This window comes from Oncorhynchus gorbuscha, linkage group LG19 (assembly GCF_021184085.1).
Source record: "Oncorhynchus gorbuscha isolate QuinsamMale2020 ecotype Even-year linkage group LG19, OgorEven_v1.0, whole genome shotgun sequence".
Taxonomy (NCBI): Eukaryota; Metazoa; Chordata; class Actinopteri; order Salmoniformes; family Salmonidae; genus Oncorhynchus; species Oncorhynchus gorbuscha.
In genome coordinates, this window is record NC_060191.1 from 21,960,478 (window position 1) to 22,032,122 (window position 71,645).

At 45.4% G+C, this 71,645-nt stretch overlaps 3 protein-coding genes across 4 annotated transcripts; 2 read left to right on the forward strand and 1 right to left on the reverse strand.

The window, feature by feature from the left end:
• Positions 1 to 6,718: 6,718 nt before the first annotated feature.
• Positions 6,719 to 9,050, forward strand: LOC124006298 (von Willebrand factor D and EGF domain-containing protein-like). Its single transcript, XM_046316227.1, has 5 exons — positions 6,719 to 7,061; positions 7,243 to 7,338; positions 7,589 to 7,693; positions 7,974 to 8,069; positions 8,712 to 9,050. Exons 1-5 carry the CDS (start codon positions 6,821 to 6,823, stop codon positions 8,822 to 8,824), a joined length of 651 nt encoding a protein of 216 aa, XP_046172183.1. The 5' UTR covers positions 6,719 to 6,820; the 3' UTR covers positions 8,825 to 9,050.
• Positions 9,051 to 9,226: 176 nt separating this feature from the next.
• Positions 9,227 to 37,778, reverse strand: vwdel (von Willebrand factor D and EGF domains-like). Its single transcript, XM_046316228.1, has 31 exons — positions 37,309 to 37,778; positions 32,753 to 32,943; positions 30,671 to 30,902; positions 24,702 to 24,767; positions 23,742 to 23,974; positions 23,221 to 23,310; positions 22,887 to 23,037; positions 22,443 to 22,660; positions 21,533 to 21,606; positions 21,120 to 21,393; positions 20,578 to 20,780; positions 19,236 to 20,206; positions 18,876 to 19,012; positions 18,444 to 18,608; positions 18,045 to 18,149; positions 15,841 to 15,955; positions 15,020 to 15,282; positions 14,447 to 14,666; positions 13,843 to 13,977; positions 13,432 to 13,695; positions 12,733 to 13,152; positions 12,501 to 12,596; positions 12,242 to 12,337; positions 11,899 to 11,994; positions 11,651 to 11,746; positions 11,442 to 11,537; positions 11,175 to 11,270; positions 10,884 to 10,979; positions 10,674 to 10,769; positions 10,459 to 10,556; positions 9,227 to 10,366 (listed from the first exon to the last, which is right to left on the reverse strand). The coding sequence occupies exons 1-31, from the start codon at positions 37,382 to 37,384 to the stop codon at positions 10,352 to 10,354; spliced, it is 5,484 nt and encodes a 1,827-aa protein (XP_046172184.1). The 5' UTR covers positions 37,385 to 37,778; the 3' UTR covers positions 9,227 to 10,351.
• A 24,797-nt stretch (positions 37,779 to 62,575) lies between these two features.
• On the forward strand, positions 62,576 to 65,090 carry LOC124005522 (ADP-ribosylation factor-like protein 4A). Of its 2 annotated transcripts, none has more exons than XM_046314875.1 (2): positions 62,576 to 62,688; positions 63,658 to 65,090. In XM_046314875.1, the coding sequence occupies exon 2, from the start codon at positions 63,761 to 63,763 to the stop codon at positions 64,361 to 64,363; it is 603 nt and encodes a 200-aa protein (XP_046170831.1). In that variant the 5' UTR covers positions 62,576 to 62,688; positions 63,658 to 63,760; the 3' UTR covers positions 64,364 to 65,090. The 2 variants fall into 2 exon arrangements, with proteins under 2 accessions (XP_046170831.1, XP_046170830.1); XM_046314874.1 differs by lacking the exon at positions 62,576 to 62,688 and adding an exon at positions 62,980 to 63,225.
• The last annotated feature ends 6,555 nt before the right edge of the window (positions 65,091 to 71,645 follow it).

Consider the following 71,645-nt stretch of genomic DNA (forward strand, 5'->3'; position numbering starts at 1 on the left):
GTCAGACGCTGTCGGCTTACATGGAGGAAGACCTGTCTTAATCTGCTGAGTTCCTCACAGCTATGACCCCTTATTGATTTCACTTGTTAAATCCACTTCAATCAGTGTAGATGGAGAGGCGGAGACAGTTTAAAGAAGGATTTTTATGCCTTGAGACAATTGAGGCATTGATTGTGTATGTGTGCAATTCAGAGGGTGAATGGACAAGACAAAAGATGTAAGTGCCTTTGAAAGCGGTATGGTAATAGGTGCCAGGCCAACCGGTTTGAGTGTGTCAAGAACTGCAACGCTGCTGGGTCTGTCATGTTAGGTCTTGTCCCTGTGCTTTCTCTTCTCTTCGTTTCCCCCTGCTGGTCGTTTTAGGTTTCTTTCTCTCTCTCTATCTCTCTCTCTCTCTATCGTTCCGTTCCTGCTCCCAGCTGTTCCTCATTCTCCTAACGACCTCGTTTACTCTCTCACACCTGTCCCCTCTTTTGCCCTCTGATTAGGTCTCTATTTCTCTCTCTGTTTCTGCTTCTGTCCTTGTCGGATTCTTGTTTGCTTTGCCCTTGTTCCGTCCTGTCGTTTTCTGCCTCTTCATCAGATGCTGCGTGTGAGCAGGTGTCTCTGTCCTCTACAGCCCGCGCCTACCCGAAGGGACCTGCAGTCTGTTGCCACTAGCCCTGCAATTCTCCTCTACTACTAGAAGGAGGACTCTCCTGTAAAGATAGAGGATTTATGTTTTCCCTGTTTGGACATTAAAAGACTCTGTTTCTGTTAAATCGCTTTTGGGTCCTCACTCACCTGCATAACAGGGTCAACAGTTTCGCATGTGTATCAAGAATGGTCCACCACCCAACAGACATCCATCCAACTTGACATAACTGTGGGAAGCATTGGAGTCAACATGGGCCAGCATCCCTGTGGAACGCTTTCGACATCTTGTACAGTCCACGCCCCGACTAATTGAGGCTGTTCGGCGGGCATAAGGGGATGCAACTCAACATTATGAAGGTGTTCCTAATGTTTTGTACACTCAGTGTATTGGGACACACATTGGGCTAGACTACTGGTTCAAGAGTTATAAGAGGAATAGAGAGAGGATGGATGTAAGAGAGGCCAGTGGAGATGCCAGCGGAGATGCATGAATTGCACAATAATATTTTTGGCTGGCACACGTTTTGTGCCAATGAACTGAAGTTGAACATCACTAAATGCGTTAGTTTAATTATATGTGCAATAAAAAAAATATAATGCCTAGGCCTATTTAATTAAACCCTGGCTGTTTATGTAGGAACCTGACAGGAGTGTAAGCTAAAAAGACTGGTAGCCAGACTATGAGCATGTGACATAATAGCTATAAGTATTCAAATATTTGTGTGAACTGGAAAAGGACCGCTACTGGGTTTCTCTAACATCAAGGAAGTCCCTTGTTGACCTTTCACATTAGCTGGAAAAGTCCAGACAGAGTTCAGAGACAGCTGTCAATAAATCACTTCAAAACAGTGAGTGACTTCTGTGCAATGGTAATTTCGGTTAACCCAGAACTAAAGTCTCAAGTAATTTGTCAGCTGCCCACCCACGAGAGATTAGTGCAATGGTAAATCATTTGTAAATGTTCAGTGATCAGGCTATCTCAATTCTCTAAATCAACAAGTCTTCACTTTGAATGGCAGGCATTCCTCTCTGCAGAACGACTTAGCCCAGAGAGACTAGGAGGAAATTGAGGCCACCTTCAAACTCCCCAATCCCACCCTGCCCTCACCAATGTGAAGCTTGCCACAATAACTATTAGCCACAATGATGAAATTTGCAAGTTGCCTTCAAAAGAAAAGTCCCGCATTGAAAGTGATGCAAACGGATACAAATAGTGGAACTATGCCATATTTGGACTAGATAATGCTAAACAAGCATGGCTTGTGGTAATATAATATATATATATATTTTTATAATAATTCAATACATTTTTATATAAATACTAAAACAAATATGAAATCCCACTGTGGATGTGTTAGACTGCATAATTGCATTTGGGGCATACATACAGTATAGGTACAGCGTTACCTATGGAGTGTGCACTGTCTGTGGAATGGAGTCTCAGCCTATTCAGTGACACCCACAGATTACAACTCGGTACAGTTTACACAAACATTAGCATCAGAGCTCTTATTGTCATTGGTGTTCAGTCCTTCTACCGTTGTGTCGTCAGCAAACTTAATGATGGTGTTGGAGACAAAAGTATTAGCGTCTTATTGCGGAACTTTGACTGTGGCAAATGACCTCCTCAGTCAAACCATTGTGCGTATTGAACATTCATTCATATTGGGCTGTACAGCTTTAACTGAATTTGGATATCAGCCTACTCAGTGACAACCACAGATCACAACTGTAGCGTTGACACACATATTCAAAATCGAATCAAATGTTATTTGTCACATGCTTCGTAAACAACAGGTGTAGACTAACAGTGAAATGCAGAGTTAAAGATAAAAGACAAAATAAAAAAATAGTGACGTGAGGTATAAATACAGAGTGAATAACAATGACAAGTAAAAATAACAGGGCTGTATACAGGAAGTACCAGTACCGAGTCGGTGTGCAGGGGTACAAGGTAATTGAGGTTGCTATGTATATATAAGTAGGGTTACTGTAAAGGGACTAGGCAACAGTATAGAATAACAGACAGTAGAAGCCATTTGAGTAGATACAGTGTCAAGAAAAAGTATGTGAACCCTTTGGAATTACCTGGATTTCTGCATAAATTGGTCATAAAATGTGTTCTGATCTTCGTCTAAGACAACATTTAAGCTTTCACAGTGTGGGTCGGAAAAAGTGTGTGAACCCCTAGACTAATGAGTCAGGAGTCAGCTAACCTGGAGTCCGATCAATGAGACGAGATTGGAGATGTTGGTTAGAGCTGCCCTGCCCTATAAAAAACGCTCGCAAAATTTGAGTTTGCTATTCACAAGAAGCATTGTCTGATCTGAACCATGCCTTGAACAAAAGAGATCTCAAAAAAACTAAGATTAAGATTTGTTGACTTGCATAAAGCTGGAAATGGTTATAAAAGTATCTCTAAAAGCCTTGATGTCCACGGTAAGACAAATGGTCTATAAATGGAGAAAGTTCAGCACTGTTGCTACTCTCCCTAGGAGTGGCCGTCCTGCAAAAATGACTGCAAGAGCACAGCGCAGAATGCTCAATGAGGTTAAGAAGAATCCTAGAGTGTCAGCTAAAGACTTACAGAAATCTCTGGAACATGCTATCATCTCTGTTGACGAGATTACGATACGTAAAACACTAAACAAGAATGGTGTTCATGGGAGGTCACCACGGAAGAAGCCACTGCTGTCCAAAAAAAACATTGCTGCACATCTGAAGTTAGCAAAAGAGCACCTGGATGTTCCACAGCGCTACTGGCAAAATATTCTGTGAACAGATGAAACTAAAGTTGAGTTGTTTGGAAGGAACACACAACACCATGTGTGGAGAAAAAAAGGTACAGCACACCAACATCAAAACCTCATCCCCACTGTAAAGTATGATGGAGGCAGCATCATGGTTTGGGGCTGCTTTGCAGCCTGTGGGCCTGGACAGCTTGCTTTCATCGACAGAAAAATGAATGACCAAGTTTATCAAGAAATTTTGCAGGAAAATGAAAGGCTATCTGATGAAGCAAATTGAAGGTGGGTGATGCAACAGCACAACAGAAGTTGGGTGATGCAACAGCACAACGACAAAAAACACAGAAGTAAATCAACAGTGAATGGCTTCAACAGAAGAAAATATGCCTTCTGGAGTGGCCCAGTCAGAGTCCTGACCTCAACCCGATTGAGATGCTGTGGCATGACCTCAGAGAGTGGTTCATACCAGACATCCCAAGAATATTGTTGAACTTAATACAGTTTTGTAAAGAGGAACGGACCAAAATTCCTCCTGACCATTGTACAGGTCTGATCCGCAACCACAGAAAAGGTTTGGATGAGGTTATTGCTGCAAAAAGGAGGGCCAACCAGCTATTAAAACCAAGGGTTCACATACTTTGTCCACCCTGCACTGTGAATGTTTACACAGTGTGTTCAATAAAGACATGAACACCTATAATTGCTTGCGTGTTATTAGTTTATGCAGACTGTGCTTGTCTATTGTTGTGACTTAGATGAAGATCAGATCCAATTTTATGACAAATGTATGCAGAAATCCAGGTAATTATAATGGATTCACATGCTTTATCTTGCCACTCTATTTAGTAGTCTTGTTTAGCAGGCATATGGCTTGGGGGTAGAAGCTTTTCAGGGTCCTCCTCTCCACCCTCTCAAGGCTGGGCATCTCAGGTCTGCACACTTTTGAATTGCATCCTACCTAGCAGGACGCTCCTACTAGGTGAAGTGGAGAGGATCTGTTACTGCACCATGTACTCTCACTACTGGTGTCCTCCAGGGCTCGGTTCTAGGACCTCTCCTCTTCTCTTTATACACCAAGTCACTCAGTTCTGTCATGTCCTCAGATGCTCTCTCCTATCATTTCTATGCGGATGACACAACTATCTCTCTCCTTCGCTCCTTCTGACCCCCAGGTGGCAACATGCATCTTTGCGTGCCTGGCAGATATCTCAGCTTGGATGTCGGCCCACCACCTTAAGCTCTTCCTCCAGGGGAAGGTCTGCCCGCTCCAAGACTTCTCCATCATGGTTGACAACTCCATGGTGTCCCCCTCCTAGAGCTCAAAGAGCCTTGGTGTGACCTAGGACAACACCCTGTCCGTCTCTGCAAACATCAAAGCAGTGACACACTCCTGCAGGATCATGCTCAACAACATCCATAGAGTATGATCCTACCCTACACAGGAAGTGGCGCAGGTCCTAATCCAGGCATTTGTCGTCTCCCTTCTGGGCTACTGCAACTCGCTGTTGGCTGGGCCCTCCGTTTTTGCCATGAAACCTCTGCAACTTATCCAGAACACTGCAGCCCACCTGGTGTTCAACCTTCTCAAGTCCACCATGTCACCTTGCTCCTCTGCACACCCCACTGGCTTCCAGCTGAAGCTTGCATCCACTACAAGACCATGGTACTTGCCTACGTAGCAGCAAGAGGAACTGCTCCTCCCTACCTTCAGGCTATGCTCAACTCCTACACCCCAACCGAGTACTCCGTTTTGCCACCTCTAGTCTCTTGGCCCTCTCATTCCTACAGGAGGGCAGCTCCCGCTCCCGCTCACCCCAGTTAAAGCTCTTCTCTGTGCTGGCACCGCAATGGTGGAATCAGCTTCACCCTGAAGCTAGGATAGCAGAGTCCCTGCCCATCTCCCAAAAACATCTGAAATCTTACCTATTCGAAGACTTTCTTAAATAATCCCACAGCACCCCCTCCTCACCCCCACAACACAAAAAGCCCTTTGTGAACTAACACTTGCACTTGACTTTCTTCCCCCTTACTAGCTCTGACTTTCCCGATAGCTACTTTATTGAGGAAAAATGTACTTACTAAATTACTAAAATGTCAAATGTTTCAGACTTACTGCTTGCAGTGCGGTGTCAGAGAGAACAGTCTATGGCTTTAGTGGCTGGAGTCTTTGACAGTTATTTGGGCCTTCTCCTGACACCTCCTGGTATAGAGGTCCTAGATGGCAGGGAGCTCGGCCCCAGGGATGCACAGGGCCATACTCACCCCCCTCTGTTGTGCCTTGCGTTTGGGTGCATTGCAGTTGACATTCCAAGCGGCGATGCAGCCAGTCAAGATTCTCTCGATGGTGCAGCTGAACAACCTTTTGAGGATCTGAGGAACCATACCAAATCTTTTCAGCCTCCTGTGTGTGGATCCATGTTAATTCATTACTGATGTGGACGCAGAGGAACTTGAAACTCTTGACCCGCTCCACTACAGCCCCATTGATGTGGATGGGCGTGTGCTCGCACCTCTGTTTCCTGTAGTCCACGATCAGCTCCTTTGTCTCACTGACGTTGAGGGAGAGGTTGTTGTCTCTGATTTCATCACTATAGGCTGCTTCAATGTCGTCGGTGATCAGTCCTACCACCGCCATGACATCAGCATACTTGATGATAGTGTTGGAGTCAAAAATATTAGCGTCATAGCTCATATTGCAGGACTTTGACCATGGCAAATCACCCCCCCCCCCCAGCCAATCTATTGTGTGTATTGAACATTCATATTGAACTGTATAGTCTTACCTATGAAGTGTGCACCCATGAAATGAAAGGAGGAGGGGATTTGCCACCATTGGACTCTGGAGCAGTGGAAATGCGTTCTCTGGAGTGATGAATCATGCTTCACTATCTGGCAGTCTGAGGACGAATCTGTTTCGTCCATTGGAATCGTCCGTCTATAGCAGCAAAAGGGGCACCAACTCCATATTAATGGCCATGATTTTGGAATGAGATGTTCGGATAGGTGTCCACATACTTTTTGTCATGTAGTGTACGTAATGCAATCATGCTGCCTAATACATCCACAGTCAGATTTCAACAGTTTTTTTTACTGCATATTGTCAAATAATTAAATACATTTTATAAAAACCTTTTTATTTGTAGCATTTCCTAGTCCAATATGTCATGAAACCCACTATTTTTTTATCCATTTGCGTTGCTTTCAAATAGGGACTTTTATCTGAAAGCCGAACAGCAATATCTACTGCTGTTGTTAATCGATATTGTGGCTAGCTTCACATAGGTCCCGTCCTCTCCATACCCTTTCTCTCGACTGACTAACATCTGCTGTAGTTTCTCTGTTCATCAGTGGGGGCGACGTGGAGAGAAGCCTTGCGGTGTCATTGCTCGAAGAACTTGGTTTCAACCCCAGTTCCCGTTGTCCACCAAGTGAAGAGGATGGTGCTCACTCGCAGCTGCTTTACCGCGTCGATAAAGGTAAACCTCGCGCTGCTGGCCTGCTCGGTTGCGCTTGTGGGCATCTGCTTAGCGCGCTCGGACGCTCCGCGAGGGGTTGCGGTGCCCTTTGTTTTTGACCTCAAAGCGACGTGCGACCCTCCGTGCCAACATGCTGGCATCTGCATCCGAAACAACACCTGCTTCTGTTCTCGCGGCTATGAGGGAGAGACCTGCCAGTATGGTGATGTTACTTTATATTTGCCTAGAAAGGAAACAGTAAACAAAATAGCCAAACTACAAAAGACAAGTGATGCATTGAAGAATGTATGAAATATGTATATCATATATTTTTTAATCACAACATGTATGGAAAATATGCACGATTTTACCGAATGAGTGCTGATACCTCTTGTTTTGAACAGCTAACTGCTATCCCAAATGTAAGAATGGAGGAGAGTGTCTTCGCCCTGGAAAATGCAGATGTCCTTCTGGATTTGGAGGAAAATATTGTCATAAAGGTACTTAACTAATTATGTTAACCTTCTAGATATACAGTATGTTGGTGCTTGGTTAATGTTAAACATCTGATTAAATATTGTAATAATATATATTTATTGGTAACTACAGTAAGCTAGTACAAGTAACCTCATGTTTTATTTGGAGAGTGTGGTTTGAAAAGGGTAGAGAGTTAAGTCTTAGTCCTATACTGCAGTTTAAGAACATGGAGAGGTAATTGGATGATTTGATTGTATGTCTTGTCTTTTCCAGTGAAATGTGATAGTGGATGCTGGAACGGTGGCGACTGCATCGCTGTGAACGGAGTGGCCAAGTGCATCTGTCCCTCCAGCTGGACTGGCTCCAAATGCCAAGAGGGTTTGTTAACCTCCTAATTAATACAGAGGTGAAACCAGCAGTGAGACTGGTTGCTCAGCTGGCCTATTAATCAACAGTAGCTTATTAATCCTCTCCGGAACCCTCTGACAACTTCATTGAAATGCCAAGATACCTTCACACATACTAAAACAATTTTAAAAAACAGTTGATTTAATTACTATCGAATGGGACAAAGAAAACGCTTCACATGGCCAAAGGTATAATGGTGATTTATTGATTCCCGGAGTGTTGAGAATGCGTTGTTGCGATGTTTCCCCAGCGATCTGTCCCCAGGGGTGCAGGAATGGGGGCAGCTGTGTGGCCCCAGGAATCTGCAGCTGTCCAGAGGGCTGGCTGGGTGGAGCCTGCCACACTGGTGAGTGAGATCTTAAGAGAAATGCACTAACTGTAAGTCGCTCTGGATAAGAACGTTTGCTAAATGACTAAAATGCCATGTCAAATCTCACAGATTTGGCACACACACACAACCAACAAACTACACGCATTTTCAGGTATGCACTTTTTTTACTCTCACCGCAACAGACTCACAAACACGGTAAATGATGCACACACTTGCAGACACACTTACACAGATACAGGCAACAGGCCAAACAAATGTATAACCCATAACTGGAGCCTAATCACTGATCTGTTCTGGATGTGTGTCAGGTGTGTTAATTTGTAACACACTGACACACTTGGGTCAAACGATAGATAGCAGAGAAGTTCATCAGGCATGCTAAAGAATAACAAATATAAATCAGACTGTCAGAAAATTAAGGAATTGTTAACAGAAGTGGTTTTTTTTTATCCTGAAAGAATCTACTGAGTGAGAAACCTGTCAATGTGAGATATCTGTTGAAAATGACTGTTTTGAGAGTTTGTTCTGTTGAGCAGTTTCCCCAGATGTGAAGAGGCCACCAGACTACATAATGAGTCCTCCTTCCTCTCTTAATGTAACATCTCTTTTTCTCATTTCCCCCTCCCTCTGTCTCCTTCCCCTCTCTCTATCTTGCAGCTGTGTGTCACCGGCCCTGTCTGAATGGAGGCAAGTGTTTGTCTCCCGATTCGTGCCGCTGTCGCCCTCCTTACTCTGGACCACGCTGTGAGGAGAGGAAAAAGGTGTTTTAACCCTTTAGGGGTCAGAGGTCAAAGAGGGCCAGTCAGAGGCCATGTAGAACTGTATTCATTCCAAATCTGGTGCTTTAGATATCGTCTCTCTGCCTTTTGTAAAAATGTTTTTTTTTTAAAGAACCACAGATTTTTGTGTTAACAATAACATTTGGCTGTTAACTTAATATCTACTATACAATTTTGGGTTTGTGCTATATAACGAATAAAATGTGGATAAAAGGTTTATTGTTATTTTCTTATCATGCAGTCAGATGATTTACAGTAAAACAACACTTAGCGAACTGATTTTACTAACAATATACTGTAGCCAATTAATAGTGTAACTAAACTGTTACAAAAGTGTTCCTCCATCTCTTACCGTATTGTATTTCAACCATTCAACGTGTTACTTAAAGCAAGTTACACAATAACTTTTTATTTTGTTTCCATATGCGTGATTTACAACAACGCGGTGTAAATGTTAAAATAACAAATGTTTTGACCTATGTACAGTATAATGTACAAAAGTGATCAAGTATATCTGAATTGATACTTACATCAGATCTCGTCAACAGTCACAAAACAATTGCAGGCAAGTGGCCCTAAAAATCAAACAAGCTAATAATATTTCCAAGGCAGGTGTGACGTAAAAATAAGAATATTATTATTTCTCCATACATATTAAGTATGAAACAACAGTGCACAATAGTTTAGGAAATAAAAACACTTTCGGTACCACAATAGACCAGAGTCGAAAAAACTTAGGTCAAATCAATAACAGGGAACAAAACAAATAGAAAAGTGGGTATTAATATCATATAAAGCCAGATTGTTTTTCAATAAACCATCAACTAGTTTTTCATCTGATCCTCTTCTCTTACTCCAACATAATACTGTGTGCAGTAACGCTTTTGTATAAAAGCCTAGGATAAGGATTATAAAACACATTTGTATGCATTAAAATACATGAATGAATGTCTATGTTAGATTACATAGTTTGGCTGCGTTTTACAGGCAGAACATTTCTGATCTTTTGCCCAATTACTGTCAAAAGAGCAGATCTGATTGGTGGAAAAAGATCAGACTTGGGCTGCCTGTGTAAACGTAGCTTTTGAGACATCAACACGATTGGCATAAACATTTCTGAATGAATATGCAGTGTTTTAGACAGTATTATGCATTGTTTATGAATATGTTATGCATTTCTTATGCAAGGGCATACATCAATGTGCTACCTTGAGCATTGAGGTAGTAACAAAACAGGGACAATTAGATACGTGCAATATATCCAGTCCCCCTGTTCATGTACAAAGACACACACACACACACACACACACACACACACACACACACACACACACACACACACACACACACACACACACACACACACACACACACACACACACACACACACACACACACACACACACACACACACACACACACACACACACACACACACACACACACACACACACTGCCTAATAAGACTCCATTTGCGCTGTGTATTTTGTAAAACTTCTGCATCTTCAGTAATTTCCCTTATGCAAGCGGGGCCTACAAAAGAGCAAAGAGATTTTACAGTATATAATCGCTCAACAATAAAAAAAAACTGTTAATGAACATCCAAACTGTGACCCAATGCTCACCTTTAACCCACAGGTGACGCCAGTGTACCCGTTGCGGCAGTGGCAGAAGTTGGGCAGGACACACCTTCCCCCGTTGAGGCATCTCTGCTTACAGATGGCTGTCCGTCAGGCAGAAGGAGGAAATAGTATAGAACGCAATATAAGTACAGGATAAAAGTATATAGCTATGTATTGAAACTTGGTAATATATCATATTGAATGTGAGAAGGACTCACCGGACTGACACTGTAGGCCTTCCCATCCTGTGGGACAGTGGCAGGTGTTGGGTCCTACACACTCACCACCGTTCTTACACTTCTGCAGGCACATGGCTAAATACACACACACACGCACACAAACACACAGAGTTGCTTAGCATTGTAAAGGCATCTTTACATTGTGACAGGTTCAGGTTAACAGTGGTTGTACATTATGTTGACACTCACGAATGTTACACCTCTTCCCCCTCCACCCAGAGGCACAGGAGCAGGAGTTGGGCCCCACACACTTCCCCTTGTTCATGCACATGGGGTCGCACACACCTGAAAGACACAATGCAACATGCATTTTTGGCTCAATTAACATAACTGCATGTACATACTAGCTTGCTGCAGGGTTATTACAATTAGGTCCATTCACGTGCATTTATGTTGGTATAGGGCCTATAACTATTTAATACTGCATGGATAGACAGTGATGTGGGGTGTTTGGTTGTGTTGGGTGGCAGTGGCTCTTACTCTTCTGACACCGCTTCCCTGTGTAACCCCCGGGGCAGGAGCAGACGTTGTTCCTCATACACTGACCTCCGTTCTTACAGGGGGGGCTGCAGACAGCTGGAGGGCACGGCGCACAGTGACACAGCTACAGTTATACCTCACTAAACCACATTACCACCATGCAATAGACTTCTGTGCAAATTGCCGGATCACTCACTAATAGGGGAACAGTAGAATGTGTCATAATCAATTGAGGTTATTGATTGTCAGTGTGATGACTATTCTTACCAATCTGACATCGGGAGCCATAGAAGCCACCGGGACAGGCGCAGATGTTGGGTTTGATACAAGTCCCACCGTTCAAACACACTGGATTGCAGACAGCTGGAGGTGAAGACAATGGAATATTGAGCCCATAGCTAAACATACTGTTGTCGAAAAGAGATACGTTCGTCATGGGCTTCTAAGTAGGAACAAGTGGTGTTGATTGGAGTTACCTGAGTTACAGGTTGGTCCGTACCAGCCAGACTTGCACTTACACACATCGGGAGAAATACACTCCCCTCCGTTTTCACAGTGCCTGTTGCACACCACTGAACAGAGACACACACAGACACAGTTACACACGACAACTCCTAACCCAATATACACACATTCCATTTTTTTTAGGCAAGCAGACACTGGTTTAGATAATTGTAGGGAAACATGATATACGCAAGAAAGGATCAAATGGATTATCTCTCACTGATTTCACATCTTGGTCCCACGTAACCGTAGGGACAGGTGCAGAGATTCCTGACCAGACAGGTTCCTCCATGCTGGCAAGATGGCTCACAGTTAGCTACAAACACAGCAACCAAGGGGTGTACAGAGCATCCAGTAAGACAAGGAGAATATATACAATATGTACAATGGAGAACATATAGCCTGTACCCAGATCTGTTTGTGCCATCTTGCCAACTCATATTACATCATTGTCAAGCCACACAATGAGTGACAATGAGTTGGCAAGTTAGCACAAACAGATTTGGGGCCAGGATATAGACTACATAGTTAGAGTTCAAATATGTGTGGGATGATATGTTTACCTTCTTCACATGTTGGTCCGCTGTAGCCCACGGGACAGACACACTCATCTGGGCTGACACACTTCCCCTGGTTCCTGCAGTCCGGTCGGCAGACAGCTGAGAAGGTAGGAGGTTAATAGAATCTACAACTTCTATGTGTAACTGAAAACAACTTATTCTAATTTACAGACATTTTTGCAGAAGTTATTTTGTAACTCTCATAAAGAGCCATAAGAATATAAACTCATCTGTCTCGTCCAACCCTGACTGTTGTTCCCACCTATGTGGCAGTTATATCCGGTATAACCTTCTTTACAAGTGCAGGTGTTGGGTAGAGAGCACTCCATATTCCTTCCACATGGATACCGGCACACAGCTGGAAAACACCACACACTGTTTCATAGGAACCTACAGTATACGTCCATGTAAGGATTTGAAAGTTAAAAACGAATGAAAAAAAGAACAAAGACCATACAAATGAAAAACAGACAACAAGAGTGCTAACCGCTAACCTTTGCAGGTGAACCCATCTCCAGTGTAACCATATGGGCAGCGGCCACACTTGAAGGAGCCTGAGACTGTGGGCTCACAGGGAACACCGGAGAAGCAGGGCGAGTCCGCACAGGTCACTATGGTAGACAATGACCCCCACCTAAGGTCAGGGGTCAGGTCCACCTTGCTGCTCTGACCTCGGTTGTGATTGGTGGGGGTGGAGACTCTGGTGATAGTTTGGTCCTGGGGGCTAATAGGTGTCTTTCTCTCCACGGAGGGGACTCTCTTGCTACCCGATGAGGGCCCCTCAGTTATCCTCCTGTACTGGGAGGAGGTGGTGGAGGAAGAAGAGGAGGAGGTGGTGCCAGTAATTTCCCTACTGGAGTCTTCTGTCACTTGGGAACGTCCATCTTCTCTGTTGGTGGTAACTGGCCTCTGTCCTGTAAAACACTGGAAGTTAGAGGACAGAGCTTGAAAAGGAACTGAAATGGGATTTGTATAGAGCTAGTATAACTCAAATCACCTCTATCAACTAACCCTGAAGACCTAGCTAAATAATACTGGCATAACAGTTAGCTTTACTAGAAGCCAGCTATGAGCCATCAATAAAACAATGGACTAATCCCATATAAGCCCAGATATTTAATAGCATTATAATAAACACCTAATCACATGAACCCTGTCAAACATCAGCTAAGTGATCAGGTGACCCTTCTCACCTGTTGTGGTGCTTCTACTACAGGTGTGTCCATTTCCATGGAGCCCAGGTGGACAGGGTCCACAGATGTACCCTACGGATATGTGTGTGCTCTCGAAGCACTGCACCCCTGGGTAGCATGGTTGTCTGGAGCAGGGGGCCTGGCTTGATGGTTTAACCGTGTCAGAACCCTGGTGACCTCCTGTGGGTAGAGCGGGTACAGGCACGGTCACTCTATGAATAGGCTTATAGTCATCACCCTTACCACTGGACGGCTCCAATTTAACTACAGGAGAGGAGGAGGTAGAATATAATTATTCACAGTCAATATAAATATATTGATAAAAGAATGAGGGTTGGGGTGAGAGGATAGGGGTAGAGAAAGAGAGAGATACAGAAGAAGGGAGAGAAACAGGGAGAGAGTGGGACCCACTGCAACTCTTCCCGTCCCCGGTGTAACCCTCTGGACAGGAGCCACAGGTGAATGAGCCCAGTGTGTTGTTGCAGCCCACCCCAGGGAAGCACGGCTCTGCGGCACATTCATCCACATCCTCTCTACAGGTATGACCTTGAACACAAAAACAACATCAATGAAATCTCAGCCTTCCACACACACACACACACACACACACACACACACACACACACACACACACACACACACACACACACACACACACACACACACACACACACACACACACACACACACACACACACACACACACACACACACACACACACACACACACACACACACACACACACAGGATGTAATCCACGAACAAAACATCAACATCTAAATTCAATGAACCAGAAAAGGAAATCTGGCACTGCTTGTAACCAAACACTGAAAGAGTGGTCATAAGGAGTACGGTTCCTATAATGGAGTGTCAGCTTTCTAATTGAATGATTAAAGGTAAGCTCTCAAGAGTCATAAAAGCATCCAAGACCCACAAACGAGCTGCAGTATTAGCATGGACAGCATGTGCAACGTACAGTGTGTGTTGTAATTCTATTTCTGTCATGTACAGTACCGGTCATTCCGGGGGGACAGATGCAGGAGAAAGAGTTGGGTCCGTCTATACACTTGACCAGACGGCAGGGGTTGGGTTTACAGTCGTCTATGTCCTCCTCACACCTGTCCCCTGTGAAGCCAGCGGGACAGACACACAGGTACTCCCCGCTGCCAGGGGGGAGGTTAATGTTTGTAACACAGGAAGCTCCGTTCAGACAGTCACAGGGCCGCAGAGAGACCTGGTCACACACACACACAGGTGGGAAGTGTTAGTAGAGCTTAAGTTTAATTCACAAACAGTTTGAAATGAACATATAAGTATGAGGAACAATGATTGACAATCCGTGAGTAATAGTCTTAGTTTTGAATGTCCTGCTAACAGACATACAAAGGAACAGACGCAGAAAGACGAGTGCAGCGGCAGGCTGGACAATAAGGATTGTACATCTAGAGCTCCCTCTCGCAGTGGACAGAAAAGCTGACAATCAAGAGAAATCTCTAAGAATCCCCAACAGTCGAGGAATTCTCATCCAAAGTTTCTTATTTTTGGGAATATCCTTATTGAACAGTGTTCTCCTCTTTTGAAACCTACCTGTACAGAGGCAAGCGTCTCAGCACTACAATCGTCTGTGATAGTGAACTGAAAGGTCTGTGTGGAGGAGGAGGCAGTAGTGTCAGTAGCCTTCCAGGTGAGCAGGCCAGTGGGGGAGAGGGAGGTGTCACTGGGGCCTGACTCCAGAGTGAACAGCACCACGGAGCCTTCTGGATCCTGAGCCTGCAGCTGGTACACAAAGTTTTCCCCCTGGAATGTCTGCAGACGCCCCTGGGCTGACTGAAACACTGGTGGCTCATTCTCTTCCAGGAGCAGAATAGTCATATTTAGTAATAACGTTAATCATTTCATCATTAATGTCCATATCATTATCTGAGGTACATAATATACAATTATTTTTCCTTTATTTCAACTTGTTTTATTTATATGTTTATCTATCTTTGTAAAAATGTTCTGTTCCTAGTTTGAACCAGTTGTATTAATTTCTATTATCTACTCTGATTGATCTGGAGTGATTTGACCTCATTTTGTATGAACACTCAAAACACAGCACAAAGAACACATTGAGCCAACCACAATTACAATACCCAGAGGCCTGAAGTTACTATAACGTCTCTGACCCAAATAACACCTTGTTCCCTATAGCACGACCAACGGCGAACTATAGACATACTGTAAACATATTGCAGAGACCATGCAGCCATGTGTGTTCTCTGTGACTGTGTGCTGTCGTCAGTAGTGGGTGGCAGCAAATACCTTTCAGTTCGCGTGGTATGGATTTGTTTCGAGATGCTGTTGTATAATGTAAACAGCAGTTGTAGAGTAAAAGTATGTTATAGGTAAGAGGACATTGTACTTACTCTCAGCGATGGACCATGTGTATTTGGAGGAGTCTGGTCGGCATATCAGGCAAGGGCTGCTGGGATTGAGGTCTCCCTCTCCATAACACACACTGTCAATGTTGCATGTTTTCTCCTGGGGATTGATACACAGTAACAAAATGTGCATGTACACTACCGTTTAAAAGTTTGGGGTCACTTAGAAATATCCTTGTTTTTGAAAGAAAAACATTTTTTTCTGTCCATTAAAATAACATCAAATTGATCATAAACAGTGTAGACATTGTTAATGTTGTAAATGACTATTGTAGCTGGAAATGGCAGATTTTTAATGGAATATCTACATAGGCGTACATATGCTCATTATCAGCAACCATCACTCCTGTGTTCCAATGGCACGTTGTGTTAGCTAATCCAAGTTTATCATTTTAAAAGGCTAATTGATCATTAGAAAACCCTTTTCCGAATATGTTAGCACAGCTGAAAACTGTTGTTCTGATTTAAATAAGCAATACAACTGGCCTTCTTTAGACTAGCTGAGGATCTGGAGCATCAGCATTTGTGGGTTCAATTACAGGCTCAAAATGGCCAGAAACAAAGATAAATAAGGTCAGGGCGTGACAACAGTGAAGAGGCGTCTCCGGGATGCTGGCGTTCTAGGCAGAGTTGCAAAGAAAAAGCCATATCTCAGACTGGCCAATAAAAAGAAAAGATTAAGAAAAGAGAAAAGACACTGGACGGAGGAACTCTGTCTAGAAGGCCATCGTCCCTGAGACGCCTCTTCACTGTTGTCACGCCCTGACCTTATTTATCTGTGTTTTCTTTAGTATTTTGGTTAGGTCAGGGTGTGACGGAGGTTTGATAGTTTTTGTACTGTCTAGGTTTTTTGTATGTCTAGCTTTTTTTGTAAGACTAGGTGTTTATATGTCTATGGTTGCCTGAATTGGTTCTCAATCCGTGACAGCTGTTTATCGTTGTCTCTGATTGGGGACCATATTTAGGTAGCCATATTCCTTGGGTATTTTGTGGGTTCTTATTCTATGTTTAGTTGCCTGTCTGCACAACTCATATTTGCGTCACGTTTTGTTCAGTGTTCTTTCAATAAAGAAGTATGTACTCTTACCACGCTGTGCCTTGGTCTCCTCCATATGACGACCGTGACAACTGTTGAGACTGGTGTTTCGCGGTTACTGTTTAATGAATCTGCCAGTTGAGGACTTGTGAGGCGTCTGTTTCTCAAACTAGACACTCTAATGTACTTGTCCTCTTGCTCAGTGGTGCACTGGGGCCTCCCACTCCTCTTTCTATTCTGGTTAGAGACAGTTTGCTCTGTTCTGTGAAGGGAGTAGTACACAGCGTTGTACGAGATCTTCATTTTCTTGGCAGAGAACGCCAAGAGTGTGCAAAGCTGTCATCAAGGCAAAGGGTAGCTATTTGAAGAATCTCAAATATAAAATATATTTTGATTTGTTTAACAATTCTTAGGTTACTACATGATTCCATGTGTTATTTCATAGTTTCATAGTTTCTACAATGTAGAAAATAGTAAATATAAAGAAAAACCCTTGAATGAGTAGGTGTTCTAAAACTTTTGACCGGTAGTGTACATTAAATTACAAACAGAGCATTGGTCACTTTTTGTTTGGGTGGAAAATGTTCTGAGTTCTTCAGAATAAACTGGTTGGCATGCATAACTAGTAGGAGTGGTGCTCATATAGCACATGGGGATGTGTGAAACGTACTCCGCAGCCTGAAGTGTCTCTACTTGCGCCACGTAGCTAGCTTTTTGTGTGGCGCCGATTGGTAAGACACTTCAGGCTGAGGATTACGTTACACAGATCCCCATGTGCTACACTCACAGTTTTAAGAGGGTCCGGGCCCATGTGCTGGTTTTTCCTGGTGGGAAAGGGGCCTGAAATTTGAGATAGCCTGAACATCTGTTGAATGTTCCACAACATAATGTACAGTATCTGTTGAATGTTAGTGGCTGAAAAAGTACCCAAACTACGAAAATCTGATTCATGCATCCTCGGGCTGAGAACATGTTCTCAATCAACTTGGAAAACAAAGGACATGAAAAAAAGGGGGATTGTTACCTTGTTACAAGTATTGAATCATTTAAAGTCAGATTCAAAAATCACTAAACAACACATTCTGATCATGCTATCAGAAACATTGTGATTCCATTGAAACCCAGAGGAAAAAACCACAAAAGAGAAACCCACCCTGGATGTACAGAGAACGTCAGCGTTGAGCGTGCAGATCTGACAGGCTCCATCGAACAGGGTCAGGATCTTGGCGTTGCTGTAACCGTAGCCGTCGTTGGACACCTGCCAAGACAACATTAATGACTTACCTATCAGTGACTACTGGTAATAAATATTTACAGAAGCTCCTACTATAGGTAAGGGTCTCTTGTCCAAGTTGCACCATCTTGAAAACATCTGGTAGGTGTGCAAACAAACCATATTACAACACTAGGCCAGAACCCTGCCCTGCTGAAAACAGTACTCTTGTTTAGATCTCTGATATCCAGCTGTATTTTGTGGGTGATTTGCCCTTTCCCAAATTATTCTGGACCCAAAACATTACTGAGATGTGCTGCATAGCGTTGTTCCACTGACTTTGATCTGCCAGCGTGCCAGGGGTCTGTCGGTGGGCGTATCCAGGTCCAGGCCTGCACTGGGTTGTCTGTACTCCAGGGGGAGCTGACACTCCAAACCTGACACATGCAGGAAGGTAGCCAGGGAAAACTGAGGTTCGTCCAGGGTCCACTCACCATCCACAAACTGGACACACACAGACAGAGACAGGTGGGGACACTTGGGTCAGAAGTACTGTGCTACAGAAAATAATATCACAGGTATGGAGGTGTGTGTGTGTGTGTGTGTGTGTGTGTGTGTGTGTGTGTGTGTGTGTGTGTGTGTGTGTGTGTGTGTGTGTGTGTGTGTGTGTGTGTGTGTGTGTGTGTGTGTGTGTGTGTGTGTGTGTGTGTGTGTGTGTGTGTGTGTGTACATGTGTATGTGTGTGTTTCTGTGTGTGGTGTAATATGGTACCTTTTCCTTCAAAAATTCACACTTGAGTTCATAGGAGTCTTTGAAGCCTTGTCCAAAGACCTGTACAGTGGAGCAGTCACTCTGTCTGACATCACACAGTCCCTCATTCTCCAGCTCTGTGATCTCTGGAGTCTGGTCTTCACCACCCCAAACGACACCAGAAACAGACACAAATGAGAAGCAAAATAAATGTCAGCAGGTTTTTAACAAATCGCTTCACTAGGATTAGCAAATTACTGTGATATGTCTTTCATTTTGATGAACTATGAGCCAAACCCTGGCCTAGTGTTGACTTACAATATGTATGATTGACTTAGAATATAGATGTGTGTTACAGATCCAACCCTCCCCTCTTCTCACCAGAGATAACGCTGCAGTCGTAGGAGCCGAACCCGGGGAAGCACACACACCCCCACTCGGAGCACTGGCCATTCCCATTACATAGATTAGGACACTTGAGGAAGGACAGCATCTCCTGGTGCTCTCCCTCTCTCCTGCTCTCCTCCACTAGCCTCCTCTCACACTCGTTCTCAAGCAGAGGCAGAGTAGCACCCAACCAGGCCTGGTCGTCCTTTAGCTGGAGGTCGCTGACACACATAGCCACCGCCTGGCTCACTATGACCGGGCCTAACAGCCGGCTGCAGCCCAGGGCCATGCTGGAATTAGCCACCGCCCGCTGGCACTGCACCCTGGCCTGCTGCTGTGTTAGCCCAGACGGGGTGGGCCAGGTGGGGGCAGGGGAGGACTCGGGCCGGGCAGTCAGCTCGTGGTCCTCAGGGAAGAAGTAGGTGAAGGCCTCCAGGTCGGACTGGCTCAGGCTCTGGTAGGGCGTGTCGGGGGGAGGGGAGGACTCGGGCCGGGCAGTCAGCTCGTGGTCCTCAGGGAAGAAGTAGGTGAAGTCCTCCAGGTCGGACTGGCTCAGGCCCTGGTACGGCGTGTTGGGGAGGAACTGGTAGGACTGGCGCCTTCCACGGCTCCTCTGGTTGTTGGCTCCATGGCTGGAGCCTGTTAGGGTAGAGCCTCTCTCTACAGGCTGGGGGCCGGTGTCCTCGGCCCGGCCGTGTTGGTTGGAGTTCCATGAGGGGTGATCGTGGTGGCCTTTGAACAGCTCTACTGAGTTGTATTCGGCGGTGACATCCAGAGTGGGGATGATACTGTGGAGTCTCACGTTGCCGTGGTGAGAACAGGAGGAGTCGAAGCCAGGGATTGCCCGAGACCTGGTTCGCGGGGACGTGGGGCGGGACTCTTCTTCACAGTTACAGTACCTGTGAGGGTTTGGAGCACTCTGATAGGACGTCACCGTGTCAAACAAGCTGCTACCAGGAGGGAGTCTGCCAGAAGAGAAATAAATACTTAAATAAATAAATACTAACAAATAGGATCTCTATGGAAATACATTCAACAAGTAATAATGTAACATAACCACAGCTGAAAGAGCTCATGTAAAATGTTCAAAATGATTCATATCCATCGTTTGAAAGAACAGTCTCAGGTCCGGACTTTTTCATTGCACTTGGGACAATGGGACAAAGCTCCCGCTTTGCAGATCTAAAGAAACTGTACAGAAATAGGAATTACAATGAAAGCTGCAGTGCAATCATTGATAGGCTGGTTAGAACCATCACCACATATCTTCTTCAGATCTGCAAACTCCATAGCGTTAGGGGCTAGAGGTTGATTTGAGACTTGGCATCAGACTAACTTCCATTCAGAGATGAAGGCTGCTACATCTTCGTTGTCCAGCGCTGCGCCCCCTGCTGTGTGGAGGTCATTGTGGGTCTGTCCGTCATACGTCCCACACAGGCCCTGGGTTTGGCTCCAGTCTGAGCTGGGGGCCCTCAGGGTCAGACTCATGCCCCAGTCAGACACATCGGCACGCACAAATGCCCCAGACGAGAAGGTAATCTACAGCACAGACAGAAATGGGATTAAATCCTATTCTATTCTGTTGTATTTAATTTGATTTTGCTCTATTCTATTACAACAAAATTATCTTCTGCTTTCCAGTGCGTCGCCATATCATCACAGTCGGTATCATATCATAATTAGCATAAACAATTGAGTACCGACTTTGCACTGTGAGTTTACACTGCCTTTCTCAACACCCTATTGGCTAATGACTACTTCCTGTGGGCGTGGGCTTCAACTCAGTGACCTTTTATTTTTCCTGCCACCACCAACTCATCGGAGGACAACTTTAAAAAGAAAAATGTAATGTTACACTTGATTTATTTATTCACTCACTGTGACTTTGCGTCCTTGGTAAGACTCAGTGATGCGGATGCCGCTCTTGCCCACGTCCCTGTTCTTCACCGAAAGGTGCGGCCTGGTGTCCCCCAGCTCTCCATTGCACATGTCGAAGGCTATGACGTCACCGCCGTCTCTTGCCACGAAACCGCACGTGCACGAGGCGTGGTGGACAACGCTCCCACACTCCCATTGGCGCACATGGACCTCGAACGGCTGCCTCGTGCTCTTGTACAACACGAACGTCCCGATCTGGTAGTTGTCATACTGCCTGGAAGGAAATGCATGAAATACATAACAGTGTCAGCTACTTTAATGGGTATTCATGTGATTGTTATCATATTTGCAGGCTAACATTGCCTTGACTGCATCGATCATTATGGCTGACTATAAAGGAGTGACTGAAGTACCTGCCATCAAACGTGATGATGTGAGGATCAGTGAAAGAGTAGCAGTATGCAGAGGGAACATCCGTCACTGTGATCTGAAAACACAGAGCAGATATCACATATCAAATATCATTTATTTCATTTTCACATTCAGCTATCGAGATGAGAAAATAAAGTGCAAACAGTACATGCTTATATGAGTAGGTTGGCAACTTACAGTTTGTGTATGGGCACTGTGGCAGTGAGAAAATGTACATTATACAGTATATACAGCATCATAGCATATTCTGCATTGAGTGAGTTAAGTGTAACAACCTAGACTGGTCCCAGATCTGTTAACAACCTAGACTGGTCCCAGATCTGTTAACAACGTAGACTGGTCCCAGATCTGTTAACAACCTAGACTGGTCCCAGATCTGTTAACAACGTAGACTGGTCCCAGATCTGTTAACAACCTAGACTGGTCCCAGATCTGTTAACAACCTAGACTGGTCCCAGATCTGTTAACAACGTAGACTGGTCCCAGATCTGTTAACAACCTAGACCTGGTCCCAGATCTGTTAACAACCTAGACCGGTCCCAGATCTGTTAACAACCTAGACCGGTCCCAGATCTGTTAACAACCTAGACCGGTCCCAGATCTGTTAACAACAACCTCCCAGATCTGTTAACAACCTCCCCAGATCTGTTAACAACCTGTTAACAACCTAGACCGGTCCCAGATCTGTTAACAACCTAGACCGGTCCCAGATCTGTTAACAACCTAGACCGGTCCCAGATCTGTTAACAACCTAGACTAGTTTTATGCCAAACAGTGTGACAATGACCATCGGAGTTGGCAAGACAGCACAAACAGATCTGGGACCAGGCTAATAACAATCGCCACTCTCCTCCCAACCCATCACAAGGGTGTTTTTTCCAGTTCCAGTACCTGGACACTCTGTGGTGTGTAGCCGCTCCAGAGGAAGTTGGATGTGACGATGGGGTTGACAGAGATCTGTGTCGTCCTGTCCCCGTCCCTGATGAAGTCTGTGACTGCGCTGAGGTGAACCAGGGCCTGACTACACACCCCGTTACGACACCCCAGGCTCTGGGAGAGATCCACCCGGCACGACGACAACACCACGTCTGGACCCAGCAGATCGTCTCCTACGCAGGAACAAATAGATCATTTAATGGTTGTTGTCATTGGCTTTGTTTTTGTCTATTTTGTAGGGATACCAACATGTCAATATGCGTTGTCACTGGAGAATCAAGACACTATGTAAATAAAACATATTGCCGAAATCAGTTATAGAAAAATACAACGTTTTGAACAATCTAACTTTACTGTGGTGATACTGTGAGTACGCAGGATTACTTACGAAGCATTTACCTTGATTGTTTGTACTCAGGTGTAAGGAGAGAGTACACGCCTCTGTGGTGGAGGAGGAGGCACCGTCAGGACAGGGGACAGGGATGGTACTCTCCACAGTCAACTCGTAGTCCTTCCCATCCTCAGACACAGTAGTCACCTCGGGTCTCAACTGCAGAGAAAAGTCACAAGAGAAATTATGACTAACCAGTGACTATTTAAAACAAAAAGGAGACGCACAAACCCAGACCCAGAGAGAGAGACAGACAGGCATGCACGCACACACAACTTACACACTTTACACACACTCAAACACCAAATCCTTGAAATAGTGTTCTCTATCTCTTTGACTTACCCTGATCCCGGCGAAGAACTCTCCGCTCTCCGCTGGGGCTCCCTGGATGTCCGGCGAGTCCAGGAAAAAACTGGAGCAACTGCAGTAAATCTGCCAGAGAGGGAAGGACAGCCACAGCCGTTCAGGAGGAAGAGAGAGGCTACAGTTCAGGATGTAGAAAAGCCTTCATAGTTGAAGCCAGGTGATAGACATGATACCACAGTAATAAAAAAAGCAACATGTATGACAAGAGATAAAAGGATGACATGACAATATACTGCAAAACTTTGATGACCGGTGGCAGTCTAGGTTTTCAACACGGCCAGCTCTATTGCTCCATAACCTCACTTGTAAAACATATTCACTTCAGTTTTGAGAGAGAGCTCGGAAGCGAGCATCATTTTTTGCGTTTGACTGTTTTACAAGTGAGGTAGAAGCTACCCGTAACCACAAATTACACTACCCTCGAGCTTAACTTTAACCATTAGATAGAGGAAAAATATCTGACTCTGCGTCAGTGGTTAGGGGTAACTTCTACCCACCTTGTCCCCCAGTCGGAGGTTGATCCCATCCAGCTCGATGAAGGCAACGGTTTGGACAGTAGTCTCCTGTTTCAGTTCCTCTTTGATGCCTTGGGGGGAGAGGCGAGACCAGGCAACCACATAGCCTAGGGAGCTGTTCAGGCTATGGCCCTCGAAGCTGCACTTCAGGTAGACGATGCTCCCAGAGAGCTCTGCTAATATCACAGGTACCGCTGGGGAAGGAGGCTGTTTGGCTGGAAGGGATAACGGAGTCGTGTTCAGTAGTGTACCCCGAAGCAAAATGTTTAGCAACATATTTTATTGGACAAAATTAGACAAAATGGGTAGTTTCACTCAGTTTTCTTCATACTGAGCATGTAACTGGTATTTACATGGATATAACAGGTAACAATGTATACAGTATTTGGGTGACATGAGATGGTTGTGTATAATAGAAGCTTGGCTGAATGTTTTTGTCCGTGACCCACCAAGTAATCAAAATCTATATTTCGGGCAAAGATCCAGTGATCAGCCACTGCCTTCCAGTGAGTCCCAACATGTTGGTATATTTCTGTAACTTTAATCAGGGAAAGGGGCCAAACATAACAAACCAAAACAGTAAGTACCTAAATGGTAGGTACCTTCTCCTATTGATAGTATCGCTTCCAACTTGATAACTAGTTAGTTCATTGAACTAATAGTTCATTAAACCATCCACCTATGTCCCCAGCCCCCCCTCCTCCTCCGGCCTAAAACCGGCAGAGGGATCATTCACGACCTCGCCGAGAGATGTCGTCATGGAGACAGGGCGAGGGAGGCAGGACACACATGCTTAGCTCATTAAGAGGACCTGTGAAGGGCCTGTTGCTGCATTCCACACCGCATGGCAATTCTGACGTGGATTGTTGTGGTGCCTGACTTTAACAAGGGCCTCCTATAGAGCCAGACAACACACAGCCAGGAGGCAGAGAGCTCACTCACCTTTACACGCTCCATCAACCTCCACCTCGTCAGGACGACACCCCCCCGCCGCAGAGTCTGACACCTCTACATGGTGAGAGACAGCAGGACAATTAACAACGGTGGTCTTAGCAGTTAAGTCACAAGCACATAAATAACAGTTTAATGAGTTACATGCAGTTAGTGCTAATTCTTAAAAGTTTTTACAGGTGTATCATGTCACCTTTATATACGCTATTACCACTATAATAATAATAACATTTGTTATATTCTATTTTAGGAGCATGTACAGCATTTATCAAACACTTGTAAAAGAAACCTAAAGTAATGTCATGTTTACATTGACACATACAGTAAGAGATCAAAGCATAGAGCACGGGCAATACACTATGAAAGTGATGCACCACTACATTGGACTGCACTTCTGGGGTCAGCCCTAATCTTTTGAATGGGCTTGACGATTATATCATCAAATTCATGAAAACACGTTTGTTTATACAATTATATTTGTGTTTGTGGATGAATGAACTTTAATGACATTTTGGCGCTGAAGACCATAGCGCTCCGTTTTTGCCCATTGAAGAAAGAAAAAACTACAAGGCTACTTGGGAAATGCTGTCATGTTTGTCATTTATTATCATGTCTCGTCCCTGTGCTCCCCATTCTATTCGTTTCCCTCTGCTGGTCTTATTAGGTTCTTTCCCTCTTTCTATCCCTCTCTCTCCCCCTCCCTCTCTCACTCTCTCGCTCTCTCTTCTCTCTATCGTTCCGTTCCTGCTCCCAGCTGTTCCTATTCCCCTAATCATCATTTAGTCTTCCCACACCTGTTCCCGATCCTTTCCCCTGATTGGAGTCCCTACTTATTCCTTTGTGTTCCGTTCCTGTCCTGTCGGTTCCTTGTTTAGTATTCACCGTGCTGTGATTGTGTTTCGCCCTGTCCTGTCGTGTTTTTTGCCTTCATCAGATGCTGCGTGTGAGCAGGTGTCTCTGTCAACTACGGCCTGCGCCTACCCGGGCGACCTGCAGTCTGTGGCCGCTTCTCCTGTTATTCCCCTCTACAGACTAGAGGATGTCTGTTATTCCCTGTTTGGACTTGAATAAACTCTGTTTCTGTTAAGTCGCTTTTGGGTCCTCTTTCATCTGCATGACAGAAGGAACCGACCAAGGAATGGACCCAGCGACTTCAGACGCGTTACACTGCCGTCGAGATCCAAGGAGCCATGCTCGGCAGACACGAGCAGGAATTGTCTGCTGCTCGCCATGCCGTGGAGAACCTGGCCGCTCAGGTCTCCGACCTCTCTGGACAGTTCCAGAGTCTACGTCTCGTGCCACCTGTTACTTCCTGGCCTGCCGAGCCTCCAGAACCTAGGGTTAATAACCCACCTTGCTACTCCGGGCAGCCCACTGAGTGCCGCTCCTTTCTCACGCAGTGTGAGATTGTGTTCTCTCTCCAACCCAACACATACTCTAGAGAGAGAGCTCGGGTTGCTTACGTCATTTCACTCCTTACTGGCCGGGCTCGAGAATGGGGCACAGCTATCTGGGAGGCAAGGGCTGATTGCTCTAACAAGTTCCAGAACTTTAAAGAGGAGATGATTCGGGTTTTTGACCGTTCAGTTTTTGGTAGGGAGGCTTCTAGGGCCCTGGCTTCCTTATGCCAAGGTGAACGGTCCATAACGGATTATTCTATTGAGTTTCGCACTCTTGCTGCCTCTAGTGAGTGGAACGAGCCGGCGCTGCTCGCTCGTTTTCTGGAGGGACTCCACGCAGTGGTTAAGGATGAGATTCTCTCCCGGGAGGTTCCTTCAGATGTGGACTCTTTGATTGCTCTCGCCATCCGCATAGAACGACGGGTAGATCTTCGTCACCGGGCTCGTGGAAGAGAGCTCGCATCAACGGTGTTTCCTGCTCCGCATCGCAACCATCTCCCTCCTCTGGCTTTGAGACTGAGCCCATGCAGCTGGGAGGGATTCGCATCTCGACTAAGGAGAGGGAACGGAGGATCACCAACCGCCTGTGCCTCTATTGCGGAGTTGCTGGACATTTTGTTAATTCATGTCCAGTAAGAGGCCAGAGCCCATCAGTAAGCGGAGGGCTACTGGTGAGCGCTACTACTCAGTTCTCTTCATCTAGATCTTGTACACTATGTCGGTCCATCTACGCTGGACCGGTTCGGGTGCTACATGCAGTGCCTTGATTGACTCTGGGGCTGAGGGTTGTTTCATGGACGAAGCATGGGTTCGGAAACATAACATTCCTTTCAGACCGTTAGACAAGCCTACGCCCATGTTTGCCTTAGATGGTAGTCATCTTCCCAGTATCAAATTTGAGACACTACCTTTAACTCTCACAGTATCTGGTAACCACAGTGAGACTATTTCTTTTTTGATTTTCCGTTCACCGTTTACACCTGTTGTTTTGGGTCATCCCTGGCTAGTATGTCATAATCCTTCTATTAATTGGTCTAGTAATTCTATCCTATCCTGGAACGTTTCTTGTCATGTGAAGTGTTTAATGTCTGCCATCCCTCCCGTTTCTTCTCTCCCTACTTCTCAGGAGGAACCTGGCGATTTGACAGGAGTGCCGGAGGAATATCATGATCTGCGCACGGTCTTCAGTCGGTCCCGAGCCAACTCCCTTCCTCCTCACCGGTCGTATGATTGTAGTATTGATCTCCTTCCAGGGACCACTCCTCCTCGAGGTAGACTATACTCTCTGTCGGCTCCCAAACGTAAGGCTCTCGAGGATTATTTGTCTGTGTCTCTTGACGCCGGTACCATAGTGCCTTCTTCTTCTCCGGCCGGGGCGGGGTTCTTTTTTGTTAAGAAGAAGGACGGTACTCTGCGCCCCTGCGTGGATTATCGAGGGCTGAATGACATAACGGTTAAGAATCGTTATCCGCTTCCCCTTATGTCATCAGCCTTCGAGATTCTGCAGGGAGCCAGGTGCTTTACTAAGTTGGACCTTCGTAACGCTTACCATCTCGTGCGCATCAGAGAGGGGGGACGAGTGGAAAACGGCGTTTAACACTCCGTTAGGGCATTTTGAGTACCGGGTTCTGCCGTTCGGTCTCGCCAATGCGCCAGCTGTTTTTCAGGCATTAGTTAATGATGTTCTGAGAGACATGCTGAACATCTTTGTTTTTGTCTATCTTGACGATATCCTGATTTTTTCTCCGTCACTCGAGATTCATGTTCAGCACGTTCGACGTGTCCTACAGCGCCTTTTAGAGAATTGTCTCTACGTAAAGGCTGAGAAGTGCTCTTTTCATGTCTCCTCCGTTACTTTTCTCGGTTCCGTTATTTCCGCTGAAGGCATTCAGATGGATTCCGCTAAGGTCCAAGCTGTCAGTGATTGGCCCGTTCCAAGGTCACGTGTCGAGTTGCAGCGCTTTTTAGGTTTCGCTAATTTCTATCGGCGTTTCATTCGATGGTTGCTGCCCCTCTCACAGCTCTTACTTCTGTCAAGACGTGTTTTAAGTGGTCCGGTTCCGCCCAGGAGCTTTTGATCTTCTAAAAGAACGTTTTACGTCCGCTCCTATCCTCGTTACTCCTGACGTCACTAGACAATTCATTGTCGAGGTTGACGCTTCAGAGGTAGGCGTGGGAGCCATTCTATCCCAGCGCTTCCAGTCTGACGATAAGGTTCATCCTTGCGCTTATTTTTCTCATCGCCTGTCGCCATCTGAGCGCAACTATGATGTGGGTAACCGTGAACTGCTCGCCATCCGCTTAGCCCTAGGCGAATGGCGACAGTGGTTGGAGGGGGCGTTCCTTTTGTCGTTTGGACAGACCATAAGAACCTTGAGTACATCCGTTCTGCCAAACGACTTAATGCCCGTCAAGCTCGTTGGGCGTTTTTTTTCGCTCGTTTCGAGTTTGTGATTTCTTACCGTCCGGGTAGCAAGAACACCAAGCCTGATGCCTTATCCCGTCTGTTTAGTTCTTCTGTGGCTTCTACTGATCCCGAGGGGATTCTTCCTTATGGGCGTGTTGTCGGGTTAACAGTCTGGGGAATTGAAAGACAGGTTAAGCAAACGCACACTGCGTCGCCGCGCGCTTGTCCTAGTAACCTCCTTTCGTTCCTGTTTCCACTCGTCTGGCTGTTCTTCAGTGGGCTCACTCTGCCAAGTTAGCTGGTCATCCCGGTGTTCGAGGCACTCTTGCGTCTATCGCCAGCGCTTTTGGTGGCCGACTCAGGAGCGTGACACGCGCCGTTTCGTGGCTGCTTGTTCGGACTGCGCGCAGACTAAGTCGGGTAACTCTCCTCCTGCCGGTCGTCTCAGACCGCTCCCCATTCCTTCTCGACCATGGTCTCACATCGCCTTAGACTTCATTACCGGTCTGCCGTTGTCTGCGGGGAAGACTGTGATTCTTACGGTTGTCGATAGGTTCTCTAAGGCGGCACATTTCATTCCCCTCGCTAAACTTCCTTCCGCTAAGGAGACGGCACAAATCATTATTGAGAATGTATTCAGAATTCATGGCCTCCCGTTAGACGCCGTTTCAGACAGAGGCCCGCAATTCACGTCACAGTTTTGGAGGGAGTTCTGTCGTTTGATTGGTGCGTCCGTCAGTCTCTCTTCCGGGTTTCATCCCCAGTCTAACGGTCAAGCAGAGAGGGCCAATCAGACGATTGGTCGCATACTACGCAGCCTTTCTTTCAGAAACCCTGCGTCTTGGGCAGAACAGCTCCCCTGGGCAGAATACGCTCACAATTCGCTTCCTTCGTCTGCTACCGGGTTATCTCCGTTTCAGAGTAGTCTGGGTTACCAGCCTCCTCTGTTCTCATCCCAGCTTGCCGAGTCCAGCGTTCCCTCCGCTCAAGCGTTTGTCCAACGTTGTGAGCGCACCTGGAGGAGGGTGAGGTCTGCACTTTGCCGTTACAGGGCACAGACGGTGAGAGCCGCCAATAAACGCAGGATTAAGAGTCCAAGGTATTGTTGCGGCCAGAGAGTGTGGCTTTCCACTCGCAACCTTCCTCTTACGACAGCTTCTCGTAAGTTGACTCCGCGGTTCATTGGTCCGTTCCGTGTCTCCCAGGTCGCTAATCCTGTCGCTGTGCGACTGCTTCTTCCGCGACATCTTCGTCGCGTCCATCCTGTCTTCCATGTCTCCTGTGTTAAGCCCTTTCTTCGCACCCCTTCGTCTTCCCTCCCCCTCCCGTCCTTGTCGAGAGCGCACCTATTTACAAGGTACATAAGATCATGGACATGCGTTCTCGGGACGGGTCACCAATACTTAGTGGATTGGGAGGGTTACGGTCCTGAGGAGAGGAGTTGGGTTCCGTCTCGGGACGTGCTGGACCGTTCACTCATCGATGATTTCCTCCGTTGCCGCCAGGATTCCTCCTCGAGTGCGCCAGGAGGCGCCGGTGAGTGGGGGGTACTGTCATGTTTGTCATTTATTATCATGTCTCGTCCCTGTGCTCCCCATTCTATTCGTTTCCCTCTGCTGGTCTTATTAGGTTCTTTCCCTCTTTCTATCCCTCTCTCTCCCTCCCTCTCTCACTCTCTCGCTCTCTCTTCTCTCTATCGTTCCGTTCCTGCTCCCAGCTGTTCCTATTCCCCTAATCATCATTTAGTCTTCCCACACCTGTTCCCGATCCTTTCCCCTGATTGGAGTCCCTACTTATTCCTTTGTGTTCCGTTCCTGTCCTGTCGGTTCCTTGTTTAGTATTCACCGTGCTGTGATTGTGTTTCGCCCTGTCCTGTCGTGTTTTTTGCCTTCATCAGATGCTGCGTGTGAGCAGGTGTCTCTGTCAACTACGGCCTGCGCCTGAAGACCTGCAGTCTGTGGCCGCTTCTCCTGTTATTCCCCACAGACTAGAGGATGTCTGTTATTCCCTGTTTGGACTTGAATAAACTCTGTTTCTGTTAAGTCGCTTTTGGGTCCTCTTTCATCTGCATGACAAATGCAGTCTCACTTTCATAGCGTATGGAGCACCTCATTGCCTCCACCTAAACAGACTATCGTAAACAGCTGCTGTACCCTGTGCGCAGTAGCCCATGCAACCCTGGGTGGGCTGGAGCAGGTAGACGTAGAAGTCTCCACAGTTGCGCACGGTGACAGGGATGCGGAACAGGCAGCAGTCCTTACTGCTGCTGAGGAAGAACTGCCAGGTGGCACAGGCCGTCAGCTGTGTCACCTCCAGGGGCCGCGGAAGACTCTCGCCCTCCCCCAGAGACAGCCAGACTGGGGCCTGGGTCCCACAGTGGTTCACCTGGTGGACACAGAAGAAGACAATAGAGAGCAGAATAAGACTACTTTAGCCTGGTTCTAGATCTGTTTGCACTGTCTTGCAAACTTCTAGCCACTCATTGTGATAATAAGTAAAACAGCACAAATATGTCTGGGACCAGGCTAGTTTATACTGGGTGGTAATAAAACAAGCACATTGGTTATGATTTGTAGGGCGAAACTTTGCAGGTAACAACGGCAATATGACACATGATAATGCCCTGGGAAGAAGAGGAAGCTGACACCTCTGATGGATCCTTCAGTCTGAAGCACAGCAGGCAGCCCAGAGAAAATGAGGAACATCGTTCTCTTGCTCTCTGTCTAACCATGTCTCTCTCTAACCCTGTCTCTCTCTCTCTCTAACCCTGTCTCCCAGTCTCTCTCGTTTCTCTCCTGTCATTCCTGTGTCTCTAATATCTCTTTCCTGTCTCTCGCTCTCTTTGGTCCTGTGCTTAATGCTGATACCATCCCAGTCTCCTTGGAACAAAGAGCCTATGTTCACTTCAAAGGGCAAGACTAGCACTCATGTTACCACTGCAATGACTTGGCTACTCACTGAAAAGTACTCAAGTGTAAGAAGAGCTTAAGAAAAGAAAGAAAATATTTACGAAATAAACTCAAGTAAAAAATGTAAATGAATTAACACAATAAAATAACAATAACGAGGCTATATACATGGGGTACCGGTACCGAGTCAATGTGCGGGGATACAGGTTAGTCAAGGTAATTTGTACATAGGGGTAGGTAGGGGTTAAGTGACTACGCATGACCAGAGCCGGTGTAGTAGGATTCAATCTTAGTCCTGTATTGACACGTTGCCTGTTTGATGGTTCGTCTGAGGGCATAGCGGGATTAGTGCCCCGCTCCTTGAAAGCGGCAGCTCTAGCCTTTAGCTTGGTGTGGATGTTGCCTGTAATCCATGGTTTCTGGTTGGGATATGAACGTACATTCAGCGGGGATGACGTCTTCGATGCACTTATTGATGAAGCCGGTGATTGAGGTGGTATACTCTTCAATGCCATTGGATGAATCCCGTAACATATTCTAGTCTGTGCTAGCAAAACAGTCCTGTAGCGTAGCATCCGGGTCATCTGACCACTTCCGTATTGAGCGAGTCACTGGTACTTCTTGCTTAAGTTTTTATTTGTAAGCAGGAATCAGGAGGATGGAATTATGGTCAGATTTGCCAAATGGAGGGAGGGAAGAGCTTTGTATACATCTCTGTGTGTGGAGTAAAGGTGGTCTAGAGTTTTTTCCCCTCTGGTTGCACATGTAACATGCTGGTAGAAATTAGGTAAAACAAGGCACCCCGATCTCCGCCCCCTGAATTTCCATATTCATTTCACGCGAACGACGGCATTTGGTCCTGGTCTCGGAGAAGCAATATATCCTTCACGTCGGTCTCATTAAATAAAAAGTATTTGTTACGTTTGAGGTGAGTTATCGCTGTTCTCATATCCAGCAGCAATATTATGTACAAAATAAGTTACAAACAATGCAAAAACACCCAACAAATTGTTACAGTTGGTTAGGAGCCCGTTAAACGGCAGCCCCTCCGGCGCCATTGTAAGATCTTATATCATGGGGACAATATTTTTCTGTACTGTTCTGACTGAGGCATGGCATTTGCTATGAAAGACCACCTAAACCAGGGGTGTCAAACACATTTTTCTCTGGGGGCCACATTTCGGTGATTATTAGTGAGCTGGACACAGTCAAGAAATGGGTGTTAGTCGACACGGAGGGGGATGGGTTGACCTCCATACATTGTAACATGGTTTGAGACCTAGAGAGAAAAAGTAGTATGAAATCAAATGTATCCTCTGTATTTACCTCCACACATTGTGTGGGCATGCTGGCGGGCTTGTCAAAGATCTGGAACTGGTACCAGCCTGGTATGAGGGAATGGTCACAGATGAAGTCCTGGAGGGCTGACTGCTGCAGGCTGCGGGAGCTGAAACTGGTGCTGCGGTATGGGTTCTGGAGCAGAGAGTGACCCCCCGGAGCACATTCTGGGGGCAGCACTGAGGATAGACACAAGCAGCCAAACATGCAGCACGAACATGAGTGAATAAGGTGCTGCTGTGTTTTTCACTCAAAGCATGTACACACGCAAGTATTTGCACATAATTTGATTTGAAGTTACCGATCCCAAGTTACCCCCCCCCCCCCCCCCCAACACACACAATCAACTGAGTTAGCAATGAAACACTGTCAATACTAAGTTGCAGCCATGTAATAACTAGGCCTAACCTAATCATTATGGGAGTTATGGGATTATGAGACAAATTAATGTTGGCAAAATGCTGATCTTGGTGATCTTGTTTGTACTTTTGTACTTCTGGTCATAGATCACAACACAAACCCTACGGTTTTAACAGCCCATTTCCATCAGCCGCCTAATCATCCCAACCTCCTTCACTACCATCTTTATCATCCTCAAACCCATCAACATGCTATCTATGGCACATTGTTGTCTACCAAAGATCAGCCCCCTCAGCCACCACCAGTGCCACAAACCTGGGCAGTATGCCCCCGCACCAGGGTACAACTGTGTTGCTGCACCAGCACCTGCAACCAACATTACCATGGCACCTATTGACACAACACTGAACACTGGCAATCCAGCTGTCCCATTGGAGGAGGCTACAGGAAGCCCTGTGATGGATGCGACTGAAAAGAAAGCGGAGGAAGCAGTGCAGGGAAGAGGGGAGACAACAAAGAAGACGGCCATCATTGGAGAGGTTGGTGACTGGTGATGGCGTGAACAGTGCAAAGAGGGAGGTGACAAGAGGGATGGTGAAAGGAGTGTAGGTGAGAGTAACCCTAGTCCTGTGACGTGTGCTGTGAAGGAGCTGGTCCAATGTGCAAGGAGCGGCGCTGCAGATGGAGGTGGGGACAGAACAGGTTCAGACATTTCCTCATCCAGGAAGCAGAAAGGTAGCGTTAAGGGGGGTACGTTTCGGACGGGGCCTACCCCAAAGACTCCCCAACCGCCAAGGAGCCGTCTGGGTCATCAGATGATGCAGTCTGTTCAGGTCTTCCACAAACTTGGGGTAAAAGCACAGACATCCAATAAGTCCAACCAGTCCATTCCCAATGAACAAATGACAGAAGACAATCTGCTAGACTTTGATCTGCTAGACTTTGATCTGCTAGACTTTGATCTGCTAGACTTTGAGACGATTCATGTTACCGTAGCAAACAGTAACTCCTCAGTGGTGTAAGTAAGAATACAAGATGATGTAAATACTATTGGGGAATCCCAAGCTGAACATCCTTCGTCTGCAAAACCAACTGTCTTTGACAACCCAATAACACTTGACAACCTATCACAGACGTCTGCTAGCTCCACAACCATGTCCGTCTCCCCATCCTGTCAAGAGTAGGCAACCAACTTAACCATGGGGAACAATATACTCCCAACCCTTCGCGCCACCCACTACCCAAAACTACACCCTGTTCAAAGCCCCCAACCCTCACCCAAGGAGAAGGTACCGTGGTTCTCGCCATCAGTTTCCCTCGTTACCCAACACGTGCCATCACCCAACCCCTCCTGGGCAATACGGGAGGTTACCCCCACCTGATTCCCTCTACTTCCCCAGCCCGTGGCAGGCTTCGGTGTCCATCTCTCTGTGGCAGAGGGAGGAGAGGGAGGACAGAAGACCCAGCAGCAGAGAGAAAGGGTGTCTCACCAAACAGTGCTGGGACTACAACGTGTTCATCAACAGGGACCAGTACACTCTGGAGAAATACCTGAGTATTCCCACAGTACCCATGCTGAAGGGCACCATGAGCGCCTGGTAAAAAAAAACTCATGGATCTGGAATAACTGAATGTCATTTTTGGTTTGGTTTGAACATGTACTTTGTGTATCTTTTCGTAAACTATAGTGGTGCACGGGGTATACTACAAAAGATGGTAAAGATGGTTCACGTCTATGTTTTCTGCATTGACTGTCACTGTACTGCATGCAAGTCATTATGTTCCACTAATTCATTGATTTACAGGAAAGTGTTATTGTCAAATCCACTATGCAGAGTGAGGAGATCCACTTTGAACGTGATTGTCTTCTACTTCCCCTACATCTATGTTGTAATTTAATGTATCCAATGACAGTCCCAGCTGGGATCAGTCAGAGTGGAAGTGTCTAGTATGAACGGATCCGTTACCAAACATGGCGTCTCCAATATTGATCAGGAACTAAGTCGTAGCCAAAGCTAACAGCCTTATTTATTTATAGGCTTCCAAGTCAAGTAGAGACACTTCAGCTCTGGCAGGATGTGACTGCTAATGTCCGTATGCTCCGCTTTAATATATGCCATCACATGAGAGGTATCATAAAAGGGGGAAGCAATATGAGGTACTTGCTATTCAATGGCATGTGGTAAAAAACTGCTGTGGTGATCAGGATTTTGCTTACGATAAGCATGTTTAAAGCAGCTTCAAAGACAGTCTGACTTCTCGGTTTAGGGTGAAATGTGAAATTGAAACAGGAGGGAAAGTATTTATTTGGAGCATACCGAAGCAAGACCCTCGGGTGTTGGACAGAATCTAAATGAAAGACATTCTCTTGAAACTTTGCTGAGAGGGAGGGAAAGTAGGGCCTACTGCAAATACAGCTGTTCTGAAGCAGGAATGTTTGGTAGTTGCCACAGTAACACCAGCTGTGTTCACCTGAGTAACAATTCTGACACCACAGTCAGGTAATGGTGGAGCAACATTGTAAAAAAAAAAAAATGTGCTACTGATGCTCTTGATTTTATGCAGGAGTGCCCTTTACAATGTATCTGGCATAAGAGCAGAGGATAAAAATGAACATTCAGTACAATTACCAACAACACTTATTACAACAAGATCATGGTAAGTGTGTTGTTTGAACGTCTTTTAGAAGCATAACCACAAAACAAAAAATGATGAAACAATCAGATATTGCTTAACAAGGAAAAAGTGTACTTAGGTAATCAAATATGATTACTATTAATTGCAAGCCTAACAAAAATATAATGTCATGATTTCTCAAATATTTAATATCAAACTAATTCGATTGTCTTCAATATACAGCACAGAATATGGGCCTAGATTCTGCTGCTCTTCCAAACATTTCCACAGAGGCCTACACCTCTGGAGGTTCTATCCAGCCATCTACTCCATTGATTGATTATGTCTCCACTCCACACCCTCAGCCCTTTCCCATGTTGCCTATTGGACCGGCCTGGCCCTCACAGCCATACTGCGTTCCAACTATGGTGGGTGCTGCTACACCTCCCGAGTCAGTGGTTGATCCCAGCATCCCCTCTACGGCGATGGAAAGAGAGAAGGATAAAAGGCAACCAGCTGTTAGGTCGAGGGCAAAAAGAGACCCTAACAGTTCCCCTCGGAAATATAGGAGACTGATGACAGTGATGGGCAAGACTGGAACCAAAATTGACGACACCTCTTGTACAAACTATCAGAGATGGGACGGTTATGTGGCGAATCTTCCAAGTCAGGCAACAGAGACGTATATATGCTGATGGTTAATGAAGAGCAGAACAGCATGAGGGAAAATACAGACGAAGACCAAATGAATAGAGGGAAAAAGAGAAAAGTCTAAAAGTGAGAGCTGTGGGACTTAAAGGCCAACATGAGATGAGTGAGAGTATTCACAGCCAAGTGAAAAGTCATAGCCCAACTAACTATGACATAGTGACGACAGTCGGACAAGCCGTTGCAGGTGACGACAGGAGCTTTCAGAGCTACCCTATCATCGTTCACTGTCAGCAGCGCCTGGTCAGTCCGTCTCTCTTCGGCCAAGACGGGAACTCTCATAGTCAGTGTCCTGGGATACCCTTCAGCACCATATCCCTGTCAGAGTAGGCGGCCCTCATGGACACTGTGTCTCTTCCCACCTTGGCCACAGGGTTCAAAGGCTTGTGTGGTTGGAGAAGGAACAGACAGGCTTGGCCCCTGCTGCCTCCAATGACAGGTCAATAGACTGCCATAGCAATGAGAGTCGTAGGTATGTGCCCTTAGATGACAGCACCTCGATTGAGGTATGCATGCCACAGATTTACACCATTCTTACCAGATGGACAAGACTAAGGAATTGAGAGAGCAGGTACAAAAAAAATCACCGGGAGACTTTATCTGGCTGAAATAAATGATATATTTTCAGCATTAAGAACAGTATTGCCACATTTTCTTCCATAGCTATGCTACATTTATCCCCCAGTTCATAAAGTAGGCCTACTGTTTTCATAATATTCATCGTAAACCATGTCCGTTGAAAAAATAAGCTTGAAACCCATTGGTAGGCTACAGGTCATTTTAGCACTTCATTTTACGGTCTACATACAATTTAGTCCCAATTTGGCATGATCAATGAATTACATTGGCATATCACTTACCTGTTTGACAAAACGTTGTATTGGGGAGTAAAATTATGAGGAAATACAAAAGATCCAAAACTATTTTAAGTTTCATCGCTCACGACCCAATGTGAAGCCTTCCAAAATGACCACTGACAGACCACGGTTTTACAAAGGTCCTTGACTCCTCAACGGGTATGCTCAGTTCAGCTGTTTTCCAATAGCCTACAAAAAAAGAGTCGGGATAGGCAGAAATAAACGACAATCAAAGACACAACCGAGAGTTAAAGAAAGTCAGTTTCTAAGAGGTTCACAAGAGCTGATAAAAGCACTTTCCCCGGCACACCGGACTGCGGCGCGTGACCACAAACTCCAAGAGGAATAGCAGCATCATATTAGGAGGAGCGTCCACGAACCTTATCTCCACCGAATCTACAGCCGCGACTGTTTGGACAAGGACAAGCGATGACAGGATTAAAGTCGGGGACTATTCAACTGCATCAGCAGGAAAGTGGTCAAATCGCCATCATGATAATGGTCATTCATTCACTGAGAACGGATGCAGCTTTCCATTTTGAGCAAATGTAAAAATGGTAGGGTTAAATTAATGAAATAAAAGTAGAATGTGTGGCTTTTTTGTTGTTGAAAATAATGGACAGTTATTACAATGTTTGTTCTTGGTACAGTGTTATTAGTCATTAATGATTTTTCCTATGGACTGTAATTACCACTCAACAAACTGAACTCTAGCCAAAACACATAATTTTGTCACGGCTGTTACTACTGAGTCGATGACATTGTTGTACACTATCACATTTACAAATGCATAATAAACAAAAACAACTATGGAAATTAATATAAGCACTAAAATGTATGACAATACCATTAGTTGATTGAACGTGACCGAGCTCATTATTCTGCAGTAAACAATAATCCATCCACTATGCAGTCATGGGATGTTTAGTCACTTCTCCAATCCACTAAACCAGATGGTCATACTGTATCTTTCAGGAAAATGACTCGGCCAGATATCACTTAGGCCAATATAGCTCACTCTAAACGGTATATTGTGCAACCATACCTTACTGCATTCCAAGATCTCTTTCAGTGTTTGGATTTGACCCGACAATGATCGCTCAATTTGAAATGTTTATACACAGATGTAGGATCTTAATTTGAGCCAATTTGCTACAGCAGGAAAATAATCATGCAGCAACATGTGGATTGTAATATGGAAATGTTTTATAGGGGCTGATATGTTTCTTTGTTATGGCAAATCGAGTCTGAAATTTTAAAAGTGGAAATTACTAATGTTAGAAGAAAACAAAATCTCACATACACTACATGTTTGATTTTCCTGATGTATGGGGAAATTCTCAACAACAATAGTGATCAAATTAAGATCCTATATTATGAAAAATGGGAAATGCTATTCATTGTTGAGCCCAAGCTTAACCTATGATATAAAGGCAAATCTGTTCAGTGATGTGTGCAAGACAAAAAGGAGTCAGATCACCAGAAACCAGCTGTTGAATTGTGTTTATAAAGACTGACATTTTAACATAGCTGTGGACATCATTCAATAACACACTGAAATCCCACACTGACATTTGTTTGAGAACTGTTGAAATGACATAACACAGAATTACGCTGAAAAACAGACAAACCAATCAGATGGGTGATATTTTTGTTCTGAAAGTCATAGAATGGTTTTCACATGATGACCTTTATATTCTGCTGGAGAAAGATTCCCTAACCATCTTGTCCGAGGCTTTCTCCTTTTGACTCTCAGGCAGAGGGAGAAACCCCCATCAACCTGTGAGAGTCTGGAAAATCTATCAAGTAAAACACAGCTACTCCCCTCATGAAGTTTCTCTCCCATAACAAGTAATTAGGTCATATCTCTATCGTGCATTCCTAATCACTTAGTTTTTCAACCATGTAAACAATATATATAATCATGTATAAGTCTAATCTTGGGAAAGAATACGTGATCTGACCCATTAACAAATACAGGTAATTGACAATTTGATAGTTTAATCTAAACAGAACCTCATTTTGGGCAATTTTCCCCATTACAATCAGTTATGCATGCATGGAGGGAGGAGGAAATGACACTACTTCCTATACCTGCTGTGGGAAATCTGATAGCTAATGGAACACTGGTGTGTAATTACCTCGACCTCCACTTCCAAACCCTGATTGCACGTCTTCATGGACACGCAACATGGTTTTGGTATTTATACTTTTAGCACCTAATTTGTGCGACATAAAACGCGGCCCTCTCACAAACAATATTTTCAAAAACAGTGTAAAGCCTACTACTAAAGCACACACAGTTTTAACTATAATCACCAACAGAACAAAACAAAGGAAGCAAAATACTAAAGATAAAGACAGAACAGGCTCCATGATTCATGGCAGTAGGAAAAGTAACGGATAGCTCTAGTGACAGGTCTTATAGGACCATTACCGGACTGACCTTGTCCATGTAGCCCAGTGAAGTTGCAACAGGGAACCACTCCAGAGGCCAAAGCCACACACGCATCCAGACATGGGCTCACATGCCCAGCCTACTTCTGATTATTGATAGAAAGATGGCACTATAGAGAAATGGAGAAAGTGATGCTCATTATAATCAGTTGCCAAGGAAGAGGTACTGTTGTTATACAGACAAATAGGACGGAAGGCTATTAGATAACATGGTGAAAACTATGGAAATAGTTCCATTATTTCACTAGACACTATTCAGTATTAAAGCTGTCGATATACATCTTGCTTCTGGTGCCCTAGCTATACAGGAAATAAAAAAGAACCCACACACGGCTTGTGCTCCAGAAACAACCTAAAATATGTCTTCAACAGGTCTCATGTCAGTTGCTGACCTCTGACCTTTTTAAATATGCATACAGTGTTCCACCCTTTCTGACATGACATCTAAATATGACATTGAACCAGCACCCTGATTTACACTGAAATCTGTTCGCTGAATTGAAGGAGAAAAAGTACTTACTTAAACCCAATGCACTGGGGAAATGAACCTCCCCTTGACCCTTTGATCACCACGGAGAACTATTTCCAGACATTGAGCACTTCATTATACTGCTACTTCACTTTAGGTCTTGTATAATAATTATGTTATTTTTTTAAATTTAACCAGGTAGGCCAGTTGAGAACAAGTTCTCATTTACAACTGCAATCTGGCCAAGATAGAGCAAAGCAGTGTGACACAAACAACAGAGTTACACATGGGATAAACAAACGTACAGTCAATAACACAATAGAAAAGTATATATACAGTGTGTGCAAATGTAGTGAGATTAGGGAGGTAAGGCAATAAATAGGCCATAGAGGCAAAATAATGACAATTTAGCAATTAAACACTGGAGTGATAGATGTGCAGAAGATGAATGTGTAAGTAGAGATATTGGGGTGCAAAGGAGCAAAATAAATAAATAATAACAATATGGGGATGAGGTAGTTGGGTGGGCTATTTACAGATGGACTATGTACAGGTGCAATAATCAGTAATCTGCTCTGACAGCTGATGCTTAAAGTTAGTGAGGGAGATATAAGTCTCCAGCTTCAGTGATCTTTGCAATTAGTTCCAGTCATTGGCAGCAGAGATCTGGAAGGAAAGGCGGCCAAAGGAGAAGTTGGCTTTGGGGGTGACCAATGAAATATACCTGCTGGAGGGCGTGCTAAAGGTGGGTGTTGCTATGATGACCAATGAGGTGAGATAAGGTGGGGCTTTACCTAGCAAAGACTTATAGATGACCTGGAGCCAGTGGGTTTGGCAACGAATATGAAGCGAGGACCAGCCAACGAGAGCATACAGGTCGCAGTGGTTGGTCGTATATGGGGCTTGGGTGACAAAACGGATGGCACTGTGATAGACTACATCTAATTTGCTGAGTAGAGTGTTGAAGGTTATTTTGTAAATGACTTCGCCGAAGTCAAGGATCGGTAGGATAGTCAGTTTTACGAGGGTGTTTGGCAGCATGAGTGAAGGATGCTTTGTTGCGAAATAGGAAGCCGATTCTAGATTTAATTTTGGATTGGAGATGCTTAATGTGAGTCTGGAAGGAGAGTTTACAGTCTAACCAGACACCTATGTATTTGTAGTTGTCCACATATTCTAAGTCAGAACCGTCCAGAGTAGTGATGCTAGACGGGCGGGCACGGGCAGCAATCAGTTGAAGAGCATGCATTTAGTTTTGCTTCCATTTAAGAGCAGTTGGAGGCCACGGAAGTAGTTTTGTATGGCATTGAAGCTCGTCTGGAGGTTAGTTAACACAGTGTCCAAAAAAGGGCCAGAAGTATACAGAATGGTGTCGTCTGTGTAGAGGTGGATCAGAGAATCACCAGCTGCAAGAGCGACATCATTAATGTATACAGATAAAAGAGTCGGCCCGAGAATTGAATCCTGTGGCACCCCCATAGAGACTGCCAGAGGTCCGGACAACAGGCCCTCTGATTTGACACACTAAACTCTATCTGAGAAGTAGTTGGTGAACCAGGCGAGGCAGTCATTTGAGAAACCAAGGCTGTTGAGTCTGCAGATAAGAATGCGGTGATTGACAGTCGAAAGCCTTGGCCAGGTCAATGAATACGGCTGCACAGTAATGTCTAAATTAACTACGCAACCAATCCCAGTCGATGCGAGCGATGGCTTCTCCACTGTTGCATGTGTTGCTTCTTTTATTTCTAAGACCAAACATCCTGTTTCCAGACAAAGATAAAAGTAGACCTACTTAAGGGAGGAGGGGTGAGAGGGTAGACAGTTGAAGGGATGGGGGGGGGGAATGGCTGGATCTAGGACCCAGACGCTTTCGTGACCGAGCTTAAACAACTTTAAAAACAGACGGCGGGACCTGGAACGCGGTCAGAGATGGGCTGCGGCCCAAGCAGACAGGCGGGAGTTGAGCTGGAGGAGAATGGCAGGGGAGGAAATAGGAGACAGCTTAGTAATGAACCCAAGCAGTTAATGGGAGAACCATTTCCACAGCCCACCTCCACAGTCCACACATATACCATCGGATGTCAGTTGTTCTTTGTATTCTCCATCTGTATTTAGCTTTGGATGTTTTTCTTTCTTTCAGTACACCTACAGCTACAAGAGATATCTCTCGGTTTCACAGCATGATTGTTCTGGGCTATTCACTTGTTTGTGTTCAGACAATATAGCAATTAGGCACCGTTGACAGTTCTCTGCTTTGGCACTCTCCACTACACTTACTGTGGGGTTAAGTGGGATATGTTTAAGTGCACTTAAACAGAGGGTCAACAGTGGTCTCTCAGCTTGACAGCTTTAACAAAAACCCACAATAATTTCATACAACCGAACCTTGAGGGCTTGGTAGCTGTAAATGACACTGGATACAATGGCGAGCACTACTCTAAGACACAGCTGAAAAGGCAAAGGTTGAACATAGTGCTCTATCTCAGCTTTATAGGGGCATTCGGGTCAACTCCTTTAAAGGGGCTGTATGGCCGGGATCAGGTTTCCTGTTGCCTTTAGCCTCCCCTGTCAGCTGTCCTGATGGGCCCAAATAAAAAGGCCACCACAACAACTGCGTGGGTAAACTCTCCCACATGCAGATAAATATTTGTGTAAGGGGATACCCTCCACTTTACGTCTGACCCCAATAAATTGCAGCTGTGACCTCTGACCTCCTCTGTCTGTGTCAAGACCTGAGGTTCCATCCTCCTTCGACCACAGGATATTGGGAATCTACCAGGGGGAAAAAATAGAAAGGTTTCTTTCAGAATATCCCAAAATGTTTTACTCACAGCACAATTGACCCTTATAGATGGCTGACTTAGCATAGCACAATGGCAACTGAATACAATGATGAATGCAGTTCATAAAGTTGACAAAACACTGAGATGCGACCAGATCCATTTCACAATGACCACAAAATGTTGATGGGGGGGCTACTCATTTTACTATTGGGACGGTTGTTACAAAGACATAATTAAAGATGGAAATGTATTGTGCAGGGCAGAACATGCTGCTGACAGTCTGTCTGGTCTGGGAGGTTTAGTCTGTAAAAGTATCTCCATGTAGCTATAATAGACATAAAACAGCTGTCTGATTCAGAGAATGATACTGTAGCAAGTCAGGGTCTGGAAGAGGCATAATCTCTGCATGCCCTGGCATGTCTCTAGGGGTTTTCTGATGAAGCATTCGTTTCTGATGAAGCATTCATTATAAACTCTTTGCTTAGCAAGTAGGCTACACTATGTCTTACTGATGGAAATATGCCTCGGAATTTAACTGAAATAGTGGGAACTGCTGAAATATATATATTACATATAACAAGAGACATTCACTCTCTACACCTATGCAGATGCCTCTTTCTCTCTTGCGCGCGCGCACGCACACACACACGCATACGCACACACACGCACGCACGCACACACATGCACATACACACACACACAGAGCATCCTAAACTGATGTTATCAACACACACTACATACTTTTCACTTAGAGTATGTAGTGCCATCTAGTGGTTTCTTATTTACCTCACCCCACCTGACAAGAGGTAGACGATTGGAAAACAAATTAATAATTCAGAAATAATTAGAAATGCCCTCTGTCAACCTGGACTCAAGGGTAGACATAACATAGTAAAGGTAAATCAGGGATACTCCAATTAGTATGATATGTCGTATGGTATGTATACATTTGTGGATGTCCATCATCAATTTTGTATGATATGTTACGAATTACAATTCGTACAATATGTTACGGATGTGGACACCCCTTCAAATTAGTGGATTAGACTATTTCAGCCACACCCATTGCTGACAAGTGTATAAGATCGAGCACACAGCCATGCAATATCCATAGACAAACATTGGCAGTAGAACAGCCCTACTGAAGAGCTCAGTGACTTTCAACGTGGCACCGTCATAGGATTGCACCTTTCCAACAAGTCAGTTCGTCAAATTTTTGCCCTGCTAGAGCTGCCCCGGTCAACTGCAAGCTGTTATTGTCAAGTGGAAATGTCTAGGAGCAACAAAGGCTCAGCCGTGAAGTGGTAGGCCACACAAGCTCAGAGAACGAGACCGCTGAGTGCTGAAGCGTGTAGATAAAAATCATCTGTTCTCGGGTTGCAACACTCACTACCGAGTTCCAAACTGCCCCTGGAAGCAATGTCAGCACAATAACTGTACGTCGGGAGCCTCATGAAATGGGTTTCCAGGCCGAGCAGCCGCACACAAGCCTAAGATCACCATGCGCAATGCCAAGCATCGGCTGGAGTGGTGTAAAGCTTGCCACCATTGGACTCTGGAGCAGTGGAAACGCGTTCTCTGGAGGGATGAATCATACTTCACCATCTGGCATTCCGACGGACGAATCTAGGTTTGGCAGATGCCAGGGTAACTCTACCTGCCCAAATGCGTAGTGCCAACTGTAAAGTTTGCTGGAAGATAAATAATGGTCTGGGGATGTTTTTCATGGTTCGGGCTAGGCCCCTTAGTCCCAGCCAAGGGAAATTTTAACACTACAGCATACATTGACATTATAAACGATTCTGTGCTTCCAACTTTTTGGCAACAGTTTGGGGAAGACCCTTTCCTGTTTCAGCATGACAATTCCTCTGTGCACAAAGCGGGGTCCATACAGAAATCATTGGTCGAGATTGGTGTGGAAGAATTTGACTGGCCTGTCAGTCTGTTAAACCCTGACCTTAACCTCATCGAACTTACTTTGTGATGAATTGGAACGACGACTGTGAGCCAGGCATAATTGCCCAACATCAATGCCCAACCTCACTTATGTTCCAACATCTAGTGGAAAGTCTTCCCAGAAGAGTGGAAGCTGTTACAGCAGCAAAGGGGGCACCAACTCCATATTAATCGAGGCTATATACAGTGTACAGGGGGTACCGTTTCCGAGTCCATGTGCGGGGGTACGGGTTAGTCGAGGTAATTGGTTCATGTAGGTAGGGATAAAGTGAATATGCATAGATAATAATAAATTAAATAGGGTTGCCATTTGAGCAGTCTTGTGGTCTGGGGGTAGAAGCTGTTAAAGAGCCTTTTGGTCCTAGACTTGGCGCTCTGGTACCACTTGGGTGACTGGAGTCGTTGACAATTTGTTGGTCTTTCCTCTGACACAGCCTAGTATATAGGTCCTGGATGGCAGGAAGCTTGGTCCAAGTGATGTACTGGTCCTTACACACTACCCTCTGTAGCGCCTTACGGTCAGAGGCCGAGCAGTTGCCACACCAGGCAGTGAAGCAACTGGTCAGGATGCTCTCGATGAATCTGGGGACCAATGCCAAATCTTATGGAGAGGGGAAAGGTGTTGTCGTGCCCACTTCACGACTCTCAGTGTGTTTGGACCATGATAGTTCGTTGGTGATGTGGACTGGCGACCCTCTTCACTACAGCCCCATCGATATTAACGGGGGCCTGTTCGGCAAGCCTTTTCCTGTAGTCCACAATCAAATCCTTTGTCTTGCTCACATTGGGTGAGAGTTTGATGTCCTGGCACTACACTGCCAGGTCTCTGACCTCCTCCCTATAGGTCATCTCGTCAATTTTGGTAATCAGGTCAACCACTGTTGTGTAGTCAGCAAACTTAATAATGGTGTTGGTGTCGTGTTTGGCCACGCAGTCGTGGGTGAACAGGGAGTATAGGAAGGGACTAAGAGCACACCCCTGAGGGGCCCCAGTGTTGAGGATCAGTGTGGCAGATGTGTTGTTGCCTACCCTCACCACCTGGGGGCAGCCCGTCAGGAAGTCCAGGATCCAGTTGCAGAAGGAGGTGTTTAGTCCCAGGGTCCTTAGCTTAGTGATGAGCTTTGTGGGCGGTATGGTGTTGAACGCTGAGCTGTAGTCAATGAACAGCATTCTCACATAGATGTTATTTTTGTCCAGGTGGGAAAGGGCAGTGTGGAGTGTGATTGAGATTGTGTCATCTGTGGATCTGTTGGGGTGGTATGCGAATTGGAGTGGGTCTAGGGTATCCGGGATGATGGTGTTGATGTGAGCCATGACCAACTTTTCAACTACCGACATAGTGCTACGGGGTGGTAATCATTTAGGCAGGTTACCTTCGCTTCCTTGGGCACAGGGACTATGGTGGTTTGCTTGAAAAATGTACTGTAGGTATTACAGACTCTGTCAGAGAGAGGTTGAAAATGTCAGTAAAGACACTTGCCATCATTTTCAATTACGAAAATAATCATGGCCTCTAAACCTTCAAGCTACATACTGGACCCTATTCCAACTAAACTACTGAAAGAGCTGCTTCCTGTGCTTGGCCCTCCTATGTTGAACATAATAAACGGCTCTCTATCCACCAGATGTGTACCAAACTCACTAAAAGAAGCAGTAATAAGGCCTCTTGAAAAAGCCAAACCTTTACCCAGAAAATGTAAAAAACTATCGGCCTATATCGAATCTTCCATTCCTCTCAAAAATGTTAGAAAAAGCGGTTGCGCAGCAACTCACTGCTTTCCGGGAAGACAAACAATGTAAATAAAATGCTTCGGTCTCGTTTTAGACCCCACCATAGCACTGAGACTGCACTTGTGAAGGTGGTAAATGACGTTTTAATGGCATCAGACCGAGGCTCTGCATCTGTCCTCGTGCTCCTAGACCTTAGTGCTGCTTTTGATACCATCGATCACCACATTCTTTTGGAGAGATTGGAAACCCAAATTGGCCTACACGGACAAGTTCTGGCCTGGTTTAGATCTTATCTGTCGGAAAGATATCAGTTTGTCTCTGTGAATGGTTTGTCCTCTGACAAATCAACTGAACATTTCGGTGTTCCTCAAGGTTCCGTTTTAGGACCACTATTGGTTTCACTATATATTTTACCTCTTGGGGATGTCATTTGAAAACATAATGTTAACTTTCACTGCTATGCGGATGACACACTGCTGTACATTTCAATGAAACATGGTGAAGCCCCAAAATTGCCCTCGCTAGAAGCCTGTGTTTCAGACATAAGGAAGTGAATGGCTAAATACTTTCTACTTTTAAACTCGGACAAAACAGAGATGCTTGTTCTAGGTCCCAAGAAACAAAGAGATCTTCTGTTGAATCTGACAATTAATCTTGATGGTTGTACAGTCGTCTCAAATAAAACTGTGAAGGACCTCGACGTTACTCTGGACCCTGATCTCTCTTATGACAAACATATCAAGACTGTTTCAAGGACATCTTATTTTCCATCTCCGCAACATTGCAAAACCAGAAACTTTCTGTCCAAAAATAAATGCAAATTAATCCATGCTTTTGTTACTTCTAGGTTAGACTACTGCAATGCTCTACTTTCCGGCTACACAGATAAAGCACTAAATAAACTTCAGTTAGTGCTAAATACGGCTGCTAGAATCCTGACTAGAACCAAAAATTTGATCATATTACTCCAGTGCTAGCCTCCCTACATGGGCTTCCTATAAAGGCAAGGGCTGATTTCAAGGTTTTACTGCTAACATTGTGCTAGCATTACATGGGCTTGCTCCTACCAATCTTTCTGATTTGGTCCTGCCGTACATACCTACACGTACGCTACGGTCACAAGACGCAGGCCTCCTAATTGTTCCTAGAATTTCTAAGCAAACAGCTGGAGGCAGGGATTTCTCCTATAGAGCTAAATTTTAATGGAATGGTCTGGCTGTGAGAGATGCAGACTGGGTCTCAACCTTTAAGTCTTTACTGAAGACTCATCTCTTCAGTGGGTCATATGATTGAGTGTAGTCTGGCCCAGGAGAGTGAAGGTGAACGGAAAGGCTCTGGAGCAACGAACCACCCTTGCTGTCTCTGCCTGGCCGGATCCCCTCTCTCCACTGGGATTCTCTGCCTCTAACTCTATTACTGGGGCTGAGTCACTGGCTTACTGATGCTCTTTCATGCCGTCTCTAGGAGGGGTGCGTCACTTGAGTGGGTTGAGTCACTGATGTGATCTTCCTGTCTGGGTTGGCACCCTCCCTTGGGTTGTGCCGTGGCGGAGATCTTTGTGGGCTATACTCGGCCTTGTCTCAGGATGGTAAGTTGGTGGTTGAAGATATCCCTCTAGTGATGTGGGGCTGTGCTTTGGCAAAGTGGGTGGGTTTATATCCTTCCTGTTTGGCCCTGTCCGGGGGTATCCTCGGATGGGGCCACAGTGTCTCCTGATCCCTCCTGTCTCAGCCTCCAGTATTTATGCTGCAGTAGTTTATGTGTCGGGGAGCTATGGACAGTTTGTTATATCTGGAGTACCTCTCCTGTCTTATCCAGTGTCCTGTGTGAATTTAAGTATTTGTAGGTTAGCAGTGCTCTCTCTAATTCTCTTATTCTCTCTTTCTCTCGGAGGACCTGAGCCCTAGGACCATGCCTCAGGACTACCTGGCATGATGACTCCTTGCTGTCCCCAGTCCACCTGGGCATGCTGCGGCTCCAGTTTCAACTGTTCTGCCTGCGGCTATGGAATCCTGACCTGTTCACCGGACGTGCTACCTGTCCCAGACCTGCTGTTTTCAACTCTCTAGAGACAGCAGGAGTGGTAGAGATACTCTTAATGATCGGCTATGAAAAGCCAACTGACATTTACTCCTGAGGTGCTGACTTGCTGCACCCTCAACAACTACTGTGATTATTATTATTTGACCATGCTGGTCATTTATGAACATTTGTGTCACGCCCTGGCCATAGAGAAGCTTTTTATTCTCTATTTTGGTTAGGCTGTGGACCTGTCCCGCACCTGAGCTGCCACCGTAGGAAGGCCCACCCAGACTCCCCACGTTTAGAGTCAGGTTTTGCACCTATTTGGGGGGGGGGGGGTTTACTGTCACGCCCTGGCCATAGAGAGGCTTTTTATTCTCTATTCTGGTTTGGCCAGGGTGTGACTAGGGCGGGCGTTCTATGTTATTTTTTCTATGTTTTTGTATTTCTTTGTTTTTTGCCGGGTATGGTTCTCAATCAGGGACAGCTGTCTGTCGTTGTCTCTGATTGAGAACCATACTTAGGTAGCTCTTGCCCACATGGGTTTTGTGGGTAGTTATTTTCTGTTTAGTGTGTTTTGCACCTGACAAAGCTGTTTCGGTTGTTCTTTTGTTACTTGTTTTATTTAGTGTTCAGTTTAATAAATAACATGAACACGTACCACGCTGCACCTAGGTCCTCAACTTCTTCAAGCCACGACAGGCGTTACAATTTGAACATCTAGAAGAGGACAGAAGAGGACTGGCCACCCCCCATAGCCTCGTTCCTCTCTAGGTTTCTTCCTAGGTTTTGGCCTTTCTAGGGAGTTTTTCCTAAGCACCGTGCTTCTACACCTGCATTGCTTGCTGTTTGGGGTTTTAGGCTGGGTTTCTGTGCAGCACTATGAGATATCAGCTGATGTACAAAGGGCTATATTAATACATTTGATTTGCCAGTTGGTCCGCGCATGCTTTGAGTACACGTCCTGGTAATCCATTTTGCCCTGCGGCTTTGGGAATGTTGACCCGTTTAAAAGTTCTTGCTCACATTGGCTACCGAGAGCGTGATCACACAATTGTCCTGAACAGCTGGTGCTCTCATGCATGCTTCAGTGTTGCTTGCCTCGAAGCGAGCATAAAAAAGGCATTTAGCTCGTCTGTTAGGCTCGCGTCACTGGGCAGCTCTCAGTTGTGTTTCCCTTTGTAGTCCGTAATGGTTGTCAAGTCCTGCCACATCCGAGGAGAGTCAGAGCCAGTGTAGTAGGATTCAATCTTAATCCTGTAAGTAATTAGCTAAAAAGCTAAAGTTGTCCATGATGAGATTCAAATAAGCAACCTTCAGGTTGCTAGACTTTCATGTTATACGCCCACCAATCCACCCCAACTAAGTAACCTTCTGTAACCATAAGAAACGTAACATATCATACTAATTTGAGTGTTCCGGATTTACATTTACATTGTTACGTCTAGTGTACGAGACTAGGCTGCCTCTGTCTACACATCCTGACTGTGTAAATTACCATATTATTTTCTATTCTGTTACTCATAACAATACAGTGATCAAACACATTTGTGAACAGACAAACACTGTAGATTTAATCAAATATTCTAAGAAGCTACACTAAAGTTTACACATTTGAAAACTACTCTTCAGGATAGAAAGTCTACCAAGCACAGGCCGCGTTATTTCATATGCCTTTACTCATATGACAGGTCCTTAAATTTGAGGGTTGATATTGGCATTCAGAGCGCACATTGTTCCTCGGTTGCTAGGAAGTTCCTGTTTCTCTTTTCTCTTTTAGCGGAGTCTCCTGCTGTTCTCAGATCTTTTGCATATTCTTTATGTAAAGTATCCAGACCCTGGTCACTTAGCAACCACTTTTATCGTATTAATACGTTCTTCCTGTGTTGTCCCTTACATCACATCAAACAGTGCAAGCTGAACCAGTGGCGGTTCTGTGTGTGTGTGTGGGTGGGGGGGCTCCTAGACCTTAGTGCTGCTTTTGATACCAAGTTCTGCCAGCCTGAACTTGGCCACCATAAGAAGCAAAGGTTTTATCCGTCCTCATTATTCACATCAGGTTGACCCATGGAACTTGAAGCTGCCTGATTTCTTTCATAAACTCTACACATCTCTGAGTGTCAAAAGACAAAAAAATACACACCAACCTTTCCTGACACTTGCCTCCAGTGAGACAGCCTTCAGAGTGGACAGATTTACCCCAAACATTCTAATTCCTGAGATTTGACCAGAATTTTTAAAAAGCACTGCCACATCATACAGACGTCCTGGCTCTTCAGAATCCAAGCTGATGTTCGTTAAAACAGGAAAATACTCTCCTGTGCCCTATAAGAACCCCAAACCACATAACTTTAGACCGGTATGGTGCTGGAACATAACTTAACACCTTCCTTACATGTTCTTTGTGATTTCCATGATTTGTGCAAAATACTGGTACTAACACAAGATGGCGACAAATATGTTTAAAAACGTTTTGCCCTGAAACATTTCCTTTCAGCTTGCTGATGACATGCCAAATATAATACTGCAGCTGAAAGGGATTCTGGTCACTTGAACTTCAAATCTCAGCACCTGAGTATAAGTAAGTCAGCTTTCCTGAATATTGGTGCGTAGCCTCCGCTCTATTACTGCAATTTCCTAAGCATCAACCATTTTGTGCTTACTCGTGACATAAGCAGTCCACGGCCTTTCATCAAAACTATGCCTACATTACACAGCAAACTCAGCAATATCCGGCCAACTGTGACACTGGTTTCCATTCTACTCCAGTTAGGCTGACCAGATCGGACACAGACACTTATAAGGGAACTCTTTGGGGAAGATGGACACCTAGATCGGAGGCCAGGCACACACTCCCTAAATTGCCCTGACCCCCAAAACCTGCCTCCTACTCTGTGAGTGGGCTGGTTTATGCCCAGCCTGGCTATAGGTCCCACACCATTTTAATTCAATGCTTTCAAGCTACTTTAGGCCAGTAGCGTGAGTGTTGAATTGGTGAGTTGTTTAACCCAAAAGTGCTAAAACAAAACCATTTCCCCACCCGCCACTGTTTTGGTAAAAAGCTTAGGGCTGGAGAAATGTAACCACTCAAATTCATAGGCAGAGATATTAACGCAAAGATTGACCACCCATGACATGATATCAAAATTATTGTTTTAACTACATGTTAAGGCTATAAAGTTTAGGATCATTTTTCCACCATTAAAAAGCCTAGAGCATAAGGCAAACCCATAATAAATATAGTATCTTCTGCTTCAAGTTTAAATATACATTTTCTGAAATATTGTCTTCTTCTCAGAGACACAGGCACATAAGCGCGGAGTGTACAGTGCTTTCATGGACAGAGTAGAGGAATAGATCTCCAGCTCTTGGAAAACTGGCTGACACTTTGACCTCCTAAATCGTCTATAGAGTCCACAGCTGTGCAGTGATATGTGCATCGTTTCCCCTACAATTTCCAGTGTGTTAAGCCAGACAATATGTTCTAATCTGGGTGTGTGAAAGACATGGCTGAAATACGAAATAATTGCATTCACAGAAAGAAATCATGTAGGCTATAGCCTAATGAAAATACTTCAAGGTATCATGAAAATACAATAGTTCATTGCAAAACAATTTCCCTTGCCATGATCTTTTTGAAATATGTCATTTTTTTATATAGGCCTAATAAACCATTGTGTGTGTATAAATCTATTCTCTCAGACAATAGGCAACCAAGATAATCCCAGTAACTGAAAAATGTAAACAAAGTGTGTCATTACAATGCCATTGAAACTCGTTTCTAAAATGTCGGCCTATATGCAATTAAAGTTCACAATTGGAGAGTAGCTAATCTCAGTTAATCCAGAACAAAAGTCATGAGTAATTGGTCAGAGGCTCGATTAAATTCTGAGTCCATACATGAGGGAGGGAGAAGGGAACAAAGAGCTCCACCATCTCTCTTATCAAGTTAGGGGCAAGTCTATGGGCCAAATGCTTCCTCCCCTTTCCGAAATTCTGAAGCACCAGAATTAATGCTGCTCATTATCTCACACTTCCCGTTGTATCATGACAAATTAGTGTACCATTTATGTTAACGTAGTCTGTCCACGAGAGATTAGAGAGCAGCCACACTCATTTCAGAAACTGGAACCAAATTATTGCAAATGTTTGTTCATGTTAATAGCGATTACAAGCATATTCCTATTGCTAAACATGTCCCACATTTGCAGGCTATATAAATGTCATGTTTTGTCATATATTGTCATGTCTTGTCCTTGTGCTTCCCCTTCTGTTCGTTTCCCCCTGCTGGTCTTATTAGGTTCTTTCCCTCTTTCTATCCCTCTCTCTCTCTCTCTCTCTATCGTTCCGTTCTCGCCATCACGGTTGACAACTCCATTGTGTCCTCCTCCCAGAGCGCTAAGAACCTTGGCGTGATCCTGGACAACACCCTGTCGTTCTCAACTAACATCAAGGCGGTGGCCCGTTCCTGTAGGTTCATGCTCTACAACATCCGCAGAGTACGACCCTGCCTCACACAGGAAGCGGCGCAGGTCCTAATCCAGGCACTTGTCATCTCCCGTCTGGATTACTGCAACTCGCTGTTGGCTGGGCTCCCTGCCTGTGCCATTAAACCCCTACAACTCATCCAGAACGCCGCAGCCCGTCTAGTGTTCAACCTTCCCAAGTTCTCTCACGTCACCCCGCTCCTCCGCTCTCTCCACTGGCTTCCAGTTGAAGCTCGCATCCGCTACAAGACCATGGTGCTTGCCTACGGAGCTGTGAGGGGAACGGCACCTCAGTACCTCCAGGCTCTGATCAGGCCCTACACCCAAATAAGGGCACTGCGTTCATCCACCTCTGGCCTGCTCGCCTCCCTACCACTGAGGAAGTACAGTTCCCGCTCAGCCCAGTCAAAACTGTTCGCTGCTCTGGCTCCCCAATGGTGGAACAAACTCCCTCACGACGCCAGGACAGCGGAGTCAATCACCACCTTCCGGAGACACCTGAAACCCCACCTCTTTAAGGAATACCTAGGATAGGATAAAGTAATCCTTCTCACCCCCCTCCCCCCTTAAAATATGTAGATGCACTATTGTAAAGTGGCTGTTCCACTGGATGTCATAAGGTGAATGCACCAATTTGTAAGTCGCTCTGGATAAGAGCGTCTGCTAAATGACTTAAATGTAAATGTAATGTAAATGTTCCTGCTCCCAGCTGTTCCTCATTCTCCTAACTACCTCATTTACTCTTTCACACCTGTCCCCTATTTTGCCCTCTGATTAGAGTCCCTATTTCTCCCTCTGTTTTCCGCTTCTGTCCTTGTCGGATCATTGTTTGATGTGTGCTGTGCTGTGTTCTTGTTCCGTCGAGTTTTTACCTTCTTCAGATGCTGCGTGTGAGCAGGTGTCATTGTCAGCTACGGCCGATGCCTTCCCGAAGCGACCTGCAGTCTGTGGTCGCGTCTCCAGTCATTTCTCTCTACTGACGAGTGGATTTCAGTTTTCCTGTGTTAGCTTTCACCTAGAGATATCCAGGATTATTACTTTTGTCTAAGACTGGAATAAAGACTCTGTTTTCGTTAAGTCGCTTTTGGGTCCTCATTCACCTGCATAACAGAATGATCCGACCAAGAATGGACCCAGCGACTACGGATTCTCTCTACTCTGCCGTCGAGATCCAGGGAGCAATGCTCGGCAGACACGAGCAGGAATTGTCTGCTGCTCGTCATGCCGTTGAGACCCTGGCCGCTCAGGTTTCCGACCTCTCAGGACAGTTTCAGAGTCTTCGTCTCGTGCCACCATCTACTTCCTGGTCTTCCGAGTCTCCGGAACCTAGGGTTAATAACCCACCATGTTACTCTGGGCAGCCCACTGAGTGCCGCTCCTTTCTCACCCAGTGTGATATTGTGTTCTCTCTCCAGCCCAACACATACTCTAGAGAGAGAGCTCGGATTGCCTACGTCATATCACTCCTTACTGGTCGGCTCGGCAGTGGGGCACAGCTATCTGGGAGGCAAGGGCTGAGTGTACTAACGATTATCTGAACTTTAAAGAGGAGATGATACGGGTTTTTGATCGTTCTGTTTTTGGGAAAGAAGCTTCCTGGTCCCTGTCTTCCCTATGTCAAGGTAATCGATCCATAACGGATTACTCTATAGAGTTTCGCACTCTGGCTGCCTCCAGTAACTGGAACGAGCAGGCGTTGCTTGCTCGTTTTCTGGAGGGACTCCACGCTAAGGTTAAGGATGAGATTCTCTCCCGGGAGGTTCCATCCAGCGTGGATTCTTTGATTGAACTCGCTATTCGCATAGAACGACGGGTAGATCTTCGTCACCGAGCTCATAGAAGAGAGCTCGCGTTAACTGTGTCCCCCCTCTCCCCGACACTACCATCTTTCCCCTCTGACTCAGGTGTTGAGCCCATGCAGCTGGGGGGTATTCGCATCTGGACTAAGGAGAGGGAACGGAGGATCACCAACCGCCTTTGTCTCTATTGCGGTTCCGCTGGTCATTTTGTCATTTCATGTCCAGTTAAAGGCCAGAGCTCATCAGTAAGCGGAGGGCGACTGATAAGCGCTACTAGACTGTCCTCTCCGTCAAGTACTTGTACTACCTTACCGGTCCATCTACGCTGGACCGGATCGGCAGCTTCCTGCAGTGCATTAATAGACTCTGGGGCGGAGGGCTGTTTTATGGACGAAGCCTGGGCTCGGGAACATGACATTCCTCTCAGACAGTTAGGGGAGCCCACGGTTATGTTCGCCTTGGATGGTAGTCCTCTCCCCAGTATATTATGTGAAACACTACCTTTAACCCTCACAGTATCTGGTAACCATAGTGAGACCATTTCTTTTTTGATTTTTTGTTCACCTTTTACACCTGTTGTTTTGGGTCATCCCTGGCTAGTGTGTCATAATCCTTCTTTTGATTGGTCTAGTAATTCTATCCTTTCCTGGAACGTTTCTTGTCATGTGAAATGTTTAATGTCTGCTATTCCTCCTGTTTCTTCTGCTCCCTCTTCACAGGAGGAACCTGGTGATTTGACAGCAGTGCCGGAGGAATATCATGATCGGCGCACGGTCTTCAGTCGGTCCAGAGCCAACTCCCTTCCTCCTCACCGGTCGTATGATTGTTGTACTGATCTCCTCAAGAAGCGTTTTGCATCCGCTCCTATCTTTGTTGCACCTGACGTCACTAAACAGTTCATTGTCGAGGTAGACGCGTCGGGGGTGGGCGTGGGAGCCATTCTGTCCCAGCGCTCCCATACTGACGATGGGGTTCACCCTTGCGCGTATTTTCTCATCGCCTGTCGCCGTCGGAACGTAACTATGATGTGGCTAACCGCGAACTGCTCGCCATCCGTTTAGCCCTAGGCGAATGGCGACAGTGGTTGGAGGGGCGACCGTTCCTTTGTCGTTTGGACTGACCAAAGGAACCTTGAGTACATCCGTTCTGCCAAACGACTCAATGCGCGTCATGCTCGTTGGGCGTTGTTTTTCGCTCGTTTCGAGTTCGTGATTTCTTATCGCCCGGGTACTAAGAACACCAAGCCTCATGCTTTATCCCGTCTCTTCAGTTCTTCTGTAGCGTCTACCGATCCCGAGGGGATTCTCCCTGAGGGGCGTGTTGTCGGGTTGAATGTCTGGGGAATTGAGAGACAGGTCATGCAAGCACTCACTCACACTCCGTCGCCGCGCGCTTGTCCTAGTAACCTTCTTTTCGTTCCTGTCTCTACTCGTCTGGCTGTTCTTCAGTGGGCTCACTCTGACAAGTTAGCTGGCCACCCCGGCGTTCGGGGTACGCTTGCTTCTATTCGCCAGCGGTTTTGGTGGCCTACTCAGGAGCGTGACACGCGCCGTTTCGTGGCTGCTTGTTCGGACTGCGCGCAGAATAAGTCCGGTAACTTTTTTTCTGCTTCTGCTCCTGGTCTTGCTGGGTCTCAGTCTGTCCCCAGCCACCGCATCTCTCCTGCCCTTGCTGTGTCTCAGTCTGTCCCCTGCCACCGCATCTCTCCTGGTTCTGCTCCTGCACTTGCTGTGTCTCAGTCTGTCCACAGCCACCGCCTCTCTCCTGTTCCTGGTCTTAGCCTTGCTGTGTCTCAGTCTGTCCCTAGTTGTTACTCTCCTGGCCTGTTTGGTCCTGATTGCTCTAACGCTTACAGTTCTCTACCCGTGTCTCATTTTTATAAGAGTAATAGCCCTAGATTCCCTCTCCATCGTCTCCCGTTACGGTCCAGAGGAGAGGAGTTGGGTTCTTTCTCGGGACGTGCTGGACCGTTTGTTGATCTATGATTTCCTCCGTTGCCGCCAGGGTTCCTCCTCGAGTGCGCCAGGAGGCGCTCGGTGAGTGGGGGGGTACTGTCATGTTTTGTCATATATTGTCATGTCTTGTCCTTGTGCTTCCCCTTCTGTTCATTTCCCCCTGCTGGTCTTATTAGGTTCTTTCCCTCTTTCTATCCCTCTCTCTCTCTCTCTCTCTATCGTTCCGTTCCTGCTCCCAGCTGTTCCTCATTCTCCTAACTACCTCATTTACTCTTTCACACCTGTCCCCTATTTTGCCCTCTGATTAGAGTCCCTATTTCTCCCTCTGTTTTCCGCTTCTGTCCTTGTCGGATCATTGTTTGATGTGTGCTGTGCTGTGTTCTTGTTCCGTCGAGTTTTTACCTTCTTCAGATGCTGCGTGTGAGCAGGTGTCATTGTCAGCTACGGCCGATGCCTTCCCGAAGCGACCTGCAGTCTGTGGTCGCGTCTCCAGTCATTCCTCTCTACTGACGAGTGGATTTCAGTTTTCCTGTGTTTGCTTTCACCTAGAGATATCCAGGATTATTACTTTTGTCTAAGACTGGAATAAAGACTCTGTTTTCGTTAAGTCGCTTTTGGGTCCTCATTCACCTGCATAACAATAAAAGTTCACATTCGAGAAAAAGGTGATGTATATTTAGAAGTTGTAGCCTACACATTGTATTCCTGAACAGGGGGTGTCAGATCTCGCCAAGGAGATGTGGGTGTGGTGGGTGTGTAGTCAGAGGAGGTTAGCGTGTGGGCCCACCTGATCAATCTATCACGAACACCAAGTGGGACATACCTCCGACCCGCTGGACACTGAGGAGGCCGGAAGTATGGGTGTGAGATCAATGGGCCGCTCCTCGATATCTAGACGGGACAAAGCGGCGGCCTTCACGTTACGGGAACCTGATCTGTAGGAGATAGTGAAGCCAAATCTGGTAAAAAACATCGCCCACCTTGCCTGACGAGGATTAAGTCTCCTCGCCGATGTACTCCTGGTTACGGTGGTCAGTCCAGATGAGAAAAGAGTGTTTCACCCCCTCAAGCCAATGTCTCCACACTTTCAGAGCTTTGACCACAGCCAGCAACCGCCGGACTGAGCTTCCTCGAAAAGAAAGCGCAGGGGCGAAGCTTCGGGGGCATGCCCAGCGCTGTGATAGCACGGCTCCAACACCAGCCTCGGACTTATCCACCTCCACTATGAATGGCAAAGAGGGGTCCGGATGCGCCAATACGGGAGCGTCTGTAAACAACGCCTTCAGACGACTAAAAGCTCTGTCCGCCTCCGCCGACCACCACAAACGCACCGGCCCCCCCTTCAGCAGTGAGGTAATGGGAGCAGCTACCTGCCCGCATTGCTGCCCGGATAAACCTCCGGTAGTAATTGGCAAACACTAAAAACCGCTGCACCTCCTTTACCGAGGTCAGAGAGAGACAACTTGTTTGGAGAACACGCATTTCTCGGCCTTGACGTACAGGTCATGCTCCAAGAGTCGCCCAAGTACCTGCACCAGAGACACATGCGCGACCCTCGTCGATGTGGTGGTAATAGGGTCGCTCTCATTTTACAGAAGGCGAATGCCAAAACGGCATATTCGGGGGGGATGCACACGGTGGAGACCTGGTCTGGACTCTCCACCGTAGTTGCACCGATGGAAACTCCCACACACCTACCTGAGCACTCCTCTGACCACCCCTTAAGAGTCCCCTGTTTCCATTAAATTTTAGGATTGTGATAAGCCAACCAGGGAATAACCAGCACCACTGGAAACGCAGGAGAATCAATGAGGAAGAGACTAATCCACTCCTCATGACCCCCTGCGTCACCATGTCCAGCGGAACCGTGGCCTCCCTGATCAACCCTGACCTATCTAGGGCGTGCACGGGGAAGGGTTGGTCTATCTGCACCAAGGGAATCCCTAACTTACGCGCAAAACCGCGGTCCATAAAACTCCCTGCTGCGCCTGAATCGACTAGCGCCTTATGCTGGGAATGAGGGGTAAACACAGGAAAGGAAATCAACACATACATATGACCAACAGGGGGCTCTGGGTGAACCGGGTGCTGACTCACCTGAGGTGTTCGAGTCGTGCTCTGCCTGCCCTCTCGACTCCCAGATGAGCTCCTCCAGCACCGGTCAGCAGAGTGTCCTCTCCGACCACAGCTGGTGCAGGAGGAGACTCCTCCTCCTGTGGCCCTACCAGCAAACCCCCTAACTCCATGGGTGTCGGAGCAGGAGAGCTGGGAGGTGGAACGAACAGACCCTGATCAGGACTCCCGCGAGCAACCAACAGGTTGCCCAGCCTGATAGACATGTCGATTAACTGGTCCAGTGAAAGAGTGGTGTCCCAACAGGCTAGCTCCCTGCGGACGTCCTCCTGTAGGCTACACCTATAATGGTCCATCAGGGCCTTGTCATTCCACGCCAGCGGCCAGGGCCCGGAACTCCAGCGCGAAATCTGGTGCGCTCCTCGTCTCCTGCCTTAGGTGAAACAGCTGTTCACTCTGGGTAATGGCTCCTCGCCGAGTCCTGGCCCTCCCGGACCGCGTTGGCACACTCCAGGGCTTTACCCTAAAGACAGGAGACAGGAGATGAGGACGTTAACGCTCTCCTCTCCTCGTTACCACTCTCCTCGCCAGGAAAAGCTCCAGCTGGAGCAGGAACCCCTTACACTCGGCAGCCGTTCCATCGTAGTCCCTCGGGAGAGCGAGCCGAATCCATGTGGGGCCAGACACCGCCAGAGAAGGTGGTGACGCAGGCTGGGGAGTGGCTGAAGACGAGGTAGGGAGGCCGCTCCTTTCCCGTCTCTCCATTCTAGCCAGCACCTGATCCATCGCTGTCCCCAAACGGTGTAATACCGCAGTTTGCTGTTGCACCCGCTCTTCCGGGATGGGCGTGTCCGCTGCTGCTGAATCATTTCATTGGTGCGGGATTCTGTCAGATCTCCCCAAGGAGATGTGGGTGTGGAGTCAGGCGCAGGAGAACCGAGTTCCAAAGACAGGGCGTTTGATTTTACAAGCTCAAAAGAAAAACCAGGGCTATAGAAGATACACTGGAAAAATCCCCCAGTAGAACAAGAGCAAAAAAAAACGCACCCCAACCTCACTGACAGTGAAAAATAATCTTGCACAAAACCCCAAAGGAAATGTCGAATTAAACCCCCCCCCCTAATTAACCAAAGTGAAACCAGGTGAACACAAAACAGACATAACTAAAAGAAAAGGGGATCGGTGGCAGCTAGTAGGCCGGCGACGACGACCGCCGAGCACCGCCCGAACAGGGAGAGGTGCCACCTTCAGTGGAAGTCTTGATATTACAAAGCAGCATCAACTTTTATAAGCAACCAGAAATAACTTGATTTTATGGTTAATAAAAATACATTTTTATTGGTTTGTTAAATCAATTAGACCATGACCATGTCAAGCTCATCTTTCTACAAAATGTAAATGTAAAATAAAAAGTTATCAGAATATTTAGACAAGTTAACTGGCTAACGCCGTAATCCTGTTTTGAAGTATACCCAGAGTTTCTAAACCTTGTTATAAACTGGGTGGTTCGAACCCTGAATGCCGATTGGCATACCATGGGTATGACAAAAAAAAACTTTTTACTGTTGTAATTACGTTGGTAACCAGTTTATAAAAGCAATAAGGCACCTTGTGGTATATGGCCAATATATCACGGCTAATGGCTGAATCAAGGCACTCCGCAGGCCAGTAAACAAAAGGTCACTGGTTTGAATCCCCAAGCTGACTGGATAAAATATCAATGTACCCTTGAACTAGGCACTTAAACCTAATTGCTCCTGTAAGTTGCTCTGGATAAGAGTGTCTACTAAAATGTACAAATGTAAGACGTTGTGCTTTAGAACAGCCCTTAGTTGTGGTATATTGGCCATATACCCCTCTGCACCAGACTATGGATATACTGACATGATACATGTCCCATTGCCCTAACAAAACAGTTGTCCACAAAGCAGCACGGAGGGCTGTCTGACTCCAACCTATCCTTTCTTTGAATTGGTGGATACATCTCATTATTGTAATATCTTATTGTAATATTTGATTAGGGTCGTTGATGTCAACCGCCTGTAATCTAATGGAGAGAGATGCAATGCTACTAGCCTCATCATTGAGTATGCATATGTAACAGGATAATTTTAAACGGTCCCCTCGCCCATACCCGGGCGCGAACCAGGGACCTTCTGCACACATCAACAACAGTCACCCTCGAAGCATCGTTACCCATCGCTCCACAAAAGCCGCGGCCCTTGCAGAGCAAGGGGAACCACTACTTCAAGGTCTCAGAGCAAGTGACGTAACCGATTGAAACGCTATTTAGTGCGCACCGCTAACTAAGCTAGCCTTTTCACATCCGTTACACTCACCCCTCTTTTGACCTTCCTCCTTTTTTCGCAGCAACCAGTAATCCGGGTCACGGCACCAATGTAACAGTATAATTTTAAACCGTCCCCTCACCCATACCCGGGCGCGAACCAGGGACCTTCTGCACACATCAACAACAGTCACCCTCGAAGCATCGATATCCATCGCTCCACAAAAGCCGCGGCCCTTGCAGAGCAAGGGGAACCGTTACACATAGCCATCTCGAGACAACTCCAATATAAAAAGTGTTTGTTTTTTTAAAGTTGCCGGGATGTCACGTGTCCTAATAATATCAGTACACTCATGACAACTTAAGCACTACAAAACTTCTATTTGATCAAATAAACCTCATAGCAAATAACCTCGTAGCAAATAAATCTTACATTTTTTGTTGTTGACTAAATTCGACACTCATTTACCTCCATACAAAAACTCCTTGCTTGGTGAGCGAAACAACGAAAGAACGCCACCTGCTGTATGTAGGGAGGCAGATTTTCCGCCGAGTTGGGCCTCTCTTTCTCTTCCTGTACTCACCAAACATATCTTTCTGCGTTGAATATGTATGTGATATTATGTCCTGATGTGTTGAAATGTATTATGTATTTGCTAGTGATATTGAAGTATTGTGAAGTATTGATTAGGCTATTGAGTGAGATTTAAATTGAGGAAATACCTGTGTATGTGCATTTTGGTTTATCCCAGTGTTAAGGGTTGTGCTATGCTTTTAACTTTATTAGCCTCAGGTGGCTCATTTTCGTGAAAATTTAGGCTGGAGTGGCATGTTGTCCCAGTTGGAGCTCTGCTAAACTCCGCTGTGTGAGGAGTTGTCGGCACTCTGCCTGCCTAAAATGAAGCTAACCTTCTGCACCTGTACATACATTCCACCATTTTCGGCATTTTGCCCGATTCCGTCTGACTCCTTCTTCGTAGCCCCCTGACAAGACTGTCAGTGCTATCGGTGATCCCTGAGACGTCCCTAACCCTTACCTTCACAATTTTAAATGTTAAACTCCAATGAGTCGCTATTCATAAAAACTTAGGCTACCGTATTTATTATTAAATAAAATAACTATAACATGTATCATATATTATGAATATTATTTCAATAGATATCGGCGCAGGATTATAATTTATACAATTCATTCTGTGATTATTCTCATTATAAAATCAGTATGCGTGGGATACATTTTGTACTATTGACCAATCATTTTGAAAGTAAACAAGATAAGGACGCATCATGGGGCGGCGCTGTTTAGCGTGCAGTAAAATCCAAACCAAAGCACATGCGACACGAACACAGCAACAAAAAAAACGGTAAGTTAGGAATTTTTTATAGTTCAATAAGTTGTTCATTTCAATACATTCGTATCACTAACTATTTTGTGATTTTTCTTTTACTATTTGTTTCTTTTACTTCGACTTTTTACGAATATAGGCTTACATAATGCTTGGCTTGCTATGTTATGTTAATAACCATTTGTATTATGTTTAGACTTTGACCTAGCCTACTATCAGATACGTTTTATTTTAGGCATTGTTCATGTTGCATTGTATTGTGTAACGATAGTATAATAACTCTATTGGCTAGAATAATGACGTTCAGCAACAGGTGATGGGCGTGGTTTGAATGGATACATTATTGATGGACTTCTCCTTAAACCAATCGGTTGCTAGAACATGAGTTTTCCGCAAATTGCACTGCAGTATTCTTCTATGGGAATGAAACCGTATAGTAAAATAATAGAACGCTGCTGACCGCGCGACAGTCATCGGAAGCCCTGGATTGTGAGCATTGGGAAACATGTTACTGGACCTCGTGAACACAGATCCGCATATTCAGAGTGGATAGATGTAAGTGATGCCCTGCACGAAAATGTCTGGCTGAACGGAACGGTTGTAGCCTATGATAAAGATTCATGCCCCAATTTGAGAGCCTGGTTTCACGTCAAGTGGCGTTACTGGCTGTCAGCATCTGTATGCCTATTGACTTTATATTCATTTACGCGCCTATCCTTGGAAATAGGTTTGTGCATTGCTGCCGCCTAAAATTCAAGTGTGTAGTTTACCTTGACAAACGTCCGGTATTTCTGCATGGTATTTTTCATTTGAGCCTATATAATTCGGGGTGTCTAGTGAATGTCATACGCCCTCAATAAGTTAATAACACCTGGATAACTGATTTGATCACTTTTATGTTATCTATAGGTTTTCGTTTTAAGTTTGTGGTAGACTTATATTTGTCTGATTTTTGCTTGGCTAAAGTAATATTTGTTTTGTTTTTAGGTCACTGCTTCAATCCAATTTGAATATAATCAGTGCCAATCATCGTTGTTGGAGAAGTGGACCATCCCTTTTATTCCACCTGTTGTTCCCCACATGAGAAAAGATGGGGAATAGATTATCAGAACCACAGACCTTCCTCTCGAGAATCCCCCTCTTTCAGTCGTTCCATATCGCCATTTTGGGACTGGACTCTGCAGGTAAAACGACTGTCCTGTACAGGTTGCAGTTCAATGAGTTTGTCAACACAGTGCCTACCAAAGGCTTCAACGCAGAAAAGGTCAATGTGTCTTTGGGCGGCCACAGGACGGTGACCTTCCATTTCTGGGACGTGGGTGGTCAAGAGAAGTTGCGTCCATTGTGGAAGTCATACACACGCTGTACCGATGGAATCGTATTCGTGGTGGACTCTGTAGATGGCGAACGCATGGAGGAGGCTAAAACGGAGCTCCATAAGATCGCCAAGACCGGAGACAACCAGGGAGTGCCACTGCTGGTGGTGGCTAACAAGCAAGACCTGAGGCACTCTCTGAGTCTGGCGGAGATTGAAAAGGCACTAGCGTTGAAGGAACTGGGCCCTGGCACGCCTTGGCACCTGCAGCCCACCTGTGCCATCATAGGAGACGGACTGAAAGACGGCATGGGGAGACTCCATGACATGATCCTTAAACGGAGGAAGATGCTCCGCCAACAGACGAGAAAGAGATGATCAAGGAGGGAACTGAATCTCTAGTTTTAAATGAAGGACAAAATGAGATGTTCTCGCACCTGGGTGGATATAGGAATTCTCCCATAGGCTCGGCACACTGAGTTTTATCAGTCAATGTTAAACTGTAGGTTCTCGTGTCTCAGACAGCGAACACCAAGTTCGCTTCATCTTCAGTATTTGTTCCTTTTTAGTGGTTGAGAAAGCACTATGAAGGTAACAGATTTTTGGTTTATGATTTTATATAGGAATTTAAGTTGTCGTTACAAAGAAGGGTTTTGATCCTTGGTAGTAGACCATTAGTAATGGCTACTTCAGAATTGAACACCAAAAATGACAAGTTTGATGAACAGAAAAAATAAGTCACTTTTCTTTACAAAGGTTAGTGGAAGGATAACAAACGTGGTCTTCCTCAAAGGGAACTTTTGAACCTTGTAAGCTACTTTTTAATGTTGTACCTTTTTTTTACAGTTTTCTTTCTTTCTCAAAAGGAAGGTACGGTCTTGCGCTTCTTGTCTGTCTAGTGTACCTCTGTCTGTTTGTTAATGCACTTTCGATTACTTTTTTGATGATGGAGTTTACAGCCTTGAGGTTTCCCAATAGAGCTTTTTACACAAAGATTTTAGTTGCTTCAAAAGAAGCCAACTGTACTGGGTCCCTATTGACCACATGGACAATAGATGGGATTTGTGTTTCATCTTTTCATCTTTAATAAAGCCTCTTTACAGCACTGCTTTTGTTTTGTATGAAGGATATTGCTATTTTGATTATTTGTCATTCTAATATTTTTTTGAGAAGTTCTGCAGATCTGATAAACCTGATGTGATGTGTAAAACGTACAGTTGAAGTCGGAGGTTTACATACACTTAAGTTGGAGTCACTAAAACTCGTTTTTCAACCACTCCACAATTTTTTTGTTAACAAACTATAGTTTTGGCAAGTCCGTTAAGACATTTAATTTATGCATGACAAAAGTATTTTTTTCAACAATTGTTTACATACAGATTGTTTCACTTATAATTCACTGTATCGCAATTCTAGTGGGTCAAAAGTTTACATTACACTAAGTTGACTGTGCCTTTAAACAGCTTGGACATTTTCAGAAAATGATGTCATGGCTTTAGATGCTTCTGATAGGCTAATTGACATCATTTGAGTCAATTAAGGTGTACATGTGGATGTATTGCATGGGCTACCTTCAAACTCAGTGCCTCTTTGCTTGAGATCATGGGAAAATCTAAATAAATCAGCCAAGACCTCAGAAAACAATTGTAGACCTCCACAAGTCTGGTTCATCCTTGGGAGCAATTTCCAAATGCCTGAAGGTACCATGTTCATCTGTACAAACAATAGTATGCAATTATTAACATCATTGGACCACGCAGCCATCATACCGCTCAGGAAGGAGACACGTTCCGTCTCCTAGAGATGAACGTCCTTTGGTGCGAAAAGTGCAAATCAATCCCAGAACAACAGCAAAGGACCTTGTGAAGATGCTGGAGAAAACAGGTACAAAAGTATCTATATCCACAGTAAATCGACTTCTATATCCACATAACCTGAAAGGCTGCTCAGCAAGGAAGAAGCCACTGCTACAAAACCGCCATAAAAAGGGAGGCTTGCAAGCCGGAGAACATCCCAACCGTGAAGAACGGGGGTGGCAGTATCATGTTGTGGGGGTGCTTTGCTGCAGGAGGGACTGGTGCACTTCACAAAATAGATGGCATCATGAGGAGGAAAATTATGTGGATATATTGAAGCAACATCTCAAGACATCAGGAAGTTAAAGTTTGGTCGCAAATGGGTCTTCCAAATGGACAATGACCACAAGCATACTTCCAAAGTTGTGGCAAAATGGCTGAAGGACAACAAAGTCAAGGTATTGGAGTGGCCATCACAAAGCCCTGACCTCAATCCTATAGAGAATTTGTGGGCAGAACTGAAAAAGTGTGTGCGAGCAAGGAGGCCTACAAACCTGACTCAGTTACACCAGCTATGTCAGGAAGAATGTGCCAAAATTCAACCAATATATTGTGGGAAGCTTGTGGAAGGCTACCCAAAGCGTTTGACCCAAGTTAAACAATTTAAAGGCAATGCTACCAAATACTAATTGAGTGTATGTAAACTTCTGACCCACTGGGAATGTGATGAAAGAAACAAAAGCTGAAATAAATCATTCTCTCTACTATTATTCTGACATTTCACATTCTTAAAATAAAGTGGTGATCCTAACTGACCTAAAACTGCATTTTTACTAGGATTAAATGTCAGGAATTGTGAAAAACTGTGTTTAAATGTATTTGGCTAAGGTGTATGTAAACTTCCGACTTCAACTGTATGTCTTCAGATTCTCATATTTGAAAGAAACTGAAGTAAATCAACACTGATTTTTGGTTGCTCATGCTCACTCTTTGTACCGATAGATTATGAATCTCCCTTATTTCTCTTTCTGAAAGTAAACAAGATGGATATGATTGAGGTGACGGTGAGTGTTTACTTGCAGTGTGATTATAGGGCCTTGGAGTCCTTTTATGTTTCCTGGAGCCAAGAGGATCAACAATGCAGTCAGGGCAGTCTACTCTGTGCATGCCAAGCCAGATGACATACCCTGTACAACAGGCTGGGGCTGGGGAGGCAGAGCATTTTTGTGATGGGGAGAGGCTGTTGTCACATAGCTCAGTGAAGTGAAGCCTGTTGCTCACCCATCCCTTCAGAGCAATTGTAACCTTGTGTTGTAGAGCAACAGGGGGAGCAGCAGTTGACCTACTAAATATAGTCCTATATTTGCCCCTGTTACTCTGTTCTTTCCAATGCTCCACTTCGCTTTGTTAACGTGATGTATTTGACAAAATTATTAGATCTGTTTTTGTAATGGTCCTGTATGTTATAGATGCCATTTCACTGTCCCTTTTCCCCCAATTCAAATGATATTAGTAATGTTAAACCTACACCACATTTTACAATGTCTCTCTTTGATTGATATGCATCAGGTTTTAAAGAAAGACAGTACGGCCTCAGGTCCAAGATTCATTTTGAGGTGTCACTCATCTGTGTTGAACAACACCCCAGTTTGTTTTCCAAGGAAGGAAACTCTGTTGGATGGCAGCGACATATTCCTGCTATTCCCATTTCCTGCTCTCCATTCTAGGAAAGGGAGGTAATGGGAGTGAGTGTGAGTCTGATCATGGGACTGGTCGCCCCTTATCCCTGTTTTGGGGTCCGATCCTGACACATGCCTGGTGGCAGGGTCTCTTCCTTTCATCCTCTGATGTAATTAACTAGGGATTAGGATTGGACATAGTTTTGGAAATCCTAAAGATGGTTTCCTTTCTCACACTTTGCTTTTGCTAACTCAATTATAAACTAACATGGAAAAGTAATATTCATGGCCTGTAATGGCCCGTCGTCACATGATATCCCTGTGCCCAACTAGTTTCCTGGACATCTACTAGGCGGTGGGTTTTATTTGACCGCTTGGCCCTGGCTGAGGTCAACTCTGTGGCGATAGTAAGTCCCTCTCCTCAGTGACAGGATCACTGTAGCAAAAGGCATTGTCTCACGTCTGCTCTGGCAACTGCGTGTCACGTTAGGAAGACAATAGTAGGAAAGGGGAAAACCACTCCTCATTCCACTACTCTACTAGCTAACCTTGAGATTAGGAATGTCGTGGGTCAACTCACTTTCTCAAAGGGCAATAAAATGTACATCGTCTGTCTTCTGGAGCAAGTCGGGATTTCGAACATTTCCTCTACCTGTGTAGTAAACATATATTTTCTCTAACTGTGTATACATTTTCAAGCTGTGTACACTGTGCTCAAGGGAAGTAGCAATAATGCATACTCCTCTGCTGCTCATTATGCAGGGTTATCATATCAGGATTCATCTGTCTTTTTCCTGTCTTAGCGAGCGAGTGGCCTATTTACATGTGAATTCTTCCATCGTCCTCGCAGCTTCTCTGAAAGTAGGGTGAACGGGGCCACCTGCAGGGGGGAAGAAAAGGGGAGGGAAATAAAGACAGAGAACTCTAGAGAAGCTTGCTCTTGCTCGTCATTGGTGTAAGGAAGCTCTCTTTCCATTAATCCTCAGAGGCATGAAAAGAGAGACTGAGAAGAAATGAACAGGACCAGATGGGTGTGTAACAGGGTTTTAACGAATTTAGCCCGGGGGTGATTTTATTTGGCCCCCCCAAGTTTTCTGAGCAAAAAAAAAACTAGCAAATCAGCTCCAAGTGATTTTAATTTGGAAATCTGTTCCAAAGTATTCCCACGCATAATAGATATATGTGATTGTATACAAATGTAAGCAAGGATTGAAATTATTATGTTTTAGTAAAATATATCATTTGGGCTTGAAATTTGCAGTCTTCAAAATGTTTGTCATTATTTTCTGGCCTCCTGACTATCCGCTCAAGAATAAATTCAGCCTGCGACTTAATGTAGTTTATGATCTTTGGCATATAATCTTTCATTGGTCCCATAGATTAATTCATTATCCATTCATTAGGGTTTCTAACTTTCTGAATCATTGTGAATATGTTCCTAGAAATGATCCATTTAATATTCTGGGTCTTGGAAGTCATGGGAAGTAAGACCAATAAACATTGTGTTATCCTTGCTGTTGTTGCTTGTGATTATTTTTGATAAAATATCTCTGAGTTGGTTTGGATATCGTGCTGGCAACGCCATCACTATGAGTTAGTTCATTAGCTACTCACTGAATGGGAATGTGATTTTATTATTCCTGTCTGGGCTGTTTTGCTATGCATAGAAGTCAGTGCTGCCTGCGTGTTCATGTGACGGCATCCCCTGTCTTACCCTGTGTGGAAGGCTCTGTGATGGCATCCCCTGTCTTACCCTATGTGGAAGGCTCTGTGATGGCATCCCCTGTCTTACCCTGTGTGGAAGGCTCTGTGATGGCATCCCCTGCCTTACCCTGTGTGGAAGGCTCTGTGATGGCATCCCCTGTCTTACCCTGTGTGGAAGGCTCTGTGATGGCATCCCCTGCCTTACCCTGTGTGGAAGGTTCTGTGAAAGGCTCATTGTCAAGGTGATGATTGCTTTGTCAACTCTTGTGTGTGACTGAGAGGGCTTGAATGCTGGCAGCTGTGATCTGAATGGGAGACTGTCAATGTGAGAGAGGGGGACACAGAGAGAGAGAGAGAGAGAGAGAGAGAGAGGTAATGTGTAGATTACTTTGTCATTCTCTGCCATTCGGGCCATACACACACACTATATATGTATGAAAAAACTCCCGCCAGTCTAGTCATTGTGAAGCACAAGCCTGTGAAATCTGGCTTTCGTTTCATTTGTGCATGAAGGATTAGGACAGGGGGAAGCTGAAGTCCCCATAGCTTTGTAGTGGCTCCATTGTCTGGTGGCAAACGTCAGGGAAAGTTGTGACCTACAAAAGCAAGGGTTCAACTCAAAGGACTGATTCTTTTGGTGAGGGGGATGCTGTAGAAAATGTATTTTGATGGAGGCAGCTCAGTTGTGAAGTATTTTGCTCCACTTGTTGTCTCACCAACTTGTTTACTTTGAACTGTGTTTATGAGAAATGACACATTGTTTTGTCCGGAAGGTCCCTCTCTGTTTCGCATCGATTTTCAAATCAGCCTGTCATAAGGATGTCGGGCCTAAAATGAAGTTTGCAATCCATGAGAGGGTTCTTTTGAGAGGTTTGTGTAATGTGCCATACGATACAGAAGTTAATGCAGTTGCTCCTCCTGACTTTGTTCATGTCTCTGTCCCCATTGCATTTCCTTCCTGTTCCATACCGTATGTCACTAATGCCATATCTAATGGATGTGATTGTAATCACATTGGATCATAATCTAACTGTTAAACATCAGCGTGCAGAAGAAGGTTTTGGACAACTTAACACTAATTGCTAATGCAAGTCACCGTGGATAAGAGCCTCTTCTAAGTGACTAAAAGGTCATTCCATTCCAGTTGTAAAGGGGTAGACATCTCAGCAATGGCTTGACTGTCAAGGTTGACATTTGGCAAGCATTTTCTATGAGACACTATGGGGGCACACTAATATCTGCAAGGTAATTCAACAGCCGTGCCATAAAGACTTTATAGGAGGAGTTCATTAACTACAAAGAACATTGGGATTGAATAATGGAACCAGATGCTTTTAACAGAGTCTAGGAAGGGGTCGTATTGATGTTGCCCAGTCATTTACGCCCACCACCGACTGGCCAGGGGTCCTCAATCTGTTTCGATTTCCATGGCACTCAGGGATGGCCCTCACTGTAGGAGCCCTTTGCTTTCAGGCCGAGGCTCTCTGCTTCGGTACTCTGGTGTACGAGTGCACCATCTGCCCCACAGCCACATTAAAGTCAAGATAAGAGAGCAAATGATCGGGTTCAGTGGAGTCTGTGTTTCATGGGTCTGCACTCAAGCATACCCTTTATCTTTCTCAGTGTCTCTCTTTTGTAATGGCAATGTCTGGTTAATCTCTCTCACTCTGTCCTCAGCTGTCGGCATGGAGAGACAGAATCTCTGAGAAATAATTCAATTATTTTCAAACCCTTATCTTACAGGGTCTGGGCTTGATTTGTAGGCTACAGCTAGCAATTTGAACATTAGGGTTGTGTTCAGCTTTGAAGAATGTTGTTTGACCAAAATGTGTGTGCTAAAGTAACTTGCAAGAATGGTCCCACTGGGCAAAGATGTCAATTCAACCTCTATTCAACATTGTTTCCATGTCATTTCCATGAAATTCAACCAGTGTGTGCCCAGTAGGGTACTTCGAATTAAGTATATTGATCTGTTCATAGAAAAGGTTCCATGGTTGATCAGCTTAATCAGTTTTGAAACACAGCTGTTATATGTCAGGTAGTGAACCCAAATATACAATATTACAAAAGACATGAACGACAATGATAGTGTAGTTTTCATATGAAGTAGACACGGGACGGGACCCCTTACACACGCTCTCTCTCTCTCTCTCTCTACAAGTGAAATCTCGTGGGGCGGTTATTGCCCTCTGACCCCCTTAGTCATAAATCAAACTAAATTAAAGTCAGGATCCCCAGTGCGTCTGGTGCCCCACCCCTGGTAACAGAGCCTGGCCCTGCCGTTGCCCCTGCTCTCCCTCTGCATTCATCACTGCTTCTCCCTGGTGTGCTCACTCATCTGTGTCCAACACACTGGAACACTCCCGTCTAGGAAGGCGCAACAGGCTGCCAGGGAGGAAACCCCTGTTATCAGGAGGAAGCAAGGTGATTCTTCTTTTCTTCAACCCAGGTTTCTTCAGATTTTCTCTGTCTGTCTCTCTC

Bases quoted from the DNA above. Each gene is read 5' to 3' on its own strand.
- LOC124005522 (XM_046314875.1), top strand. From the start codon at position 63,761: ATGGGGAATAGATTATCAGAACCACAGACCTTCCTCTCGAGAATCCCC.
- vwdel (XM_046316228.1), bottom strand. From the start codon at position 37,384: ATGAAACTTAAAATAGTTTTGGATCTTTTGTATTTCCTCATAATTTTA. The intron at 20,207-20,577 runs GTTAGTCTGATG...CTCTTCTGGCAG, and splicing joins GCCTTCATCTCTGAATGGAA to ACTCCCTCCTGGTAGCAGCT. The intron at 13,978-14,446 runs GTACTGTACATG...TTTGTGTTCAAG, and splicing joins CTGTCCCCCCGGAATGACCG to GTCATACCTGTAGAGAGGAT.
- LOC124006298 (XM_046316227.1), top strand. From the start codon at position 6,821: ATGGTGCTCACTCGCAGCTGCTTTACCGCGTCGATAAAGGTAAACCTC. The intron at 7,339-7,588 runs GTACTTAACTAA...TGTCTTTTCCAG, and splicing joins AGGAAAATATTGTCATAAAG to TGAAATGTGATAGTGGATGC. The intron at 7,694-7,973 runs GTTTGTTAACCT...ATGTTTCCCCAG, and splicing joins TGGCTCCAAATGCCAAGAGG to CGATCTGTCCCCAGGGGTGC.